The 72,089-nt window shown below is 41.5% G+C and overlaps 2 protein-coding genes across 2 annotated transcripts in view; both read left to right on the top strand.

Annotated features, from left to right (window-relative positions):
• The window catches only part of dym (dymeclin), a 168,318-nt gene extending 163,227 nt beyond the window's left edge, over window positions 1-5,091 (top strand). The window contains exon 17 of the mRNA XM_036589130.1: window positions 1,778-5,091. Coding sequence (XP_036445023.1) covers window positions 1,778-1,927 — 150 coding nt within the window. The 3' untranslated portion in view covers window positions 1,928-5,091. The remainder of the gene's footprint in view (window positions 1-1,777) is intronic.
• A 21,433-nt stretch (window positions 5,092-26,524) lies between these two features.
• Window positions 26,525-54,326, top strand: smad7 (SMAD family member 7). The gene is made up of 4 exons (XM_036587810.1): window positions 26,525-27,849; window positions 30,145-30,198; window positions 36,192-36,263; window positions 53,430-54,326. Exons 1-4 carry the CDS (start codon window positions 27,333-27,335, stop codon window positions 53,966-53,968), a joined length of 1,182 nt encoding a protein of 393 aa, XP_036443703.1. The 5' UTR covers window positions 26,525-27,332; the 3' UTR covers window positions 53,969-54,326.
• Window positions 54,327-72,089: the final 17,763 nt, after the last annotated feature.

Raw genomic sequence — 72,089 nt, 5'->3', positions numbered from 1 at the left:
GATCACTCCAACTCATCCCAAAGGTACTGGATGGAGCTCCATCACTCCAGAGAATCCACTGCTCCACAGCCCAGTGCTATAGAGCCCATGGGTCAAACACAAGGACTGCAAGCCCAGTCAGGCCCGTGGCACAACCGTATTCAGCTCGCAAAATTATTAGGTTTTTCTCTACATATGTACATTTAGAGAGCACTATTTATTGCAAATACGTACTTTGTATGTGTTCATCCTGTGGATGAAATGTTTCATGTGTGCAACGAATGAATAAAATCAGTGAGTTGTATTTGCATACTAAAGAAACTGGCCTATACAAGCTCCGCCTACAGATCTTTTGTAGCTACTGTTGCCTGGTAAGACAAATTTTACAGATCGTTGGCAAAAATTTCATTCAACCTAATGAGAAACAGTAACACACTCCTTGTTCGTCTACATACAGCTTTATGCAGAAGTTTGAAAACCCTTGGTCACATTTTCTTGATTTTCTAGGTGAAAGTCAGTTGAGTATGATGCTTAAATAAGACATTTTCTGCTTATTTTTAGTGCACAATTTATATTTATTTAGTGAGTTTATGTTTGGAAGAAATAAAACATACAGTATAAAGCAGGCATGTCAAACTGGGGACCTTCCGGGCCAAAGTGCTGCAGAGATCAGCGTTTACCCTCATCTAACGCTCTGAATTCAGTTCATGAAGGCCTGGCTAATTAGCTGATGAGCTGAATCAGGTGTGTTTAATGAGGTGCCGAAGTCTGCAGTGTTTTGGCCCACGAGGACTGGAGCCTGACACATATGGTATGAAGTGTGCCATCATTTTTGCACAAGCCACATTTTATTTTTTGTGGTTGAACTCAGCAAATGAACAGCAACTGTGTGTTTAAGTTTGCATATTTACATATAACAGTATGTAAATGTAGAGTTATTAATTACAGATATTTGTTTTGTGTCAGCTTTTGGAAGGTCACGCTGATGAGGAAGGAGGGGATGATATTATTGGTTAATATTATGTTGCCCCACCCTCTGGTGCACAATGATGTCATCAAAAAATCAGACAATGTTTTAAAGGGAAGGGCAAAAGTCACTACACTTTGATAGAAGATAACAGAAAAACAAGAATTTAACAAGAAGTTTTAGAATTAGGCCTCCGGTGCATCATTGATGGAGCACGGCGGTCTAGCTGCTGCTGCTGCGCTGGCTGGAGCTCACCTGGCCTGGCAGGGGTTTGGCGTGGTTCGGCTGATTTTGGGCCTGATGGACGTACCGCTGACCTTCTGCTGGGTTCGGTTGAATGACGCGTTTTTATAGATTGGCTGGATTTCAGATTCGTTTGTTTGCTTTCTCTCAGTCAGTGATGTGGGATTGACCTGGGTGGTTTGTATGGCTGTAGTTTGGGTGAGCTTATCTCCAAACCTATACTAATACCCAGAGGTTGAGTCAGGTCATGTATTCTTTGCTTCCTCACTGACTCGTTTCGTATCGTCTCAGCCTCAGAAACCCTACACGCTAAATCACAGTAATCATTTATTATGTGCTACTACTGGCGTTTTGTCATTTACTCTCTCTTTCACTATCCACACTTCTGTGTGTGTCCCTACAGGCACTGGTTCCTATCGATCTGACAGGAAACAAACTTTTGTTTATTAATCTAGATGCTAGCTAGTCTCCAGTGCGGCAAAAATCACTACATTTTGATGGAAGATCAGAGAAAAACAAGAATTTAACAAGACGTTTTAGAAGGGAAGTAATGTGAACGTGTTTGTTTGTGTGTTCTTGTCTCTGCAGAAGTTTCCAGAGCTGAAGTTTAAGTATGTGGAGGAAGACCAGCCTGAAGATTTCTTCATCCCTTACGTGTGGTCTTTGGTCTTTAACTCTGCAGTAGGGCTCTATTGGAATTCTCAGGGAATCGAGCTGTTCAGCATGGACTCGCCCTGAGAGAGAGAGAGAGAGAGAGAGTGTGTGAGTGAGCGTGTGGGTGAGTGTGCGGGTGTGTACGGGGTCGATCGAGGGTTTAAATGGGTGTTGGTAAGTTTATCGTCGTTCGAGCGTCTAATATGACCCTTAGATGCTGTAGATTTGAGCGAGCGAGCGTGTGTGGGCTCACGTCTGCATCGTTTTTGATCGTCCACGGCTTTGGAACGTCCGGTGGAAGTGCCTCTATTGTGACTGGTGAGTGATGAGATGTTATTGTGGGACTTCCCCCCCCAACCCCCCCACACACTTTTCAGCTTCCTCATATCGGACCCCTGGGCTTCCATTATCTCTGACTTCACCATCCAACCTCATCACACGGTCTAAAGGGCATGTCAATCAAAACCGCGCTCGGCCGCTGGATGAACGGTCACTACGGCGCAGCAGTGCTGAATTCTGGGTTACGGCACAGTTCCTGTTGCAGAGCATGGTCACAGCTTGTTTACTGTTATTTGAAAAAAGCTCTTTTTATTTCTCTGATTATAATGTGATCTTTTGTTTGTGTTTTTTTTTTTTGTTGTTTTCTCGAGGGTGTCATGGGTCAGTTATAGCAGGTCAGGAAAGACAGAGGGATTCCAAAAATAAATAACCTAACAAACAGAGCTTTGGTCCATTTTATTCATCAAATTTAAGTTTTGTCCTCAGTCACCGTCTTTTTTCACTCACAATAGGTTTATTTCATTGGATGGGAATATGAAGAAGCTTCATCCTTCAACCATAAAAATTTTTTTTTTTTTCTCCATCTCTGTTTCTGACAGCAGTATTTCGTTGACGTATTATGTTGAAACCATCACAAAATATGGGTGTTTTTCTCTCTGAATTTCAGCTACTGTATTGAAACAACGGCCTCACTTTATTTGGATAGTCCAATATAGATTCTCTGTAGATCTACCTATGTTCAAATTGTTAACTAACTGCTGAAACTTTTTTTCTAAACAGTGGTGGGATTAGGGCTAGGACCAGTGTGAGGGTTGGGTTTAGGTATTGGGTTGAGATTAAAGTTAGGGTTAGGATTAAAGCCAGATTTAGAGTTAAAGAAAATTATGGTCAGTTTAGTAGATATTTAGTTGAATGTAACCTAAAAGTAAATGAAGTATCTACAAAGCATTTAAAGTGGACTATCCAAATAAAGTGTTAGCAAAACAGTTATTTGTTTCCTCAAGATTTTGACGTCTCATCTTAAAATTTGACTCTGAATTCAAAATAATTATTTCATTCTCAAAATTATGACTCATATCTTAATTATGACTTATCTCTTTTTTTTAATTTGCAAGGCCAAACATAGTACATTGAAATAATGAGCTGTTGAGAGTGAAGGTATTTATTTTCAGATTATAAATCATTGTTTTGAGACCAAATTCTAGAAATTCTCAAATATTGTGAAAATAAGTCAAAAGTTTGACATACTGCTGTCAGCAACTGAGAAAAACAGACCTCTTATGTTTTTTTTTTTCTCTGATTAGTAGAATTAATTGGGCTTCCATATTATTCTCCTGAACTGACCGTTATCCCGAAATACAATTCTGATCACACTAGTTTATCACATATCATTAAACACGTTAAGTACAATCGTGATCTTTTTATTATTGTCTTTTTGTGGTTTTCTTGGATACGTTTTAAAGATTTATTTATTTATTGGTATAAATGGTTTTTTTTCCCAAACTGTTCAGCATCCCAGCGTAAACATAAACCAAATTTCTTTTTTAGATACATATACATATATACGTATAAAATACAATCTAAAGAAAGTCTCCATGTGGGTTCCATCCTGCGTGATCCATGTAGTGCACAGATACAAAATGTATGTACATTCACATATAAACAAATGTGAGCAGCATGTTTGTTGCATAAATTTTATTTTTCCTTCAGGCAAATACAGAAAGGTTTTTTTCTATTTTCTCATTTGCCTTCTTATCTCATAATCACATAGAATCTGGCCTGTATAGTTAGAATGTATAATGTATGCGTTTTAGTGTGATTGGCTCAGTGAGGCTTTTTGTTACCTGATCTTTTTTTTTGGAAACTTACTTTTCAATACATCACTGTTACAGCACTTATCAATAAAACTGCCCTTTCTCATTTGGTCACCACTGACCGTAGGTCCTTCTTTTCTTTCTTCTTTGGCCTTACACTGCAGGACATGATATCTTGGCAAGTGAAAGCTTCTTTAATGTATGCGATATATGCGATATGTCTAATTTTGAGATTGCTGTAAGAATATTATAAGATTATTCCTGGGCATTTTTACTTAAGAGACATTTTTCATTAATATGATTTAATCTAGTTCCCTTTAGGTTTCTGGGTGTTCAGCTTCTATGCTAATGACCACTGCTCTTTTTGGTAGGGGCTGTGGTCACTGTGCTGTGGTGGAGAGCTCAACAATGGCTGCAGCAGAGCAGAGTACAGAAAGACCACTTGTTCAACTTTTTAAGCTTGTTTATGCTAAAAGACCACAAATACGGTCATAAAATTAGCCAAAAATGTCAATACACAGCAAAGTTTAATATAGAAACTTCATAATTCGCTTTATGAGCAGCTTTTGTGTATCTGTTTGCTACTGCTAAGAAAATGCTGATTAATACAAGCCTTTTAATGGCAATTTCATTGTTATGGATGAAGCTAACGGTGGTGTATATTTACATTTTATTGCAATTTAAATACAGATACTTATCGCTTATAGCAAACATTCAAGTAACATTCTTTTCCTTAAATGTTCCAGTTTGAATGCTGACTCAGTGAAGCCTGTCTGAATATTATTGGCACCTGTTAGCTTAGCTATATGCTAATCTTACTTATTATAGTCTTTTTATCAGAGATGTCTGTATGCAGATATGATGGTGAAAGTATGAAGGCTAGATGAGTGGCCATTCAGTGGGTATTCAGACGCTACAGTGAACAGCCTGTAGAATCACACACTTTCTGTAAAAATTAAATGACCCTAAAAGGCAGAGACTTCACGGTTCACAAGATCTTGGATGGCTGATACAATAACGTAACATATACGCCAATCAGGCATAACATTATGGTCCTTGTTTCTACGCTCATTGTCCATTTTATCAGCTCCACTTACTATATAGGTGCACTTTGTAGTTCTACAGTTACAGACTGTAGTCCATCTGTTTCTCTGCATACTTTGTTAGCCCCCTTTTACCCTGTTCTTCAGTGGTCAGGACCCCCATGGACCCTCACAGAGCAGGTACTATTTGGGTGGTGGATGATTCTCAGCACTGCAGTAACACTGACGTGGTGGTGGTGTGTTAGTGTGTGTTGTGCTGGTCTGAGTGGATCAGACACAGCAGGGCTGCTGGAGTTTTTAAACACCTCAGTGTCACTGCTGGACTGAGAATAGTCCACCAACCAAAAATATCCAGCAGTCCTGTGGGCAGCGTCCTATGACCACTGATGAAGGACTAGAGGATGACCAACACAAACTGTGCAGCAGCAGATGAGCTATCGTCTCTGACTTTACATCTACAAGGTGGACTGACAAGGTAGGAGAAAAACTCCAGCAGCACTGCTGTGTCTGATGCTGTGTCTGAGGTGGTCATATTGTTATGCCTGATGGGTGTATATGTGAATGTGTTGCCATGGTTTTGTGTACAGTGTGTCCTTTAAAGTGAACTCTTACCAAGTCAGATTATATCGCTACACTGGCGGATCATTTCAGCTCCTTCAAGCAGTATTTCTTGAAATGCGATAATTTGTCTGCCAATAAGATCATTTCCCTTCATAAAATTGCTTAAAATAGGTTGTAATAGGAGAAATAAGTCAAATAGATTTATAATGTTCACACAACAATCTCAGTGAGAAATATTAAATACATTGTCTAAATTTAAGATTCTTTCTCTTGCCGATATCTTTTTTGCAGTGTTCTTGATTCGGAGAACCTCTGTGTTTGTGTCGTTTGGAGAACTTTAGTTCCTGCAGCTGCTGCATTAGCATAGCGCAGTAGCATTATCGTACGCTTTAATGTTCCTCGTGACGCACTGGCAGCAGTGCTATTTCATGACATGCTTTATATTACGTTTGAAATATATATGCCTGATAAGAAGACGCTAAATAGAAAATGCTTTATGTAAGAGAAGTTTTGTTAAAAAATGGTTTTGTCAGTTGAGAGTTGAGAACTGAAGGAAGAGCTGAAGCTGCAGAATGTTACTACTCACTCAGGTAACTAAGTGAATGAAATAATAATAAGAATATTAATAAAATGTACCATATGTTGGATTGAGTGCTCCTCTCCCCGCCCCCTCTCCATGTTCTTTATCACAAATAAACACAAAACGCTGATTGTAAGCCAGAATGTGCTTTGTGTGTTTAACTGAATGTCTTACATAATTTGCCGAACATATTTTTAAGATTTACATACACTAGGTTTGGAGTCACTGCTCTGATGAATATGAAACCAGGTTTGTTGAAGATGCATGTACAAAATGTGGTTATTGAGATATTTCTGCTCTACAACTTAGCTTTCAGCTAATTAATAGGAAGCTGTAAAAATGAAGAAATGTTTCCAGAATGATGAACGGAGCGATTAATAACTGAGAAAGCTATAGAGCACTGAGAATGCCAGCTGTATGCAAAAGTTCATGCACCCCTGTTGAAATTAAGTGTTTTGCTGATTTTCTAAGCGGAGCATGTCTTCTACAGAGAACATAAATATGGTGGTATTTTGCAAATTTTAGTGCACAATTTCTAATTATTTGCTGAATTTAATGTAATAAATAAAATGTAAAATGCACCATCACTTTTGCACAGGCCACATTTTATGGTTTGTTTGTCTTTTTTTTTGTTGTTATTTCCCCCAATATATTAAATTCAGCAAATAAACAGTAACCAGGCATTAAATGTGCAGAAGTGTGTTCTCTGTAGAGGACGTGTTCACTTGTTTACACTTATAAATCAAACGTGATTCTACCAGGGGAAACTAAACTTTTTGCCAATGTTCAGAATGCCTCACATCTGAATTGTGGTGATCAAATCTGAGGCAGATTAGAGTAAGAATATACAGAGACTATATGGCTATAAATAAATAATTACAGTATATTACATGTCATTTAATATGTACATTTGGGCCCAATCCCATTTCACCCCTCACCCTTGCCATTTAGCCCTACCCCTCTGTTTTGCGTGTTCACGTCTAGGGGTAGGGTGTCCCGATTCTTGTTGAGATAGAGGGGTAGGGTGAAGTGTTGGGGCTACATCGCCCTCCAAACAGAGTGTTATGAGGAAAAAAGAAAAAAAACGCAAGACGGCGGTGCGACAGACCAAAGAAACATACAAATGTAAGTATTTTCTCTGTTAAAAATTACGATAACCACTGTATTATCTTAGTTTAATGTCGTTTCAATGTATTATGGTCGTTTTATTCATAACAAGCATTAAAAATCACTAGTACTATGCTGATGTCTTGGTAGCTAGCTAGCTAAATTTCCCATTCCACCCTAAAGCGTTTAAGGTGGAACGGGAAAATTCGAATGAGAAGCTGACGAATATCTGACTTTATCTTCATACCACCGACACATTAGAGGTGGGTGTTAATAAATAATTGCCCCCCTCTTTGAAGGCATATGATGCCCTAAATGTAACTAAAGCCCAGCAGTGAGGAGCTGAACTTTACCCTCCTCTGCTGTCACTGCAGACTGGCAGGGTCGCCTACAGAGCAGCGCTGGTAGCTGTTAATGAAGTGATGCTCTTTTTATTTGAGGGTCCCATTTCAGAGGGAAGATTTCAAAGAAATTGGATTAGACCTTAGTACGTTCTTTTAAAAATCTTTTTCTAAATTATCTTACAGATTACAGTATTTCAATCTACACTGAATAAGATAATACTGAACAAACAACAGTTGTTAATATGACAAATGATTCCAAACTATTTATTTACTTACTTATTTAACACTCTTAAAATTAAAGGTGCCAGAAAAGGTCATTTGATATGATGTAATTGGAGACCAACTTGTGGTTCCTTTAAGAACCATTCAGTGGACGAATCATACTTATATATTTATACGTATATATACGTATATATTTATAAACTATTTATTAACAGCAAAACATAACGGAAAGGTTTTTCTGAGAAATGTGCATCTTAAATAACCGATAAGCCTTTATTTGTAGGAGTTTATTTTGTCCGTGTGAATGTCTGATTGTGCGCTCTTTTTTTTATGGTTTACAGTCTTCGTGTGTGTAAGCAGTGATGGAAGTCTTTTGTTTGGTGCTCGTGGTGGTGAGGCTGCCGTTCTTTCCTCCTCTCTCCACAAAGCTGAAACGTGTCGTTTAAGAGACGAGAGCCGACAGTAATTTGGCTTTTCTTCTTTCTCTATTACCGTTCGCCCGTCCTCTCATGGGCTTGTGTTTTTTTCCCTTCTTCTTTTTCTCAAGTGCACAGGAAGCCAGCGTTTACTGTAATTGCAGGTCACTGAGAGAGAGCGCTCACATCAGAGGAGGCTCTGGAAATGGCGTCTGGAATTGTAGACATTAGTTCTAGCCTTAATGGCCTAGTGTGCTCCTAACAGTGCTGTGTGTACAGTATTGAGGTTAGAGACACTTTTCTCTGCCCTTTTCAGCAACTTCTGTGCACTTTGTCTCCTCTGACACCGAGTTTTAAAGGGGAATTCCACCAAGTTTTAAAAATTTCTGCATAATTAAGTCATTTTAATATGAACAAAGTCATTCAGAGTGGTTTGTCAGAATCGTTCACAGTGGTGGTGATAGGAACCAGACGTCCACCTCTAAAAGCTCCCTCACAGAAAGTTACTACATTGAATTAGTATTTTCTTAAATATATGAAGGGTGGAGAGGTGCATGTTAGGGTGTTATGAGGCAAAATAGACCCAAAGAAAACTTATCAGATTCATCACTGTTTTACCATCATCAACATTACACATAAAAAGCTGCATGCGGCTCTTTTCCTGCCCTGTTGTGGCTCCACAGCAGAATCAGATTTGTAGGTAAAAATAAAATAATCCTCCTTTACAGTAAAATAAAGCTCTGCTGATCGTTCAACACAGTTTAACAATAAATGGTCTTAAACTAGAGTTAATGTAGAACTGCTAATTCACCCTTTAACCCTGAAGGCTGGCATGCAGACTGCTGGTCACCATAGCAACACAGACAACAATCTCGCCTAACGAAACAGCAAAGAGAAAGATTGAAGATCAACATCATATATTTGGAGATGAACTGACTTATTTGCATTTCTGATCACTCCAGCTGGTTTCCTGATACGTTTAATCTACAATGAGAAACTGTCAAACACTAAAAAGTCGTGAAGCTTCTTGTTTGAATTTTCTCGCTCCTCCTTAAGTGACGCAGCAGATCCATTCTGGCACCTCAGGCACCATTTAAGGTGGAACGTGAAAATTTAAATGAGAAGTAGTCGTAAAAAGTCGAACATTTTACAAGAAATTGTTCTACTTTTCGAAATGTTTTCTGTCAGAGATGTGAGAAAAGCGGCCATAGCTGAGCTAAAGCTTAAAGCAGAGCAAAGTAAGCCTGCGTTTTCGTTTATATTATATTTTTATCCTATACTAGTACATTAACACATACTGACACACATTTGCAGCCAGAATGCTAAAATGGACAAATGTTGTGGCTCTCAAGGTGGCTTGATTTTTATTGAAAGGACAAAATGGCTCTTCTTAACATTTGGGTTGCCGACCGCTGAGCAAGAACACATAAAATATGTTCTTTAATGTTTATTATGGGAGTATTTTTAAATTAATCATAATAAAACAAAGTTTTAAGTTTAAGTAAACAAGATAAAAGATAATAGGATAAAAATAAATGCATACTGGAATAAAGTCCAATTATTTATGTAAAGAAATAAAACCCTCAGTGGCGGCTGAAGATAATCTGTTTTCAGTTCTTTCTTTCTTTGTTTTTCTCCTCCTGTGCTAAGTTAACCTCAGGAGAGCCGTGTTTGTTGTAAGGCTTCTGAACAAGCTTGTAAACATTCAGACCGTGTGTGCGCGGCTCTGGCAGAAGCGACAGATGGTGAAGGTCCTGCTGCAGTGACTTGCTTGTTGTTACCTGAAGGGTCACCTTACCTACTCTTAGCTTTGCCTTTCAGGTGACAGCTGCGGATGAATGCGCTGTGGGATTATGGGAATTGTATTTCCAGACGACTGTGGCCTAAAGCCGGCTCCCGGCAGGATCTCGGCAAAAGATGCCATGTTACACTGATCTCAGAGCAGCTTAACTCACCCAGATCTCAGTCTTGAGCACTACAGGACACACTGATCTCAGATCAGCCTAAACTGGTAACGTCCCACAGCAGCACAGGGCTTTGGGGTTTGCAGGTGACCTGGAGCGCATTAATAAGATGAATGGTGGTTATCAGTGTGGTGGGGGTCGGTATATGAGCTGTTGGGGTTTTTGTGGCTTCTGGGTTAATATAAGCTACCAGAGCACTGGGTTTTTGCACAGGATAGTCTTTTAATGTCCGTAATAATGCCTATGAGTGCATATTTTGAATATAGGTTAACTATGATCTGTGGACAGTGTTTTGTGTGGGTAGTTTTATTCAGTCAGGTCCATGTAGTCAGGAAAACTGTCGATGGATTTTAGCTATTCTGAGTATTTTCAAATGAGGACACAGTGGGGAACCGTCAGGGCCTTCTTTGAATGATTATTGTGGAAAAAATAAACATCTGTAATTTTCAGTTTATTTATTTTATACAGGCATCATTCTTGTTGTGTTTAAACTGCAGTACTGTAGTAATACTCTTATTTCATTGCTAAGTTTTGGTTGGAAACAAAAGGGTTAAATTCTTGAAAAACTCTTTATCCAAACTTTGAGAATGTTTTTCTCTGTGGAGCTAAACTGAAGGCCTTACATGTCAGATTTAACCACTGACTTAAATAGGAAGTGATGGTGATCAACCAGTCACTTCGATTTAAAATGGGTGCGGCTGATTTCATGAGAAAAACATCACTCTAGGCCAGCGGTCAGCACAGCTCTTTTACTGCCCTGTTGTGGCTCCACAGCTGAATTAGATTTGTAGGTAAAAATAAAATAATCCTCCTTTACAGTAAAATAAAGCTCTGCTGATCGTTCAACACAGTTTAGCAATAAATGGTCTTAAATACTGGAGTTAATGTAGAACTGCTAATTCACCCTTTAACCCTGAAAGAGAGAAAACAGTCTCGCCTAGCTAGTAGCAGTAACAAAAAGGCAAAGAGAAAGATTTAAGACGAACGTCAGTAATTTGGTGACGGATGGACTTATTTGCGTTTATAATCAGTCCAGCTTCTCATTCGAATTTTCCCATTCCACCTTAAAGGGTGCCGCAGTTACATTCTGGCACCTCAGGCACCATTTAAGGTGGAAGGGGAAAACTCCGGAGAATGAGAAGCGACTTCAGCCTTGTAAAAGTCAAACGTTGAGAGACATTTTATAAGAAACTGTTCTACTTTTGAGGAACGGTTTCCTGCCAGAGATGTGAGAAAAGCAGCTACAGCTGAGCTAAAGCTTAAAGCAGAGCAAAGTAAGCCTACATTTTCATTTATATTTTTTAGTCTATACCAGAACATCAGCACATACTGAGACATATTTACAGCCAAGATGGTAAAATGGACATAAAATATTGTGGCTGCCAAGGTGGTTTCATTTTAGTTGAAAGGACAAAATGGCTTTTCTGAACATTTGGGTTGCCGACCCCTGCTCTAGGTCTTCTGGAAGCTCTAGATATGTCACTGACTGGGAATCGAGCCGTAGTCTAACCAGGTTTCAGGTGGTTGTTAGGAATAAAAAACAGCAGCAGCTGTTTATCAGGACTCTTTACTGGAAGAGTCTCTGTAAAACTAAAATAAGGTCAAATAAATGTTAATGTTTGTTACAAACTTCAAATAAAACATGGAGTATCTTTTATAAAACTTGTCTGTTTAATCTAGAATGGCTGAAAAATATTGATGTGAATCGGCTTTAGCTTAGCGCTAATACACTACTAGAATCCCATAAGGGTGCTAGCAGAAATTAGCCTTATCATAGAGGTGTGTCTGTTCTATTTGTTTTGATCAAGTTTTGACATTTGTGGTCTGGATTAAAGGCTTAGCTCTGATATTGCTGTGTTTTATGTTTAATATTTGTTTTCAATTTGTAAAATTCAGCAAATAAACAGGCGTTGTGCATTAAAATGTGCAGAAGTGTGTTCTCTGTAGAGGATGTGTAACTTATTTACACTTAGAACATCAACGTCATTTGACCAGGGGTGTCTAAACTTTTGCACACTACTGTAATTGTTATATAATGTAGGTTAACACGTCCTCTACAGAGAACACACTTAAATATGGCATTTTTCTGCACCTTTCAATGCACCGTTTTTATTTATTTATTGGATTTAACACATTGGAAAAGCATAAACTGTGCCAGAACTTTCGCACAGGCCACATTTAATGGTTTAATTTTTTCCTCAATGTGTTAAATTCAGCAAATAAACAGTAACTGTGCTTTAAAATGTGCAGAAGTTTGTTCTCTGTGGACGGTTGTGTTGTCATTTGACCAGGAGTGCCCAAATTTTTGCATGCAGTTGAATGTAGGTTAACTGAAAATGTGTTTAATTGTATTTGGTGAATTTTTTATTATATTTTATATTTATATTTTATTATATTCTGACTTTTGAGGTTGTGTCATTTTATTTTAGACCAGAGTGAAAACAAAATGAGAAGAATAGAGCCTAAAAACTCCAGTTCCTGTAGACGCTGGATGGACTAAGACTACTTTGTGCTTCTATTCAAGCTGTTTTTGGAAATGCACTTTGACTGAAGCTGTTATTTCACCAAAGTGTCAGTCTTTTTACTTGAGTTTGGGTTCAGGCTTTTCTGCGCAGCTCTAGCATTCTTATAAATGAGCTGACAGATTCATCTCTCTCTGTTGGGCTCTTTTCGCCTGTTTGTCCTTCATTCTGAAGAAGCCGTCTCGTTTAATTACACGATCCACAGTGTAATTAAGTAAAATCATTCCTGTTTTTCTCAGCTGTTAATTAGTCTTTAGAAATCTGTCTCGTTTCTCGTTATTGTGGAACGCCGAACAGTTCGGTTTGCGTATTTTTCACGATGACCTTGTGAATTTGCCTGGAAAAAAACATGGAGGGAAAAAAAGATACATTTATCGTAATGACTGTAATTTAAGCTCATTGAATATTGAGTGAGTGAATGGCTAAAGATTGCCTTGTCCAGCCTCTGTGTCTGCTGTGTGGGGTGACGGTGGACAGCGGGGTCAAGCGTCTGGGTGAAACTCGAGACACCGGCATGAAACCGAGACCCATCCCACCCAGAGAGTGTTTCCAGGGCTGTGCCGTCGCCATGGAGACGCCCATGTCCCGTCTGAGGCCGTAAAGGTATTAAAGGTACGGCCACATGCAGTGGAGGACAGCCTGGGAGACCAAGCGGCCCCCACTACACTCTGCACCCATGCAGTCCAAAAGTTTGGGCACTTCTGGTTAAATGTGTGTTAAGTATAAATAAGTGAACACATCCTCTACAGAGATCACAGTTCTGCGCTTTTTAATACACAATTACTGTTTATTTACTGAATTTAAAATAATTAATTAATTTATGTGGTGTTAAAAAAATAAATAAATTAATGTGGTGTCATATTTCATATTTTACTTTTTTTTTTTCAATTAATTAAACTTCGCAGAAAAAATTTACATTTTTTCTAAATTTTAAACATTTTTAAGTGTGTTCTCTGTAGAGGGCGTGTAAACTTATTTTGACTAAGATGATCAACAAAAACTAATTTGACCAGGGAACCCAAACTTTTGACTGTACACTGCTGCATGGGGATCGTCCACCACATTGGTTAGGAAGTACATGCATGTCGTCATTTCTGTGCCCACAACGTATTCACGTCATGTCAACAGAATCTGGTAGAAAATTCATAATATTTTCTTAAATTATGTTTTTATGTAAAACAAAAAAGTGAATATTAAATATACATCCATACATCATCTGAACCGCTTATCCTTCTGGGTCGCGGTGGGGCGCTGGAGCCTATCCCAGCTGTCATTGGGCGGAAGGCAGGATACACCCTGGACAGGTCGCCAGTCCATCGCAGGGCAGACAGACAGACAGACACAGTCACACACTCACTCACACCTAGGGGCAATTCAGCATGTCCAGTTGGCCTGACTGCATGTCTTTGGACCGTGAGAGGAAACCGGAGCACCCGGAGGAAACCCACGCAGACACGGGGAGAACAGGCAAACTCCATGTTAATATTAAATATTGAACAGCAAACTTTGCCAAATGAACACACCTCTTTAACTGGGTGTTCTCGAGAGCTGTGAGGTTGAATGTTTAGCATAAGCTAGAAAACCACCAATAAGGCTTCCCAGCTGGTGTGAGTGAGGCGACTGGACCACTGTTGCCTTACAGGAGAATTCCATCCATTTTTCAAAATTTCTGCGTAATTCAGTCCTTGAGATGTAAGCAAAGTCATTCAGAGTGGTTTGGTGTGAAATACAAACCCTCTTGTAGAGACTTGCTTTACAGTGGTGGTGATAGGAACCAGGGGTCACCATGTCTACAACACAAATATAGCCATTTTATTTACTATCCAAAACCACCAGTGAACCTACACATGTCTTCTGAGTTTTATATGGAATGTTGATGGTAAAATAGTCATGAAATCTGATAAAAATAGTTTTCTTTTGGGTCTATTTTGCCTTACAACACCTTACATGTACCTCTCCACCCTTCATATAGTTTAACTATAAGTTTTAGGCCAAAAATGTCTCAAAACTATTCTAAAACAATGTTTTAATGCAACGCTACTGATGGTAAAATAGTAAAAATCTGAAAAAATAAGTTTTCTAATGGGATTTTTTTGTCTTACAGCTCACTGTACTTACCTCTCTATAACTAAAATATGTTTTAGGCCAGATCTTCTCAAAACTGTCACGAAACAGTGTCTCAGACATCAGCAGTGAAGTCATAACCCTTCCATATAATAACTTTCTGTGAGGGAGCTTTTAGAGGTGGACGTCTGGTTCCTATCACCACCACTGTGAACAATTCTGACTCGATAAGTTTCTCTAAAACAGAGCGTTTCACACCAAACCAGTCTGAATGACTGTATGACTGTTTGCATATCATTTAAATATTCATCTATTTCATTATGAAAAGTTACAAACTGCACTGTTTAGTGCCTTAACTTTCATTTCCATCTTATGTCTAAATAGAAGCGGTGTGCTATTAGGACGGCCAGAGTGGAGAAAGTTTATGCTGTAACTTTTTTCTTGGTGTCAGATCGTAGAGTTGTTAATGATTAACTTATGAACATTAGCAGTCGGCTCGTAAAAGCATTATGTTTATTGATTATGTCTGAAAGACTCGTGGCAGAAAGATACAAGCGTGTAAAATGCCATGTTAAACAGAACTGATCGATTATAGGTTATTATAAACAATAGAAATTAGTGATTTAAATGAAGCCCTTTGCCCACCATTAAAGGACAAGGTTGTGCCCATTGTAAAATACTGTGGGGAGTGAGGTGCCAATCCACTGGTTCCCAGTTCTGCTCCTACACTTTTTGAAGTTCTGCTCCAAACACATGATCGCGTGACGTATTTGTGAGTGAAACACATCAGGGAGGGTCTCTGAGCTGGCTTAGTGTTTTCTCTTCATGATAGGTGGGGTGGGAGTGGGGGGCGGGGTTTGAGGTGAAACATGATATAATTGGTTAATATTATTTTCCCCACCCACTGGTGCTCTGTGATGTAATAAGGAGGCGTTTTCAGGGATGCAGGAAGGTGCTTTAAGTTGGTGGTGCTGAATTTATAAGCGCATATATCTGAAGTGACCGATGATATTGTGCAAAATAATTTGATAACAGTTGATAAAACATTATGACATTTTCTAAGTTTAAAAAGTGATATCAGGCTGCTTTGGCACTCTGGACTATAACTCTGCATAGACTTTCTCTCTTTGCACCTCAACCTGTTTGTGTTTTAGCGAAGCACCCAGAAGGCAGCTGTTGGCTCAGTGTAGTGAAAATACGGTGTTTACTTAAAAAAGCACGACTACTGCAGATTTTTAAGATAAAACCGTACCCCGTTCTAAAATAACGTGGGTCTTTAGTATGCCTTCTGCTCAATGGCCGCTGGATGCTGAAATCAGGAAACCACTACCCACTTCTACACTGTTAGAAATAAAGGTTCTGTGTGGGTACCTTTCTCATTCATCAAGGTACAGACACTGTAAATGTTCCCTCAAAGCTCCAACAGTGGTTTTAAGGTCTGATTGTGAACCTTAAATAAGTTTTTCCAGGTGAAAAGTTCGTATTTGTACCTTTTCATAACTGAATGTTTTAAAACAGAACAGTAAAATAAAAGCCTGGAGACGAGACGGGGTGTGTGGAGTCAGTACAGCTTAGAACATATCATTTCAGTGGATTATGGTTCAGTTATGTTCCCTGACTAAAGGTACTGAGATGGAGCCTTGAGGGTTCCACACCAGTGACAGTTTAGCACCTTTATTTCTGAGAGTGTGTGGGTGTTTTAAAGGCAGGCAAAAGTCATTACATTTTGAAGGAAGATTATGGGAAATCGAGAATTTTGTCTTGTAAATCAGGACTTCTCAACCACCGGGCTTTGGCCACCATTTCGCCTGATTTTGGGGCTACAATAAGTTTAGCGTAGTCGTAGTTGATATTTTATGTCAAATGATAAACATGAAATATTGTGGCACCCAAACGTACCGCTGTGTTGAAAATTTCCCCAAAAAGTTTTTTTTTAAGAAAAAAGTATTGCAGTTTTGTTTTCCTGTGAGCCTTCATACTTTCTAGTGGTATTCTGGTGGCCTTGAGGTGGAAAATGCTGAGAACCCCCTGTTCTAGATGGAACAGTATGATGAATCATGCTTTATAAGCACAGGCACAATCTAACAAGACAGAAAGGTCAGTTTTGATTTTGGACTGACTTTAATCAAAGCCTTCAGGGCAAATTCTCAGGGTGGGGAAGCACCGTGCTAATCCCGAATTCTGTCAGACAAAGCTTTGGCTGACCTGAAAGCAACACAGGCTTGTTTTTGTCCTGCTTTCCTTTAATTGACCCTTGTTTGTTTCTGTGGAGTGACTGCCTCCTGACCGGCTGACTGACTGCTCTGTTGTCACTGCAGGGTGACGGACTGAACTCTCACTCTCTGGCATTTTGTGCTTGAAGTCTTCGGCGTGGTGCCGTCTTACGGCTGGAACGTGATTTTTACAGTGCACTTCAATGTCATATAAGGCTCGTAAAAGCGAGGTCTAGAGTTCAGTGGCCCGTCATAAACCCCTTCAAGCCCTTACAATTCCTGCTTTTCACTCAGACGAGGGCTTCAGCCTGGCATATGGTGTCCTGAGAGAGAGAGAGCGAGAGAGAGAGAGAGAGAGAAATGACCCAGACTGAGAGACTCAGGGTGCTGAGAATGTTCTGTCTCGCAGTTTTCTTTCAGAGTGAAGGCTTTTTGTGTCGGTCTCCACAGCAGATGACGCACACTGCCCTGTCCTGCTGGACTGTCCTCTCCAGCATTTACTTTTAGCACCATTCACTGTGGAGCCTTTAACTCTCTTCCTTATTTCTGGGTCTTTTTTCTTTCTATTTTTCTTCTTGTATTGTTGTTACTTTGTTTTTTAAATATTTGTCATTTAAATGTTATATTTAAATAATTTACTGCAGAACCAACAACAAAACATCAACAATAATAGGATGTTTAATGAAATTGTAAAAATAAAAACGGCCCCCATAACATTAATTATTCTGTTAATCATAACACTAATCATAAAGACAATGCATTTGTGCTAAAACTTTAGCACACTCCACATTTCATGTTATATAGTGTATATGTCATATACAGTGCAAAAATTTGAGCCCCTCCCATCAAATGACACATTTCTGTTGAACTTCTAAGCGAAAATATGTGAACCCGTCCTCTACAGAGAACACACTTCTCCACATATTAATACACAAGCTTTGTTTATTTGCTGAGTTCAACATCTTATATATAAATTTATACATAATTTTTGCACAGGTCACATTTTATGTTTTATTTTTTCTCCCCAATATATTAAATTTAGCAAATGATTAATATATATGTAGCTGCTGTCGGAACAAAACCTCATATTTTTCCATTTTACTTTACAGGAGAAGGATAAAACCTACTTTACTTTTAATGTAAGTCAGTGGAACCAGAAATTTTTTCAAGTCATTTTTGTTGGTCCATTCGTTTAATATTATGTGAAAAATGTAAAAAAAAAAGAAATGGAGATTTATACTTATGCATGCATGTGTATGTATATACACACACACACACACATACCCCCATTCTCACAACTACATTTCCCTAACCCACTTACTTAGTCTCTCTCTGTCTCTGTCACCTCCCCCCTCCGTACTAATCCCCCCTCTAGCTGCAGTGGAGACAGATTTACCTTCAGCTGAGCGCTCCGGCGAGACTGCAGTTTCCACGTCCACCGCGTCACACAGCTCGCTCTGCTCTCAGCGCAGATACAGGGGGAGTAATTATATGAGGTAATTACATGTTGGGCTCCGAGAGCATAAAAGTAGTGTGGTAATTTAGAGAAGAGCTCTGGGTCTTTCACATGCTGCTGTTCACAATGCTGCTCCTATTACTGTGTGGAACTCTGGATTAGTCTGTCAGAACCAGAGGCCTTCAGTCTGTCATGAACACAGTGTGCAGAACACGACCTGTTGTTTTAGCTTAAAAGTAAGTAACATGGCAGAACCTTTGAAGATGATCAGTAAACAGAACACAAGCACAAATTATTGTTCTCAACTTACTATCTTTAATGAGCTTAATAAATATATATATAGGTACTATTTGGTTGGTGGATCATTCTCAGCACTGCAGTAACACTGACGTGGTGGTGGTGTGTTAGTGTGTGTTGCGCTGGTCTGAGTGGATCAGACACAGCAGTGCTGCTGGAGTTTTTAAACACTGTGTCCACTCACTGTCCACTCTATTAGACACTCCTACCTCGTCAGTCCACCTTGTAGATGTAAAGTCAGAGACGATAGCTCATCTGCTGCTGCACAGTTTGTGTTGGTCATCCTCTAGTCCTTCATCAGTGGTCCCAGGACACTGCCCACAGGACGCTGTTGGCTGGATATTTTTGGTTGGTGGACTATTCTCAGTCCAGCAGTGACATTGAGGTGTTTAAAAACTCCAGCAGCACTGCTGTGTCTGATCCACTCAGACCAGCACAACACACACTAACACACCACCACCACGTCAGTGTTACTGCAGTGCTGAGAATGATCCACCACCCAAATAGTACCTGCTCTGTGAGGGTCCATGGGGGTCCTGACCACTGAAGTACAGGGTAAAAAGGAGGCTAACAAAGTATGCAGAGAAATGAGTGTAGAAACAAGGACGTGGTCATAATGTTATGCCTGATTGGTGTGTATATATTGTTGTTATTATTATTATTATTATTACTAAAAGGCCATTTTGACTGAAGATTAAATCAAAGATCTCTGACTTTTACACAGCACTGTACGTTTTGCCTCCATACCTGTTCCAGTACCTGCACACTCACTGTTACACTGTGCACTGGAGGACATTTAGTCATCAGTGGTCATTTCTGGATGCTAATCTCCACATGACTTTTTTAAGAAAAGCTTGACTGCGTGGGATTTCTTAAGAATATTTCTTCAGAATGGAAAACTCTTAAGTGTATTTCTTCAGGATTCTTATGACATTTCACAAGCTTTCGTAACTGGACTGGTTTGTCTGGGAAGGCAAATTCCATCACGTTCTGTTTCTCACCAAATTGCACATTTCCAAACCAGACACAGAATCCAGAATCCTTCTCGATCTTAGTGTCACTAAACTTGGACGTTTTTATTCCAAATATATTCAGACGTGGTCATTACTTATCTGGAAGACGATTTTGATGGACGTTGGGTTTGTGTGAACAGTAACAGGCTGTAAAAGAGGTTCATTCGACCCTCAGTCTGACAGGCCGGCATAACCTTTGACCTCATCAGCGAGGCGAGGGTCAAGCTGCTTCCTGTGTCCTGTTCACACACAGTTCACGTCTGGAGAGTTTCAGTCACCCCCCGTTTCAGTCACTCCCCCCCAGTCCAGCTTCATTTTAGACACACCAAACAATAAGCAGTGTATACAAACCAGTCTAATGAGTGAATTCAGATACTTTGTCACTCAACTCTGACACAGGCCTTCAACATTGGGGTATAAAGCCCCCCAGCACTGGGCTGTGGAGCAGTGGGACTGTGTTCTCTGGAGTGATGGAGCTCCATCCAATACCTTTGGGATGAGTTGGAGTGATCCAGAACTAATCATCCAACATCAGTACCTGACCTCACTAATGCTCCATAAAATCCTCACAGCAATGTTCAACATCTAATGTAAAGCCTTTTCTAGACAAGTAGAGGCTGTTACTGCAGCAAAGGAGCACAAACTCACTAAATGTGCATGATTTTCCACTTTCCCCAGGTGTAATCAGCCAAAACCAAGTTTTGCTTCTCTCATTTACAGCCATGGTGAGGCTAATATAGTTAACACTAGAAGTCAATAGTCACCCAAATCTTTTCTTCAAATTGGTCACCACACCTTCTCTCAACCCGCTCAACCAGCATCGGCATAGTCATTAAGGTCACGCAGGCTTGTCGATGTAGTTTGCAGCACAGTCTGACTGACCGTGAGCTGTAGAAATGAACAAAACTTCACTGAATAGCTGAAAGTTGGCGGCTACTTTACACAACAGGTGCTGCGCTGCATTCTGACTCTCCTCCTGCAGGCATATAGACACAGATTAGATTACACTTGCAGTTTGTGTTGTTTCTTTTTACATATACTTTTGCAGCATTTAGCAGATGCGCTTATCCAGAGCGACGTACAAAAAGTGCAGTACCTGGGACCTGGGTGGCCTCTCGAGTGAGAAAGGGTCGGATCCTCCGGATGTTCTACAGGAGAAACCTGCATGACCGAGTTAGGATCTTGATATGAGCTGAGGACAATAACTGGCCATCCAGAATCACACTAAGACTTCTTGCCTCTTCAGACGGAACAATCAGAGAGTTCTCGAATGAGATGGCAAGATCATGATGAGGACCTGTAGTTGCAGGGATGAATAGCAGCTCAGCTTTCATAAATAACTGCTTTCAAACTGAAGATGCACATTAATAAGTATAAAGAACAGAAATCACAAATGAATCTGGAGTCCATAGGCCTACGTGATGTGCTGTGTGGTGCTTCAAGGGTTCTTCAGGTTGATGGAGAATGTGCTGTAGATGGTTTTATTAGAACCTTTTCGAAAACGGTTCTGTATAGCATCAAAAATTGTTCTTCTATTCCATGTCAATCTTGTTACAATAGAAGAACCCTTTTTGGATGCTATATAGAACCCTTTTTCAAAAAGCCCACGACTGCCCCCTAACCTCCAGCCCATGACTGCCCCCATGGTCCATTGTTTCCTGGATGCGATCATGTGTAATCCACAGTCGGTAGGCATATGATTGTCTCAGAGAAATAAAGCAGATCTCAATATTATATTAATGAAGGATCCCTGATTTCTGAATTGTTTCTCCTAACCCCCCCCCCGGAAGAAAAGAGGAGATTAACATCAGTGTTTCACTGTGAGAAGTTCTGGTGATGAAGGAGAAAAGCGTGAGTTCTCCTTCTACACTGATGGTAATATAGAACAGAGCGCTATGAGAAAACGATGAGATCTCACACTTTTCTCATGGAGATATTATTCAGCTGAGACGAGTCAGACACTAAAGAGTTGAGCCACATTTGATCAAAGTCAAAATATCTGAATTTTATTTCTCAGGAGCCGAATTCCAGAAGCAGGAGAAAATGGCTCTCACTCTGATTTCGAACTGGGCTTGACTGTGTCTTGGAGAAGAACCTGAGATCAAGAGATCTCATTCAGAGTATTTCTTTCCTCTGGGCTGCCCCATCGAGTTTTTGTAAATGTCACATTTTTCTCACTAAAGCGCTCTCAGTTTGGGACGGGGAAGCAAATGCATCCCATAGGACAGACACAGCGCCCCAAGTCTCAAAAACGTCAACGTAACAGCAGCATGTAATGTTCACATGATCTCTTTTTACATTTCCTGCCAGAACATGCCTCTCCTAAGCATTTGAGGCTCAGCTGACTATGATATGGTTCCGTCCCATCCATGCACTTTATTAAAATGTTTGTTTGTTTATTTATTTATTTCATTTTATAAATCCATTCAATCTGGAGGATCAAATTCATTTGTAGCCTACACTTTATATGCCTGTGTCAGTGCCAGCATTTATTACCGCAGTTAGTTTTGATATCTGACGATGTGACATGGCAACAACTCTCTGCTGAATAACTACAGATCAAATAGGCTACAGTCTGTGTTTCATAATACACTTTACATACTCCAGATATATTTACAGCTGTGGTATGTGGGCTACTCACTACAAGTGAGAAAGAAGCAAAAATGCTGGTTCACTCATTTGTTTGCTAAGATGTTTGGATTTCGGCCTTCTTTCAGAAAGGATAGACCAATTTATGGCACATTGTTTTCATGCTTGCTTTAGGCATGTTAACCTCTTCAACTCCTTGAGACCACCGGTGGTTCCAAAACGCACTTTGTCATATTCTTCATAACTTTCATATTTCATAAGCTACATTCTAAAGGTGGGGGTCGTATGAGAGCTGTAACTGTCTTCTTTCCAGTCAAATAGAGGGGTGATGTAATTTTAAACCCTTATAATAAAAGAAGCTGAACTCAGTTTTTTTCTACTGAAAGTCGACCCATTTTTCCACAAATCTGAGCTATAAACTATAAACAGATGGCGTCTCTTCAGTGATCTGCTCTGTAAAAATTATTTTTATAAAATAATACAAAGAGCGTCTAAGATTTTTGGCTTTCAGCAGTGAATTGTAAGCATATAGCAATATGTGTGATCATAAAACACATTCTGTTAATTTGAGGGGAGCTTTTACAAAAAAATAAATAAATAAAATAAAAATCTACATTTATTTCATGCAGTTACTGAATAATTTGCCTAAAGATTTGGTCATGTAAATTCAGATGGACGGACCAAAACATACCCTGGAGAATAAGAGGTGCTGTATTCTTTATTTGTGCCTATTTACTTTGGATAGGCTGGTATATTTGTTTAATACTGCTGTTTATGTGTGCATAGCATGGTAATGTCTGAAGGTCAGACAGTTTTCTCCAATTTCTCATAAATCAAGCTTTTCTGAAACTCTGCTTCCAGACAATTAGAAACTTCTTCAAACAATTTCCGCCACAAACTGACAAGCAGCTAAAGTGTTTTTTGTGGTGATGCTGACGTGCGATAGCTTTCCACCCACATTCTGACAAACCCCGCCTGGGATTTGCTAATAGTTCATGCTCACGAGCAGTCTGCTGGGGGTACTAAAAGCACCCACTGGACATGAATACTGATGATGCGTTGTGTGGATGGTCATTTTTCTTCTTCAGTGTTTTTATAGTTTTATAATAATTGAAATAACCGACAGTTGTGCCATCTGATGAACTGAGTGTATATAATCTAATAAATTGTCTTAGATTATTTTATGCTGGTTCGAATGTTGGGGGTAGTGATGTGTTTCTGTACATCATCACTTTCTGCAGATGAACTGAAGTAACTGAAGCTAGTGCAGCCAAAATACTAGCTATATACTACAGCTGTTTAAGTGAAAACAATAAAATACAAACATTTTTTCTCGGAATAAATTACAATATTCATTCATAATTTAGAATCCATTCACGAACTCAGAACTGGGTGCAGCATGGAAGCCTATGGGACGTCTTGTTAGTATGTAGGACGTTTTAACAGAACTGTCGTTACATAAAGTCACAAGGTTTGGAACTGCTAGTTAGCTAGTGCAGGTGCCTGGCGGGGCAATAGCCAATGACAACTCTAGAGGCAAGACAACAGCCAATCCCAGCAGGGGAAGTGGTCTACTATCTAGTGTCATCCACAAGATTGGTAATAGCCAATCCCAGCACAGGATGAGGAGCAAAAGTTAATCCCAGCCCAGCCAGGGGATCAATAACCAGTCCCAGCACAGGCATACCACAGCGCTGGAGGCGGCCAAAAACCACATACAGCAGGAGACGGGAGACGTGGCCAGTAGCCAATCCCAGTACAGGAGGCAGGGCCAGTAGCCAATCCCAGCACAGGGGGCATGACTAATAGCCAATCACAACATAAGACGGGGCCAGTAGCCAATCCCAGCATAGGAGGTGGGGTCAGTAGCCAATCCCAGCACAGGAGGTGGGGTCAGTAGCCAATCCCACCGCAGGAGGCCGGGCCAGTAACTAATCCCAGCACAAGAGGCGGGGCCAATAGCCAGTCCCACCACAGGAAGTGGGGCCAGTAGCCAATCCCAGCGCAGGAGGTGGGTCCAATAGCCAATCCTAGCGCAGGAGGCGGGGCTAGTAGCCAATCCCAGTACAGCAGGCATGGCTAATAGCCAATCCCGGCGCAGGAGGCTGGGCCAACAGCAAATCTCAGCGCAGGAAGCGGTTCAATAGGCAATCCCAGCACAGGAGGCTTGCAATCACCCAATCCCAGCACAGGAGGCGGGGCCACTAGCCAATACAAGCGCAAGAGGCGGGCTGCTAGCCAATCCCAGCGCCGGAAAAGCTCTCCTTCCTCCAGACTACCTTAAACTGAAAGCTGCAGCTCGGCGCCAGTGAGGAATCCGTGAACAATAGAGGCTGAGCCGCAGAGTGGCGCCTCTCCACACACACACACACACACACACACACACACACACACAGTCAGCCCATCATCATCATCATTATGACCCTCCTCCTCCTCTTTTCTGCCCTGCAGCCACGCAGACTGGCACCCAAATGACCAAACTGTCTGTTGGGGACACAAAGAGGCTGCGCGCGCTGTCTGCCTGCAGTTCTCTCCCAGGGCCAGATGTTATCTAGGCTTTCTATTCATCTCTCTGTCTCTCTCTCTCTCTCTCTCTCTCTCTCTCTGTCCCCCTAAAGTTTGCCTCAAGATCAGTCAAACGCCGTTGGTTCAGCTTAGGCCACTGACATTGTTTACTTTCCTGGCCATCTGAGTTTCTGAATGAGCGGTCAGTTCAGTTTTTAAATGATTTCCTAGCCTTGATGTCAGTGCTGTGCTCACGATAGCCTGGCTCGTGCGTAAAAAAGCCTCTTCTCCTGCCTTTTTCCAAGGGTGGTGGTTAAAATGCCGACTGTCCGTTTTAATAGCCTTTAATATGATGTTTCCACATATTGGCGCAAAAGTGACACGTTTAAAGGGCAAATGTGCGCCAAAATGTCAGACAGGCTGAAAGAGCTGGAGAGAGGCGGGGGGAGGAGAGGAAAGGTGGGGGATGCAGTCATTCCTGCCAGAATAAAAGCGGTTTTACTCTCTGGTCTCTCACCCTCACGCTGTTAATCTGACCCTGGAAAACCCGGCAGAAATGAACGCAGTTCATGAAACGCTCTCACGCGCGCTTAAAATGGCTGCTTCTTACAGCACGCGCTGAGTGAGCGCGAGACTGAGAGCAGAGGAAGAGAGAGATTTAACCAGAAGGCGGCAGCACTTCACATGTCCTCGCCTCAGGCCTGTTGCAGGACCATTCACTCTCATACTCAGGGCATAATAACAATAATAATAATAATAATAATAATGACAGCCTATTGATATTATTATTAATGATGCGTATAATCATTAAAAAACATAATAATAGCACAGTCTCATTACAAATAATAAGAATATTAGTTATAATAACACAATAATAATATCATTATAACCCACTGTGTTCGCCTGTAATAACAATAGTGTAATAACAGTAGCTAATGCTAGTTGCTATGCTGCTAATACATATATATATATATATATATATATATATATAGTTATATATATTAGCATAGTGTCGTTATAAATAATAAGAATATTAATAATAATAACACTATAATAATATTATAACCCACTATGGTCAATTGCAATAGCAATAATGTAACATTAATGCCTAATGCTAGTTGCTATGCTGCTTAAAATATATATATATATATATATATATATATATATATATATACACACATACATAGCATTAGCTATTGTTATTACACTATTGTTATTGCAGGTGAACACAGTGGGTTATAATGTTATTATAGTGTTATTATTACTAATATTCTTATTATTTGTAACGACATAGTAATATATATAGTATATTTATATATTATACATTATACAAGCGTTAAAATGCCTCTGCTTCCTCTAACAGGAGGATAAAATAGCAGAAATATTGATTCTGTTGGATAATATTAAAAATAAACCCCCCAAAAGTTTGTTTAATAACTCCATTAGTGTCTGTACAGCGCGCTGAGCTGTAACTTCACACAGCAGAGCGTCATGAAAGCGTCGTTAATAAGCTCTGAAACTTTGCGGGGGAATTAGTTCCCCTTTAAACTGCGGCTGTGCTGGTGAAGCTACTGGAGCTCATGTTTGCGCAACACAATCCGCTTTTTTTAAAGCGACAGGGTGTCTAGACAAACACGTGACCAGGAGGCGCGCCAATGGAGAGAGAGAGAAGCGAGAGAGCGAGAGAGAGAGAGAGAGGGAAGCGCCTGCTCTCCTCCTTCACCGCTTCATTCCCTCGCGCGTGTTTTAGGGCTCGGAAACTTCGCTGGTCCTGCTGGAGGAAAAGCTGTGGAGCCCTCAGCACTTCACCGACATTACTGCTCCTTCTTTAATTCTGCCTTTTTTTCCTCATTATCTCCGCTGTTTTTTGACCTCCAGCCTCTTCGTGGATCTGTCCTGTGGATCTGAGAGCCTTTTCCACCCTCCTTCACCTTCGCGTTTTGGATGCTGTAACGTTAAGCCTGAAACAGCCCAGGCTCGCGCGGAGGGACTGCTGCTGCTGCTCGTGGCAGTGTTGTTGTTGCCGGCTGGGTTTTTTCTGGTTTTGTGTCTTTCGCGTTTCGAGGCTCAGAGAATGTGCGAACCGCGCTCGAGGATAACCGTATGGATCTAAAACGCCACACTGGGATGTTTCGCCGAGCTTTTATCGAGCACATGCGCGAGCCTGAAGTGTTTTCTGTGTGTGCGCGCGCGAGAGAGAGGCACGAATGTGAATGTTTAGTGGAATCCGGCTCGAGCTCTTAGCTTGTTACTTTTGTTGCGCATGCAGCCGGGGCGGCTCGCGGTGCGTCTGCGGTTGTACTGAGTTTTGTGTAGAGTTTGTGTAGAATTTGATCTTTTCGTGCAAAAAAACTAAAGTCTGGCGCATGCTACAGACAGCCTTTGCTGCTCCCGCTTCCTCCACCGTCTCCTCTCGGCCTGTCTGCCGTCCCGGGACCTTCATGCACTGGGCACGGCGCCATGCTCGCTGTGTAGCCGGGCAGCCCTCCCTCAGTGCCGCATGTTCAGGAGCAGACGCTCGGGGCTTGTGCGGCGACTTTGGAGGAGCCGTGCGCCCGTCGAGGGAGACGGAGAGGCGGGTAGCAGCAGCGGCGGCGGAGGAGGAGGCGGCGGTGGCGGCTTGGGGGGAACCGGGGGATCCGGGGGAACCAGCGGGTGCTGCATGGGTAAACCGGCCGGTGGAAATAAGGCCAGCCCGGGCTCTGAGGCCGAACTGAAGGCGCTGACCCACTCGGTGCTGAAGAGGATCAAGGAGAAGCAGCTGGAGGGGCTCCTGCAGGCGGTGGAGTCCCGGGGAGGGGCGCGGAGCCCCTGCCTGCTGCTGCCAGGCAAAGTGGACGCCAAACTCGGACAGCAGTCCTACTCCCTCCCGCTGCTCCTCTCCAAGGTTTTCCGCTGGCCGGACCTCCGGCATGGCGCCGAGCTCAAGCGGCTACCAGGCTGCGAGTCCTACGGCAAGGTGAACCCGGAGCTAGTCTGCTGCAACCCGCACCACATGAGCAGACTGTGCGAGCTAGGTAAGCCCCTATATTATCCCATATATATATATATATGATTGCAATACAATATTATTGCATTATTATAATGTAGTCCACCTATTTCTAGTTTATATCCTATCTAGCTGGGAAAACTATAGGTTTGCAATATTATTGTGTTATTATAGTATAGTTTTCCTTACACCCCTAATTTATGTCTTATCTAGCTGGAAAAACTCTATATATACGTATAGGATTGCAATATTATTGTGTTATTATAGTACAGTTTTCCTTACACCCCTAGTTTATGTCTTATCTAACTGGGAAAACTCTATATATATACATATAGGATTGCAATTTTATTGTATTATTATTATTACAGTCCTCCTAACACCCCTAGTTTATATCTTATCTAGCTGGATAAACTCTTATATTGCAATAATATAATGCTTAACTATACTTTGTCATCTAGTTTGTGTCTCAACCTGCTCCTATGGCTAGGTGAGGTTGTATAACTGTAATGCTGTACAATACAGTCTTTCTTAGAGTTAGTCATGTATTTATTTCTGGCCTACTAATACTAAATATGTCAGCTCTTACATGTGTACATATACTTTATAACAGTTCATATTTTATCTATTGTGATAGCTAAGAATTTTAGAGTCTTCCTCGTAGCTGGTTTATACCTTTGTATAGTTGTATCATGTCTGGTTTATGTCTCGGCAACAACAGATACCTCTTGTTTCTCACCTAAAACAATACAACCTTTCTGACAGTTGTGCAGTTATATATCATCTCATCTAGTTTATAACTATGTTGTAGCTAAATCATATACACAAATGACAGTCATATAATACAGTTATAGTTTATGTCTCTCAGTTTAAGCTAGCTAAAGTCTTATTCCACATCTAACAGTCATGGTTCGTGATGTGTTTATTATGCTGTTATAAGGCACAGACTGGGTGGAATAGGTCACTGTAGACAGTCAGTCTGGCACATTTGGCATTGAGGCTGCTGTGTCTCCTAACCCCGATATCACTATTAACTCAGCTCACAGGTGGATTTGCAAGTCCACCAACTTAATGGTGCCTCCAGCCTGGATAATATTAATACTGAAAGCAAGAAAGCAGTAAGATGAGTGTGTCTTTTAAGGAGGGCTGTTCACATTTTAGTGGCACTGTGTTTGAGAGGAAGGAGGCTTGGTGGGCTCGTCAGCATGATATTAGTTTTCTTTTGTGCTTTTATAATGAATTATTTCATCGCTACTTGTATGACGTTATGTTTCGTCAGCCAAATATGATACACAATGACAAGATTATCATCATGGGTGAACATTTAAACATCTGTTAGAAATGGTTACTTAGTCAAAATGTTGTTTAAAGTGCTTTTTGTTATTATTATTTCTTTCAACATTAAGTCTACATTGAAGTTCTCTGCATAGACAGCTTGGGCTGAAGAGAATATAGTTTGTTATCCTAATTATTATTGCTGCGACATATCTGTGTTGTGCGCTAGGAGCACTAGGCGTAGCTATATTGACGAATCAAGGCATTTATGGGATCAAATTCAAAGAATTTCTGGCTAGAATAACCTGCCAACCATGTCACTTCATAGGCTTAAACTGCAGGCTTATTATTCAGCTATTAATCGTATTGTTTAGGAACTACTATGAATCTAATATGTGAGTTTAAAGGAACTGAAATGTGGATCCATATTCAGGTCCTGAAATTTTTTTAACATAGGATTTGATTTGCATTGTCAATGCATTATTTATAATAGCACAGTGATGCTCAGTATCTTCAGCTCTTTATTGTTCAGTTATTGATTTTAACATTTGTTATTCAGACTAATCTGTGTGTTATGAGGACGAGGAGTGGAAGCGCAGGCCTTCATACAGACCCTCATCGTTTAGGGGGTTACATTTGATTTCATAGATATGTCTAAATTAGCCTTTTACGCATTTAATTAAAACCTGTACACTAGTGAGGGTTGGCATTTTGACCCACTTTTGTAGAATGTAACCCAAATCGCAATGAGGTATCGTAAAATATCGCAAGAAGTATCGCAGCGGTGCATCAGCAGCAGTAGTATTGCAGAGTGATATTTTAGTGCGTATCATTGAGCCCTGCTGGAGGCCCCTATCCCCCCTCCCTCTCCCCCCGTTCAGCCTGGCGCCAGGCGGCTCCGTGTTTATCCGCACTGCTCTGCCTCCAGCCCTCTCTGCTAACACAAACACTTTTCCAAAAAGAATGCCAACTGTTATCATAAGTTTCTATCTCCCCCCACCATTTTTTTTTTCTCATGGTCTCTTCTTCTTCGTCTTCTTCTCTCTCCTAGAGTCCCCCCCTCCCCCGTACTCACGCTACCCAGTGGATTTTCTAAAACCACCCGGTAAGTTTTATAATGTTCTTGCTTTCTGTTTTTTTCATCGTCCTTGTTTGAATCACTGAAACTGTCTCCTCTGCTCTTGCGATTGCTGGTTTTGAGTCATGCCGCAACCTTTTAAATCACTGTTTGTGATTCTGTATTTATTTGCACTTTTCGGTGCAGCGTTTGGTTTTACTCAGTCATCTTTTGGCTTATAAAAAAGAAATATGTCTTACTCTGCTGCATATAAATATATGCATTATAACGTAATCTTGTAGCGCAGTTTTTCTGACAGTTTGGTTTTGTTTAGTCATTTTTCTGGCTCATGAAAACAAGATATAGCTTTAAATATTGCTCTGTTTTACATATTTCCCACTGATACTTATTATAAGTTTTACACTGCAATAAGAGTTTTATGTGTGTATATATATATATATATATTTATATATCGCTGCTGTCTGAACAAAACCTCGTATCTCCAAAATGGTAACTTTACAGGAGAAGGAAAAACCTGCTTTACTTTTAAAGTACTTTTAATAAACCAGACTTTTTTCAGTTTCATTGTGGGAAATTTATTTTGGTCCATTCATCATGAAATTTACACACAATGTAAAGAGCAACAAGTACTTTAAAATTATATCAAAAACTGAAAAACTATATATATATATATATATATATATATATATATATATATTTATATACATATATATATACACACACACACACACACACACACACACATATATATATATATATAATTATGGCTCTTAGCATGCATCTCTATACAGTGTGTTATCCGATGCAGATTCCCAGTGACGTGTTGTGATTTATGATGGACAGTGAGCAGCAGTCTGCCAGACTTCTGTAATAGAATGGCAAGAAGCCAGAGCCTAAACCCAATCCATCCTGGCACACGGTGATGGGGGGGGCTGTCTGCACAAACTTTTGGCTGTAGGAGCGACCTGGCAGCTCAGATAAAGAGCGAAAAGGCTCCAGGATGGAGAGATAGAGGGATAGAGAGATGGGGGTGGTTTAGAAGAAAAGCGGAAATGTGCCTCACGCAGGGGGAAAAGGTTGGGACATCTTTGGAGCCGCGTTTTATCTGCTGAATTCATCTGAGGTTTTGAGGGAGCGCCTCTGAGTCCATCTCTCTCTCCCGCGCTCTCTCGCTCTCTCTCTTCTGCTCTCCCTTCTCCTTCTCTTTCTCTCTGCTCATTCTCTTCGTATTCTCTATCTCTGCTTTCTTTCTCTTCCTCTTTCTCTCTTTCTGCTTTTCTGTCTCTCATTTTTAACTTTTTTCTCTCCTCTCTCTCTCTTTCTCTCTTTTTCATTCTCTTTATAGCCTCACACTCTCTCTATTTCTCTCTTTTTCTCTCTTCATTCTCTTTGTATTCTCGCTCTGCTTTTCTGTCTCTCGTTTTATTTCCTTTCGCTCCTCTCTCTCTCTTACTCTCTCTCATGCTTTCTCCTTTCCTCTCATTTTTCTCTCTTTTTCTCTCTTCATTCTCTGTGTATTCTCTCCCTCTCCCTGTTTTCTCTCTCATGTTCTCCCTCTGTCTCTCTCTCTCTCTCACTCACTGTCTCCCCTCTCTCTCTCTCTCTATGTTTTTTCTAATGTGTGTTCATTCACAGTTTCTGTGAGTGTAATTGAAAAGCCCCTAAACCCCCCCTTCACTCGTATGGTAATGTTTAGAGTCAGAATTAAAAAAAAGGTGGTGAGAGAGAGAGAGAGACATTGAGGACAACTTCAACTGCTTGGTGGCTGCTTTTGCGTCATCCGCTCAGGCGTGAGTCATGAATTTTATGAATCAGATTTTTGGATTTGAGTGAGTGTGTGTGTGTGTGCTTGTGTGAATGAAAGAGAGGCGCCGTGATGGAGGAGAGGAAGGACTATTTGGGGAGGAAGCTTCCTTGAAAGACTCTCTTTACTCTTCCATTAACTACTTAGTGCAGAGAGAAAGAGAGAGCGAGAGAGAGAGAGTGAGAGAGCTTTTGTATACATGTTGCTTAAAACTAATATAGCAGTAAGGAGTTTGTAAGGTGGCAGGTTTAAGCAAAGAGACAAAGAAAGGAGAGAGAGAGAGAGAGAAATGTATATAGAGAGAGGGGAGAGAGAGTGAATGTGAAAGAGAGAGTATATCTCTCAATGAACATGCTGAGAGGAAGTCATTTGTCGCCACAGCTGTGTTTCTGCGAAGACTCGTGTGTGTGTGTGTGTGTGTGTGTGTGTGTGTGTGTGTGTGTGTTATTAATAGGACAATAGAGGCAGACACTGTGGAGGGTCGCTTCATTTAGCCGAGCCGACTCCTTTGTTGCTGCTTTGTGTCGCCTGTCACTGACCTAACACACACACACACACACACACACACACACACACACACACACACACACACACACACCTTTCACGGCGGAGTGTGAAGAGCAGATCTCATTTGTGTCTCCTATTTACATATCAATCGTCTGACCTCCAATCAAAAGAAAACAAAAGAGAGTGATTGAGAGAGAGACACAGTCTGTTTCTCCGTCTGTGGAAATGAAGCTAACAGTCGAGTTAAACAGCCAAAAACAAAAGATTATAGTCCAACTAAAAAGATAGAAGTCCAGCTAAACAGCTAAAAGAAAAGCTAAAAGTCCAGCTAAGAAGCTAAAAAGTCCACATAAACTGCTAAAACTAAACATCCACATAAACAGCTAAAGGACAGGCTAAAAGTCCAGGTAAACAGCTAAAAATGCAAAAAGTCCACATAAACAGCTAAAAGGAAAGCTAAAAGTCCAGCTAAACAGCTAAAAAAGCTAAAAGTCCAGCTAAGCAGCTAAAAGAAAAGCTAAAACTGTTTTTTTTTCTCTGCTCTTTCTGCATCTTCAGAAGCTTGTGGGTGAATTTCTGTGGGATTTGTTGTCACACAAACACTCTTCTTTAGCTCAGGCACATGTAGCAGGCAAGTAGATAGACAGAGAGAGAGAGAGAGAGAGAGAGAGAGAGAGAAAGTGTATAGAGCTCTGGAATCGGTGGCTGTCTGTCTGTCTGTTGATGCCCGTGACGTGGCACTCTTGCCCAGCGCAACTGACCACTCGAAGTCTCCCAAAAATACTCACTCACCACCTTACTCACACAGCCACACTTTTCACCTCTCTCTCTCTCTCTCTCTCTCTCTCTCTCTCGCTCTCTCTCTCTCTCGCTCTCTCTCGCTTTCTCTTTCTGTCTTTTGCTCCCTCGTTTGTGTTTTAGCGCTTCTGAAACCTTTGATCAGTGAGAGAAGAGAAGACTCTTTAAGCTCTGCAGATTAAAACCGTAATAATTTCTGTCTGGAAAGCAAAAAAAAAAATTCTGCCAGACTTCAAAGAGTGGAGTATTCCTCCACCTACCTGCAGTACTGTGAAGGAGAGAGACAGAAAAAGAGAGAGAGAGGCTGGTTTGAATTAGTATGTAAGGCTATGTCCGGAGACACTCTCATCTCTGCTGTTATTAAATGGCTGTTTATTTTGTTTCCCTGTAAATTGAATCACGGACTGTTCGAATCTCACTCACTCTCTCCTGTTTTGAACGTTTTAAAAGGCAGATAAATCTGTTTAATGGACTATTAACAAACCATATGTAATTACAGTTTTATACGTGGAGTATTCTTTCTCTCTCTCTCTCTCTCTCTCTCTCTCTCTCTGCTCTGTGGTCAGTGAGTAAGTCTCAGGTTTGACCGTGCATCTCATTAGTCCGACCGCAGCAAAGTGACCGGCTCCAGCCTCCGGCCGCTTTACCGGCACCGAAAGAGAGAGAGCGGAACAGAGAGAGGTTCAAAGCTTCGTTTCACTCAGCTCAGCGCCTTCTCACCTGCCAGTTTAAAGGAATACACCAGCGTTTTCCAGCCTGCTGCACGCCCAACATACAGACACGATAACCTGAACGGTTTCCTGAACTTAGTGAACCCACTGACTTTAAACTCACTTAGAATAGAGGTTAATGGAAGGATGAAACACCTGAAACTCCTTCCCATTGACTTCTGTCATAGCTGTGTGGGCCTTTCTGTTCTTTTCTGTGCACTGTTCATCGTAATTGAGTAGTATTTCTTTCGGTCATGTGACTAGGCCAGTGGTTCCAAGTCCGGTCCTGCAGGAGAAGGAAAAAACAGACTGTACTTTTAATGTAAGTCAATGGAACCAGACGTCTTTTCAAGTAATTCTGGGACGTTTCTGGGCCGTTCATCGTAAAACTTATGCACAATGTGAAAGGCAACAGGCATTTTCAAACTATGGCAAAAAAACTAATATATATATAAATGCCAAGAATGGAGATACAAGGTTTTGTTCCGACAGCAGCGATACTGAAGCATATGATATAATTTGAGGTGTACTAATCCTTAATGAGTGCACATGAGTAGTTATACACATGTATGCACTGTTCCAACTAAGATAACAGCACTAATCAGCTCATAAACAAACCTTTTCAGAACTAAACTGTGAAGAACGATGACAAAAAGGTGTCAGAACCCATGAGGTTTCGCTCTAATCGTTGTGATTATGAAGGAATGCAGCTTGCGGAACCAGAAAGGCTTCACAGCGAGGATTACTGTTAGAACATTAGATTTTCAGATTGAGATTAAGAGCAGACAGACAGCAGACAGTCTATCCAAACCTCCCGAGCAGACGTTTTAACTAATGCACGGCCGTTCGAGGGTGGCGACGTCTGATTGGCCGGCCGAGCCGGTGGGCGTCTCCGCCAGTGTTTATATTCTCTGAATGGAATGTATAATTACCTGCAGCTCTAATCGCTATGGAAACCACACAAAGTCCTGCTTAGTGTCGGTGGAACTAAGTCACACACGCACAGAGAGAGAGGGAGAGAGAGAGAGGGAGAGAGAGAGAGAGAGGGAGAGAGAGAGAGAGAGAGAGGGAGAGAGAGAGAGAGACAGAGACAGAGAGAGAGAGAGAGAGAGAGAGAGGGAGAGAGAGAGAGAGAGAGAGTTTTCCCTGTCTGCTGGCATGCCATTTAGAAAATTTACTGTACACAGCTTTCAAGGCTGAGGCCATTTCCTGTCTCCTTCATTGTTTTTGGCTTGATGGAGTGTATCCTGCTAAACTGTATATTCCTATTAGAACTGGAACACACACACACACACACACACACACACACACACACACACACACTGAACTAGGGTTGCCTTTTTTTCCTTAGCAATGCCTCTTTTGCAGAAAACAGTGTATTTATCTTGCCTTAGAGGAAAAGAGGAGGAAAAAAGCGAATGCTGTGGGCCTTCAGACGCTGTTTTTGCTCCGAGTCTTGGAGAAATGTAATGTTTTTGTGTTGCTTTTGCCAAACACGGGCTCTAGTTTTTGCCAAACATGGCCTTTTCATCCCGGAAGGCCAACAGGGGCTCTGTGTGTGTGCTAGAGGTGTAAAAATGCATATGAACAATATAAAATATTATATAAAATTGTATCAAAGTGTATTGTATTGTATGATTTTGCATTGTATTGTATGGATGTCGTATCGGGACTAGCATGGTAGCTTGTGGCTAGAGCGTTATATCGACACTATTGTTTAAAATATCGCACTTTTATCATGTGGAATGCTCTAGTAAACTAAAAAATTGAAACATTAATATTTTAACATGACACGTCCTTATTTTTGCTATTTTTGCCCATATATTGCATCAAATAATGAGTTTTGTGAATCATATAATGAGTTTTGTGAATCACCCCAAGGAGGTGGTGATTCATTTGCATCGATTATGTGATCTTAAAACTGAGTCTGTTCATTTACAGCAACATTCAGTTATCTAATAAAGCATGCACTCACTTTTTGGCCAAACTAAAATCCTGAGGTTAATTTTTAGATGTAAAAATCTCACCAAAAAGCGTCTCTGCTGTTGTGTGTTGTGTTCCTTGTGCATTCAGAGCGTGTTTAAAAATGATTCTGAATCGTACGAGTCATTGTGAAGTTTGAGATTCCATGAGTCGTTGAATCTCATCCTAATGTACAGTACAAAATACAGTATGTTGACTCACTTTCTGTCTCTCTGTAGATTCTCCAGACACTATACCTGCTTCCACTGAAACTGGGGGAACGATACATTCAGCCCCTGTGGGGTTCTCAGGTAAGAACAAACTGTTCTCTCCTCTTTATATCCCTCCTTAAAACTGCCTACATCATCCTTTTGCTCACACTGATTCATTTGAGTGGCGAGTTATGAATGATTATAATTAAACTCCACTCTGACTGACACTGGATGGAGCTCCATCACTCCAGAGAATGCAGTTCTAGCCCAACACTGGGGGGCTTTGTACACCTCTAGCCAGCGAAGCTCATGTGTGGCTGCTCCCGTTCTGTTGGTAATAGTTTTCTAAGGAGATTACCTTAAAGTTCAGCAACTAAAAGGTCTGTCTGGATACTTTTGGAACATTGCTCCGGCCTAAATAGGAGGCTGAGGCATCCAGTGGTGTTTACGAGAGGCACTGGGAGGTAGAGCGAGGGAGTGGAGTGAGAGGTGGGGGAGGTAGGGAGAGAGATGGATGTAGAAAGAGTTGGTTTGGACTGTGCCTGCTTCATTCGTACAGATGTTTCTCATTAGTGGGACTTTAAAGGCTTTTTCTGTGCGATGGTGGGTGTGCGCTGCTCCGCTCCTCGAGATGAGGGAGGGACTGTGCGTGTGCATGTTTCCAGATCGGCTCTGAGATAGCAGCGTACTTAGCCTGAGAAGCGGGGCATAAACATGGCTAAAACTAGAGCTCTAAGAGCCCCGGGCTTCAGGGTTGAGGTGTGGGCCGATCGTCAGAGTCAGATGGACGTGCTGGATTATGTTGCCTCTGTGTTCTTTCAGGCCTCTGCTGGAGCGGCTCCCTTTCGCCGGCCCCTCGTGTGCCCCACCGTTTGTTTTACGTCTCTTTTGTATGTGCGCGAATCCGAGGATGAAAAGCTTGCCGCTCCTGTGCCGACAGCAGCATGCCGTGCGAGCAAAAGCCCACTAATGTCAATCCTCCCCTTCTCTTCTCTTCTCCTCTCCTCTCTTCTCTTCTCTTCTCTTCTCTTCTCTTCTCTTCTCTTCTCTTCTCTCCCCTACTCTTCTGCTCTCTTCTCTTCTTTTCTCTCCTCTACTCTTCTGCTCTCTTCTCTTCTTTTCTCTCCTCTACTCTTCTGCTCTCTTCTCTTCTTTTCTCTCCTCTACTCTTCTGCTCTCTTTTCTTCTCTTCTCTTCTCTAATCTTCTTTTCTCTACTCTTGTCTGCTCTTTTTTCTTCACCTCTCTTCTCTTCTCTACTCTTCTCTACTCTTCTGTTCCCTTCTTCTCTACCCTTTTCTCTACTCTTCTCATCTCTACTCCTCTTCTCTTCTCCACTCTTTTCTTCTCATCTCTTCTCTTTTCTTCACCTCTCTTCTCTTCTCTACTGTTCTCTTCTCTTTTTGTTTTTGTCCACTTTTCTTCATTTTTGTTCTCTTCTATTCTCATATCTTTATTTATCCTTTCATCTCTTCTCTTCATTTTTGCTCTTCTCTTCTCTGTATATGTTCTCTTCTTTCATTTTTCGTTCTCTTTTCTTCCGTTTTGTTCTCTTTTCTCCTTTTCTCGTCGTTTTTGTATGCTCCTTTACTCTTTAACCGTGCTCCCTGAGGCCCGGTGTTGCTAGCCAACTCAAATAAACAGATTACATACAGACAAATTAATACTCGCTCACTGGCCCTCCATGCAGTCCTCCCAGCTCGACCTCCAAGGCGATATAACTCCAGACTTCTAAGGGTTAACAGTGCAGCTCTGAACACATTAAAACTTTCTAAACTGATAAAAAGACCGAACTGGACAGTGCTGGACTGGGCCGGACTGCGTGTTTGGCTGCACGGGGAGATTGTTAATGTACAACATGATAATGCGCAGCTTCAGCAGGAAGAATTTTTTGTTTTGTTTTCTCTCTGCCTCTGATCCCAACGTGGTCCTGAACAAACACACCGTGTTATTACATTTCGCTGCCCAAGTGCGTTTGTATGTGGATGTGGGAGGGAGGCGGTGGGGGGAGGGGGGCATTCAGACAGGGTTGTGTTGCAGGTCTAGTGGAAAATCCGAGCTGAACTGAAAGCAGGCTCCAGTGTTCTGCGCGGTAAATAAGTAGTGTGGCGTTGTTCTGCTCCTCCGGTGCGGTAAATAGGCAGCTCCATGCCTGTCTGCTTTACTGGCAGGCAAAAGAACAGATCTGCTAAAGCCTTCATTAACTAATCATCAGAGCCGGCTGCGCGGTGGTGTAACGCGAACGGGGAAATATTGTTTTGCTGATTCCTTGGCGCCATTCGTGGATAATTTTATTGATTTTGGAAGTAAACACAAGATAGAACAACACTGCTTTACTGTCTTATCGCTGTCCTTGCTTCTTAGTTGTGTTTGGGTGTGTGTGGGTGTGTGTGTGTGTAAGCCTGAGCTGGATTACTGGATGGTTTAAACTCTGTATTGTGCTGTGTTGTTTGTCCTGGAAAGCTGGGGGTTATTAAGAGTTAACCTCAATCTGACAGCCACCAACAGACATGCACAGTGGGCTGTGTGCCAGAAACAGAGAGGAAGAAAGGAAAGAAAAGCAGAGAGAGAAAAGAAGGAGAAGGAGAGGGACACAGAGAGAGAACGAGTATTATGGTGTTCTCTTAATGCCATATCCTTTTTTTCATTCACCTCCTTTTTCACTCTCTGCGCTCTCACACTTTTTTGCTCTCCCTTTTTTGTTCTTTCACTCTTTGTCCCAGACCTGTTATCTGTGTTAATGCTCACACAGCCATCTATACATGTTACAGTGTGTGCATAAATGGATGAATATGGATTTTTTGACAGTGTGTAGAGTTGAATGTGCTGATAAGTGTTTAGTTTTAGGTTTTGTTTCTTGGGTGTAGGTGTTGAGAGTTTTAGTTTGAGGTGTTTAAGTTAAGCACTTTTATGGCTGTAGTTTTTACGCGTTTAGAAGTTTTCGAGGGATTTAACGTGTCTAGGCATTTAATGGTTTAGTTTGGTGTGTGCTTAGTTTTTTAGGGGGTTAGTTTTTTAAGCATTTAGGGAATTTATTTTTTTTAGGGTTTCAGTTTTTAGGGGTTTAGTCTTTTGGGCATTTTGTTTTTTAGGGTTTGTTTTTAAGCCTGTAAGGGTTTAGTATTTTTGGGCTTTCAGGGGTTTAGAGTTTAAGCTGTTTAGCTTGTTGAATGTTTAGGAGTTTAAGTGTGTAGTAGTTTAGTTTTTTGGGCTTTTATCAGTTTAATTTAGGGGGGTATTTTTTGTGTTTAGGGGTTCAGTTTTAAGAGATTTGGTGCAATAGCTGTTTAGGGGTTTACCTGTGGTATTCATGTTGGGCCTAAAGAGAGATGAGGGAACACAGTGCTGCAAGGTGTTGGGAAGACAGGAAGTGATTCTGTGTGTATGCTAGTGCACATATGAGTGATGTAGAGAGATTGAAGGTGAAATGATGAGTTGTGAGATATGACTGTGTGTAGTTGTGGAAGTAGAGAGGCTGAAGGTGAGACGATGAGTTCAGAGATATTTTTCTAGTGTGTGTGTGTGTGTGGGTGTGTGTGTGTGTATGATGGTATGTGTGTTGGAGCCGGCTGGGCAGTGTGTAAGGTGAGAGTGGAGTCTCCACACACTCAGACTGGCCTCCTGCCCACTCTCTCTCTCACACACACACACACACACACACACACACACTTCCTCTACACGGGGAAATTTAGTCAGAGGGGTATTATTAACCACCACACACACATAAATTTACACAATCCCCCCCACCAGCCTCCAAATGCAGTCGATCAGCCAAGACATGTCTGCTGTCTGAAGTTTGTTTCTTTAGTTTTGCGCTGAAGCTCTGAAGCTAATGTAGCTAACAGGCAATGGAAGCTTATACCCCATCAATTAGCACCGTGCACACTGCATGCCTAAATCAGCACACACTCGTCTCTAATACACTTGATTATGTGGTTTCTGACACTGTATGACACACTGTTCACCTTAAACGTGGGCAAAAATACAGACAAAATGCAGAAATTCTGTGTTTTCAGCCGTGCAGAGCTCCTCTGTCCGTGTTTACAGGTAAGAGTATGTCGTGCAGTGTAAGTAACAACATAAGCAGGTCCGTTTATGCTTGTGTTTAAGTCACTGTAGGTGTGTATGAGCGGCTTTAGTCGTGGGCACTGACTGCGCACTCCGACGTGAGGGTCCTACAGGCTGTGCCGTTACTCTGACGACCCGCTCCTTCGTTCCTGGGTTGTTTGGGTTAGCCACGGAGGAAAGGGCAGCACAGGAAATTACATCATTCCTCGGAGGAAAAAGCGCAGGGTCTGGGCAGGGTCCTCCTGGTGGCCTCCACGAAACGGAAAGAAAACATTCTGAGAGAGAGAGAGAAACGACACAAAGTCGTCTGTCTGCAAGGACAGAGAGAGAGAGAGAGAGACAGAGAGTTGTCCCTGTAATTCTTCATGAAATAGGCTTCCTTACCTATGTATCTGTATAGGAGGAGGAGGAAAAGAGAGCAGAGAGAAGGAGGAGGAAGAGGAGGACGTGGAAAAAAGGACAATGAGTGCTGAGAGGAGACATGAAGGGAAGAAAGGAGAGAAGGAAAGAAGGCAGAACAGGAGAACAGAGGACAGAAGGGGAGAGAGAGAGAGAGAGAGAGAGAGAGAGAGAGGGAGCGAGAAGGAGAGAGAGAGGCGTCTCTCTAATTTCAGAGCCTCTCTGCTGTTCTGTTCTTTCATTACTGCCCACTTCCTCCCTCAGCACTGCAGCCAAGCAGGGTTTTGGCTGGGCGCTCGGCTCGGCTCCTCTCCCTGTGTCATTATGCTGCCCTCAAAAAACAGTCCTGAGGGGGAGAGAGAGAGGAGAGAGAGAGAGAGAGAGAGAGAATGAAAGCATGAGATGGAAGGAATGAAAAAAGTGAGCAAGGGAGAGAGAGAGTGTGTAGGGTGGGTTGGGAAAGGGGGGAGCACTATGAAATAAGAGAGAGAAAGAGAGTGAAAGAAGGGAGAGAGGAGGAGAAAGGAAAAAAGAAAGGGGGAAAAAATTAACCAGAATATTTTCCTCAGAAAGCCCACATCCAACTCAGAGTTTACACAGTGTTTACCTGCTGAGAGAGAGAGAGAGATAGAGAGAGAAAGAGAGACAGAAGAGAGAGAGGTAATGAGAAAAAGGGGAGAGGAGAGAGATGGATGAAAAGAGAAGAGAGAGAGACAGAGAGAGAGAGAGCCAGAAGCGAGGGGTAATGAGAAAAGGAGAGAGAGACGGATGAAAAGAGAAGAGAGAGAGAGAGAGACAGAAGCGAGAGGTAATGAGAAAAGGAGAGAGAGATGGATGAAAAGAGAAGAGAAAGTGGAGAGAGAGAGAGAGAGAGAGAGCCAGAAGAGAGAGGTAATGAGAAAAAGGGAAGAGAGATGCATGAAAAGAGAAAAGAGAGGGATAGAGAGAGAGAGAGAGAGAGAGCCAGAAGCGAGAGGTAATGAGAAAAGGAGAGAGAGAGATGGATGAAAAAAGAAGAGAGAAGAGAGAGAGAGGTGCTGGCTAACCAGAGAACAAGTTGGCCATTGTTGTGTCCAGTCTCCTCTAAGGCACCGGCTTTTCACATAAGCCATTGTGGGGTTATGATCAAAAGAGAGAGAGCGAGGGATTCATTCCTGCCTCGGTGTTCAAACGAATCGATCTGAAAATCACAGTTCAACTGCATCTCATTCACAATGTTAGAACCTGTTGAATCAGTTCAGTTTTGGATCATTATTTTGGTTTCAACTTTGCAACAAGCTTTTTTGGAGCATATCGGAACAGGAAGGGAAAAGAAAAGCTGGGAAGTTTCTTTCCGGTATTCGGATGCGGATTCACATGAATCATTTAATAACTTTCTAAATGCTTGTGATTGAACTGAATTGTTATGAGGTCAGCGACTGTCTCTGTCTGTTCCATTCACAAAGTTGATGACCAATGGGTGGAAACCCTGGGTTGGGCATTTAGTCCCAGTGAGACATCAACAGACACACACACACACACACACACACACACACACACACACACACACACACACACACACACTCACACTCAGACGGTCTCCAGGCTGTCTGGTGTCTCTCTCTCCGCTGGAGGAGAATGAATGGTTGTGGTTGGGTTGAGCAGATTATAATTAATAGTCATCATTTAGAGAAAAAAAAACAAAGCCACAACAACGTATGTGTCTCTGCATAACTGGCGTGACTGGTTGTGTGGAGCCATACACTCTCTCTCTCACACACACACACACACACACACACACACATATATAGACATACATGCACTCATGCACACGCATGCTTGGTTCCCACGGCGATTGCTAACATCCTGGCCTCTGAACAATGGCAGCGGTTGTTCCGTTCTGTCTGCAGTGTGTGTGTGTGTGTGTGTGTATGTGTGTGTGTTGGGATGTTGGGGAGAATGGTGAAGGTTGATGACATCGCTGTTTGCCGGGAGGTTTACAGAGTCGCCGGTGTTTGTTTATGTTGTAGGACGATGCTCGCACGACAGACTCTGTGTCTGTGTGTGTGTGTGTGTGTGTGTGTGTGTGTGTTCTGAGGAAGTGACAGATTCCAGAGTGGAATTCTGACAGTCTCGCTTGATTGGCTGATGGTTGCCATGTTACACAATATCATAAAGGCAAGGCCAGTAATTGTTACATCATCAACCTTTGGGCCCTTGTGTGGGTTGTGATGTCATAATCAGACGTTCCAGCCGCCGTAGCTCACCATTCACTCTGTCAGGACTCGGCAAATTCCTAGTAATCAAAAACAGACCCCCTTTAGGGATGCAAATCTCTGAGCTCAGAAGGATCACAACTGGCCAAAACATGAGCACTTTGCACTTTGTTAGCTCATCGATTAGAGATGCACGATGATAGCTGCTTAAAGAAAATGCATTGATGATATTATCGCTGTTGTTGGAAGAAAACCTCGTATCCCCAAAATTATAACTGTACAGGAGGAGGAAAAACCTACTTTACTTTTAATGGAATTCAGTGGAACCAGACTTTTTTTTGAAAAAAAGATAGTAATTTTTGTTCCATCCATCAATGAATTTACACACAATATGAAAGGCAACAGGTATTTTTAAATTATGTCAAAAACTGAAACATTTTTTTTGGAGGGGGTTTTGTCCCAACAACAGCAATATATATATATATATATGTATGTGTGTGTGTGTCATACAAGGCTTATGTAGGAATATATGTATAAAAAACAAGCCTGGAAATGAATTTATAAGAAATTACTGCATTTAAATGACAATATTGATCAGAAAAATCACAATTAGATATTTTCCCCAAATCGTTCAGGCATTTATTGTATTCCTGAAGAGCAGAATGCTGAGGCGAATTTGGGGGCGCTACACTAAATATCAATTTCATTCATTTTGATTTTCATTTGTAAGCCTGTAGAAAGTAAATGGTGCATTTCTCTATAATGTTAATGTTATTAATGCGTATATATTGGCACATAGACAGATACGAACATGAAAAATATGGGATATCAGAATCCAGAAGCCCCATATCAGTGCACGTTCCAGATCGGTGCAGGCTGTCAGGTTCAATGCACCCCAGTCCCCCCTCACTGTAGCGTACAGTAGAGGAAGAGGTGAAGTATTTCCTGTGTGTGGAAGTGTTTTCCTGTTTTGTGTGCGGGGTCCCATGACAAAGTTCAATGTTTGGCTTATGTAATTCCCCCCTTCCCTAATTGGCAATTTCCTTTATTGACCCGTTTCCCTCTCTGGAGTCCTACAGACAGAGAGAGAGTCCCACCAAACAAAGCGGCTCTGTCACGAACCCCCGCCCCCCTCCTTTTGTCCTCCCTACTTTCGATCACTCAGCTCTCTTTTTGTCTTTGTTGCTCTGTTTTCTTCTCTCTCTCTCTCTGTCTCCTTCAGTGTCTCGGGCTACGTTCACATTACAGAGGTTTTCGTTTCAGATTTGAGTGGCTAGATCAGGTACATATCCAGTGTTTGCGCCCTGTCACTGTCCGGTTTGTGGGTCAGCAGCGGCTTTAACTTGAAAAACCAGCTTTAATAGCTGTAGTCAGTGGAGGGTCAGTGAAAGTGACCCATACATTGGACTCGATATTTGGGGAAATGAGTCAGTCCAGCCCAAACTGGAAGTAGCATTTGTTTATGATGCAGATGGGTCGTGCATGTGACGTTATTGATTTTGGAAATGTGCGTGTGCAGGTCCTTTCAGGGCACGGGTCTCTTCACTCTAATGACAGATAGAGGATGGGATGTCACTGGCTGGTTGTCAGTGTGCCTGTATTTTGCTGCTGAAAGCATTGTTTATGAATAATATGATGGGATGCACCAAACAGAGAAGGATAATACTGAAAATATAAGCACTTTAAGGCCCAATCCCATTTCTTTTCACCCCTACCCCTTGTTTTCGAGTGTCACATTGCCCCTTGGAACTGAGTTACAAGGCGTAGTGGTTGAAATCTCCTGTGAAATCAGAACCTTAAATAAAAAGAGCATTACTTCATTAACAGCTACCAGCGCTGCTCTGTAGGCGACCCTGCCAGTCTGCAGTGACAGCAGAGGAGGGTAAAGTTCAGCTCCTCACTGCTGGGCTTTAGTTACATTTAGGACATCTTATGCTTTTAAAGAGGGAGGTGTGACAATGTTTAATATCTTCCACCCCCAATTCTTCGGTGATGTGAAGCTGAAGTCTATTCACCAGGTTCTCGTTTCAATTTTCCCGTGGAGCAGCATTTACATTCTGGCACTTCAGGCGTCAGATCTGCTGGACTATTTAAGGTGGAACGGGATATTTAGCGAGCCAGCTACCGTGACATTAGCATACTATTAGTGATTTTTATGCTTGTTATGAGGAAAAGGACCATAATACACAGAAATGACATGAAACTAAGATAATACAGTGGTTATCATGATTTTTAAGAGAGAAAATTCTCGCATTTGTATGTTTCTTTGGTCGCTCGCACAGCCATCTTGCCAGTTTTTCTTTTTTTCTCATAACACTCTGTTTGGAGTCTCTGAAAAACCTCTGTTTGGAGGGCCGTGTAGCCCTAACACTTCACCCTACCCCTCTATCTCAACAGAACAGAGGGCTAAGGGCTGAGTGGTAGGGGCGAGGGGTGAAATGGGATCAGCCACTGAGGCAAAAAGATCAGATCTGATCAAAAAGTCGGGATTGACTCACAAGGCTGGTGATGTGGACGTGTCTGTAATCACTTTTCAGGTTTCATTAAGCAGCGGATTCATGTAAAAGTACTCAGTACTCAGGTTTGTGTTTGTCGCGCAGGCAGGCTGTTGTGTTTGTGGGCCCTGAGGTTGTGTTGTTGTGTTGGGAGCTTGTGCGAAAGACCCTGATGCCTGAGGAAAAAGACAATATTTATAGAAGGGCAAGGACTACACCCCCGCCACTTTGAAGCACAAAGACACACGCAGGAGGAGGGGAAAATGACCTCGGCTCCAGCTTCCAGAACAGATGTCATTAGGATCTGTTTGTGTGGTCGTCTGGTTTGTGTTGGCGCTTGTAGGTTTTGTAGAACCAGTTTACGGTGGCTGTTTATTGGAATAGTTTGCGCAATTTTTCACATTCATCACAGGAGGCGCGTATCTGTATAGATGGGTATCAGTTAGGGCCGGATATCAGGAGAAAATGATGAATGGGGCGTTGGAGTGAAAACAGAATGAATGTGATTCAATCTTGAAATCTATCCTGAAACAGCCCTCATTCACACACTGTGTGAGGTGATGTTAGCTTTGCGGTTCGTCCTGTTGGGTAGGGTAGCGATAGATTGAGCACTTTCAGCATGATAGTCTACTTTTACATCATCATAAGTGCTTTCAAATAGATCATTTTAAATGTAGTAGCTTTTAAAGAATCAGTATTGTTGTTTTTAGCTATGTGTCCCACCTCGGTAACACTTTACTAACAGGCGTCATTCATAAAGTTATGGAAAAGTGGTCAAATTACACATAAAGTTATGGAAAAATGGTCACATTACACTTTTTGTTGATTCTCTAAGAAAATAAGTTCACATCCTCTACAGAGAACACATTTTTAATGCACAATTTATGTTTATTTGCAGATTTAAAGAAATTAGGATAAAAAATATTACTGTGAAAAAAATTATGGCACATATTATTTTTGTAATTTTTCCAATATGTTAAACTTAGCATATTAACAGAAACTCTGTGCTAAAATTTTCAGACAAATGTCATATTTAGGCACGTTCTCTGTAGAAGATATGACTTATTTTTACTTGGAAAGAAGCTATGATATGATGCAGGGTACACAGGGTATATATATATATATATCCCAGATTACAGGATTTGGATAGAATATGTACAAGATGTCAGTTTGATGCCTACATAAGCCTTGTGTGACAGCTGACATGAACCTATACAAAGTTTACACTTCATGAGGTGACATTACATCAGAATTGGCTTGTTTATAGATATCAGTGTCTGAAACCACACAGTCAGCTCGTTTAGAGATCACTGAACAGCTCCACACGGTCTCAGACGCAAGTTTGGATGATGCTAATTGGTGGGTTATAAGCTATAAGTTACTTGTTACATTAGCCTCGTAGCTCCAGTGCAGAACTGAAGAAGCAACTACACTTGGGGTGAGGAGGGAACACTGTATAAGCGTGATCTTTTACCGAACTATCGCTTTAAGAGCAGCCCGGCGGTCAGCGTGCGTCAGTTTGCCTTGTGGTCAAACAGAAGCGAGCAGAACAAAAGCGACCCCCTCTGATCTGAACAGACCTTTGACCTTTGTCACTTCTCCCCTCACCCACCCCGGCCTGACAGGGGGGAGCGTGGAGGAAAGGAGAACACACACACACACACACACACACACACACACACTGTGGCCTCCCACATACTCGCTCAGTCCAGACGGACTCTAATCAATAAGAACAGCTTCCCTGAACAGAGCGCGGGGGTGTGTGTGTGTGTGTGTGTGTGTGTGTGTGTGGTGTTTGTGGAGTCAGACAGAAGTAATCATTAACTTTTCCAGACTGCTCACTGTCTCCAGTCCTTCACTGATCAGCAGACTCTCTCTCTCTTTGTCTCTCTCTCTCTCTCTCTCTCTCTCTAAGTGCTGGTTGTTCTAAACAGCTCTGAAAGAGTTCAGTTTGCTCTTTTTAATTTTTCTCTTTGCTCTTTTCTCTGTTCTCTTTTTACTTCTTTTCTTTCTCTAACTACCTCACTTCCCACCCCCCTTGTTTATCTGTCTGTCTCTCTCTTTCTCTCTCTCACTCTCTCTCTCTCTGTTATCTCTACATGTGGACTTTAATAAGGTCATATAGTTGAATCTCCTTTAAAGGGAGCAGTTTGCCCCTGACCTGCTCTAGAAATCATCACAGCCGCGGTGTGTGTGTGCGGTGTGTGTGTGCGGTGTGTGTGCGGTGTGTGTGCGGTGCTGGTATTTGAACACATTGGCCAAAGGCGGCCACTGGAGACAGACGAAGGACAGTTGAGTTACCTGAGGCTACGCGCACACCCACTGAGGATTTACCTTCTACAGAACGTGGAACAAAGAGCCGTGCGCACGTGTGTGTGTGTGTGTGTGTGTGTGTGTGTGTGTGTGTGTGTGTGTGGAGTCATAGAGAGAAAGAAGGAGAACGAAAAAGAGATAGAAATGAAAGAGCAAACTTTGTGCCCCCTCAGCACTGTTTAGGACAGCCAGCACTTAGAGAGGGGAGAGAGAGAGAGGACAGGGAAAGGGAAGAGAGAAAATAGGGAGAACATTGGGAGAAAGAAGGACAGAATGAGAGGAAAGAGAGAAGAAAGAGAAGGAGAGAAAGAGGACAGAAACAGTAAAAGAAAGGAGCAGAGAGAAAATAGGGAGAAATAAGGACAGAACGAGAGAAAAGAAAGGAGAAAGGACAGAATGAGAGAGAAGAAAGGAAAGAAAGGAAAAGGAAAGGACAGAAAGAGGAGACGAATAGAGAGAGAGAGAGAGATAAGAGGACAGGAAAAGAAAGGAGAGGAGAGAGAGATAAGAGGAGAGGGAAAGAAAGGAGAGGAGAGAACGAAGGACAGAGTGAGAGAGAAGAAAGGAACGGACGGAAAGGCAGAAGACCAAGGGGGAGAGAGATTGAGAGATGAGGCAGGACTGGCAGACACCTACCTGACTCTGTGTGTGTGTGAGAGTCCTCGTGTTGCAGGCTCTATTTTGGGAGCCTCTTTGCGCCTGGCTGTCACCATGTCAGTCGGGGTGACACCACGGCCACCCGGCTTACCGCCACCTCGACGCCACACATGCGCGCACGGGCGCTCGTACCTGTATAGTAAATAACTAACATTTACCTAAAAGTACGTGTGCGTAGAATATTATACTGTATTTGATGTTATACATATATACATTGAGCCTGATATATTGGCCCCAAAAGTATTTGGACATTTTGGAAACAAAATATGAACTGAAGTGGCGTTTATTTTAAACAGACTCTTCCAAGACTGTAAAGCTGAACACGCTTGGAGGAGAACGCTAACCACCAATTGTGTTACGTCAGCTAAATGATGGGGGGAGGGCCATCCTACCCACCCCAGTTGCGCTCTGTTGAACTCCCAAATGTAATTTGATTTATTTACTTGTATAAGAATGAATAAACCCACTGAGACCATTTACAGTGGGGCTCTGTAAGACATGCAGTAAAATAGTTATATAGTTAATGAAAATAGACGAACATATTTATTAACATTAGGAACAAATTTAAAACAGCTAGCTAGAGCAAATAAAGCGAACAAAACCAATAAAATAAATAAAACAAAGCAGAAATTAGATAAAATTAAGAAATATCTACAGCTCTTATCTGTCAGGTTGTTTATTTTAAACTGACTAAAAGGTAGAAGTTGTGTTTTAACCCTCAGTTGTAAGTTATGAAGGGGCATTGCGTGAAAATGCTTTCTTACCAAATTCTGTAGAAGCGTATGATACATGCAGAACCAGAATCATTAGATTTGATATTTTTCATTTGTTTCGACTGTAAGGAGCAATGAAATGTAGGATGGAAGCTGTTTTACAGAGCTATGTAAATAAAAATCCAAGCCAACTTTGCAGTACAGCTCACAGTGATGGGTTTTAGGTCTGTTACCAAAAATAAAACGAAGTGCGCCGCGATAGATAGTGTCTATATAGATTACATCACCATAATCCGATACTGATCAACTTTGCAAAGAAAGACGAGCGTCTATATAAAAATCCCAGTCTGAACTCACGATCTACTGATGAAGGGACTCTGCCTAACAACATCCCTTAACCCGCTGTAAAAATCACTGTACCGTGTGGCCTCTTGTGGCTTATTGCTGCAGAATATGTGACTTAACAGCCATTAGCCAGCTTTGCTAGTATATGGTATCAGTTGAGACACTGAGATGTTGAGAAATGTTCATTAGGCATGGGTGTATTTGCAGACTCGGTTGGAAGGGGAGCTATTGTGGAGCTATTGCAGGTTTCCCATGCTGTGAATGGGCACTAAGCTGACTGATGAATACCTTAGCCCGTGTGTGTGTGAGAGAGATAAATACCACAGTGGTTTCAGGCTGTGATGACAAGTCCAGACAGGCAGCCATATAATGACCCCAGACGCCACGTCTCTCTATCCCTCTCTCTCTCTCTCTTTCTCTCTCTCTCACTCTCTCTCTCTCTCTCTCTCTCTCTCTCTCTCTCTGCAATAACAAACAGCAGGGTATCCCAGTGCCCACGGTTGAGCTGAAACAGAAGGAGTTGTTGGACAGAAAAAAGGGGAAAGAAAGACAGTGGAGGCTCCGCTGTGGGAATAATGAGAAAAATGCTGCAACCCAAGCACTGAGAATGAACACGCTTTGAGGAAACTGCTTTTCCTCCTTGTTTTCTAACACTGCTGCGCTGAATTTACTCCATGCAAATGTGTGCATCAACTCCAGATGAATAAATGTTTCACATCAACACAGTCATTGCCAGCGTGTTGAAATAATATATTTCGCTGCTGTCGGAACAAAACCTCGTATCTCCAAAATAACTTTACAGGAGAAGGAAAAAACATACTTTGGCTTTAATGTAAGTCAATGGAACCAGGCGTCTTTCCAAGTCATTTTGGGCCGTTTCTTTTGGTCCATTCATCATGAAATTTACGCACAATGTAAAGGGCAACATGCATTTTCAAATCAGGTCAAAAACTGAAAATGCATGGTTTTGTTCCGACAGCAGTGATTTATATGCCGATGCGGAAATATGAGACGGACACATTTGACTTAGGAAAATTCAATGCATCACTTTTTTTTTCACTGTGTCTGGCATTTGAGGGGGTATACATGGATGCATCATGCACCCCAAAAGCTCCCTGGTATAGCCTGTTGGGTTATGGAGAGAATTATTCCCTTCTTTTCTTCTTCCCTTGTCTTTCTTTCCCCCCTCGCTCTTAATGAAGGCTGGTTTGGGTGTAATAACAGAGGCCGGCAGTGATAAAGCTCCAGAGCCTGATCAGAGCCCAGCCAAATTACTGCCTGCGCTCTGCCTCCTCCCAGATGAAAGAGAGGGAGCGAGGGAGGGGCCGAAGAAAAAGAGCCCAAATGAAGGAGGGATGCTGGGAGTTATACTCCTCTTTTTTCCCTTCCCCTCTCATTTCTTTAACCCTTCAGGACTGAGCGCTACCGGAGTATATGTAATTCATTTCTAATGGAAAACAGAAAGAAGTGAAGAGGTGCTTGTATGTACAGAGTATATAATACATATTATATATAGGGCACATTATTACATATAGGTACTTGCATATATCTAATACTATATATATATATGACCCCAGTGTCCTAACAAGGTATAAAAATAAACCTGTATGCATATTTAATGTTTTTGCACCTCCTGTGGTCTTAAAAATCAAAGCACAGAGAAGCAGGGAGCAGCCAGAGGAAGCCGAGATGGAGAAGTAGCACAGAGAGAGGAAAAAAGTTTTAAAGAGAAAACTCCCTCTCTCTCTCTCTCTCTCCCCCTCCCCTGCCGCCCCATTGGCTTGTTGGTGCTTGGAGCCAGTGTTCTGTGGGATAGAGATATGGAGAGAGGGAGAGCGAGGGGGGCTGGAGGCCGTGTTTAGGGGGGAGGGAAACTGGAGCCGGCGCGGCCCTGATAGTTTTTTCCCCCTTCAGCTCCGCTCAGGAGCGAGAGCTCTCTGTATGGGACCAAAGTGCAGCGACACATTTCCATTTCTACGCACTTCAGCTCTCGACCCGCTTTCGGCTTATTTCGCGATGTATTTTGAGCTGTTCGCTGCTCAAGTTAGTGTCCAGTTTTTGTGCAACTGACCACTCCTACAAGCTTGACTGCTGGAAGACCTCATCTCACTTTTCTTCATGTTTTAAAGAGACAAACTCTCAGTCTTAACCGCTTAACACCTTAAAATCTCAGCTTTATTACATTCTAAGGCTTATTTTTCAGTAACTATTTGAGCAATATTTATTTGCTTTTAAAGGTGTGTAAAAGAAGTTGCACTGCACTGCAAAAAAATAGGATCTTTTCATGTGAAATGATCTTAAATCTAGTCGGTATGTCTAATATTTGCCATTTTGAGATGGTTGTGCACTTAATATAAGATTATCTGTCTTATTTCTAGACATTTTTAACCAGTTTTAAGTCATTTTCATTAGTTAGTGTCCTTAAGTCTGATGATAAAGTTAGTATTCTTGGGCTATTCGGGATCTACACTAGTTAATTTGATAGCTACTGTGAATTAATCTGTAAGTTAATGAGGAGTGTGGACCCATAGGGTTGTTTTCTTGCGTAGTCTTGGATTAAACTGCAGTGCCAATGATGAATCACCATTGGAGGTTTTTTTTAGTCTAGGATTAGCCTTAATCTGGGTCTGGGAAACCGGCCCTCAGAGTTTAAGGGGTTAAACTCTTAAAGGAATGGTTCCTTTTTTGTGTCATAGACTTTTACATTAGCTTTTTTGGTTAAACTAGTGCTTTAAACTGCAGACTTACTGTTCAGTTACTTTTCAGACTCATAATTCAGTAACTACAATGAAGTAATTGTGTAAGTTCTGTGCTTATGAGGTTTGGGGAACCGCATACTCGTAGGCTTTAAAGGGTTAAATATTCAATGTATCGCATCTAATTTCCTGTTGCTGGATGCAGGCGGGTCTCTGCAGGTTTGCGGCGTCCTGGTGAGGCCGTTCCGTAAGGAAATTCAGTTAGAGATGGGAGATAAGCGCAGACCCAGTGTAAACAGGTCTCGGTGACGGCCTGCGCAGCACCCAGTTCCTCTACACGCATTCCAAGCATTCCTGCGCTGTTTGCTCCCTGGCGCTGAAATTAAGGATGCGAGCGATGTTTGGCAGCGGCCAGGAAAGTGCTGCGCTGATACTTTGAGGCGGATTCTGATAGTGTGGTTTGTGTGGTTTGTAGTAAGGGCTGTGCTGACGGTAATGTCCTTTACCTCTGGGTGCGCTGAGGCGTCTTCCCTTCTGAAACTGCTTCTGGTGCACTGATGCCCTTCCCTTCCTCTTTGTCACCCTTTCTTGTTTCTCTGTCTGTATCACTGTGTCTACAGCGTGAAAGGTTTCTAGAGCAGGGCTGCCCAAAATTGGCCCTTGAGGATGGTTGATTTGGCCCTCCACCTCACCCCCTCGTCCAATGAGGGAACATATTTTTATACTATATCACTGCTGTCTGAACAAAACCTCATATCTCCATTTGTATTGTTTTTCAGTTTTTGACACAATTTGAATATACCTGTTGTCATTTACATTGTAAGTTTCATTGACTTACATTAAAAGTAGAGTATGTTTTTTCCTTCTCCTGTGAAGTCACCATTTTGGAGATGAGGTTTTGTTCCAGCAACAGCGATGTGTGACTTAATGAATTCTTATTTTCAACTTAAGTTTGACCCCTCTTTCTCCCCCTATGCAAAAAGCTTGGTCACCCCGGTTCTAGAGTGTAAAATGATCTGAAGGCGCAACGACTTTGGAATTTCATAATTGTTATATTTGATACTCTTTTTTTCCGGAATGAAATTTTCAGGCTATTTTCAAAAGTAAAATCCTGCAAAAAAACCTCAGTGTATTGTTTTTATGGTCCGTGTTCTGTTGCTGTGTAACTAGTTCCTCCAGTGTCGTGTGCATTCAGTGCATTTTAACTAATCATTCATAAATCGAATCGTGGTGAAGTCTGAGATTTCACAAGGCATTGAATTATTTAGTAAGGAATTGTTGTTAAATCTCATTGTTTTGTGCCTTTTTTCCTTGTTTTCTTCACCTTTATTAAGCTGCTGACTCCGTTCACTGACCATTCTCTCTCTCTTTTTGCCTCTCCACAGATTCCCAAGCTCTTCTGGAGTCTGGCGAGCGAGGGCACTGGTGTGTGGTGGCGTACTGGGAGGAGAAGACGCGTGTGGGCCGCCTCTACTCAGTCCAGGAGCCTTCGCTGGACATCTTCTACGACCTACCTCAGGGCACGGGCTTCTGCCTGGGCCAACTGGCCTCGGACAGCCGCAGCCAGCTGGTGCAGATGGTCCGAGCCAAGATCGGCTACGGCATCCAGCTGAGCCGCGAGGCGGACGGCGTGTGGGTGTACAACCGCAGCTGCTACCCCATCTTCATCAAGTCGGCCACACTGGACAACCCCGCGTCGCGCACGCTGCTGGTGCACAAGGTGTTCCCCGGCTTCTCCATAAAGGCCTTCGACTACGAGAAGGCCAACAGCCTGCAGAGGCCCAACGACCACGAGTTCAGCCAGCAGCCGCGGACCGGTTTCACGGTCCAGATCAGCTTCGTGAAGGGCTGGGGCCAGTGCTACACCAGACAGTTCATTAGCAGTTGCCCGTGCTGGCTCGAGGTTATATTCAATAACCGATAGCAACGAGCCTCCGCCCCCTCTCCTCCCCTCGCCATGGACACACGGACTGACCCCTGACTTCCTCTGGACCTGTGACAGAGCGAGAAAAAAGTTCTCCAGAAGATGTTTTAAGACAGACAGAAAAAAAACTCACAATGACTTGTTTATTAAATGACTAAAATTTAATTAAGTGAAATAAAAAGTTAAATATGTATTTTATGTTATATATAAATATATTATTACTTGTAAATATGAAGACGTTTTATATGCATCGTTATTTATGTATTGTGCAATGTGTTGAGAAACGGAAAAAGATGCACTTTGCTTAATATAAATGCAAACAGAGAAATGCCAAAATTAAAAAAAAAAATCTAACTAATCCCTGCGTTTGTGTGTTTGCTTAGTTGTCCGGCTTGTGCTGCAAATATTTCAGAAGTGCCAAACTATTGAGACTTTCCACGATCGATTCTGTGATTCTGTCCTGCCAAAACAAACCAAAGTGACCAAAAAGAAAAAAAAGTTCACTACCAAATAATGACGATAGTGCCATCACTTCCATAAAGGAATTCCTTTTAGGCTTTCCATCTTCACTACTTTCCGTACTTCGCTGAACAGTGTTCTAACCTTTATGGCCCCTTTGTGTGTATTATGTTACTTCTCTGTTTTTATTGTCACTACTATTCTGGGGCACGCACGCACTCCTTCCTCCCTCATTAGGACGCTCTGACATCACAGGAAGGAAGCTGAGATAATGGCATGCAGAGCTCATAAAACGCAGACTGACCCTTTAATGTCAGCCAGCGCTCGTAAAAGAAAGATGCTCACATCCCCTTTAATGCTCCTGCTCTGTGAGCACCAGGCCTGAACCGCAGAAACCAGACGATGCGCTACGGCTACGAGCTCGGCCCCCGAAAACTGATGTATCGCTGCAATACGCAGAGAAAATGGCTACGGATAACAGAGCTTAGTCTTAAGACCGTCAGCACAGGGGATGCTAATTAAGCATTCTGATATTCTAATAGGCATTCTAATATTCTAATAGGCATTCTGATACTCTAATAGGCATTCTAATATTCTAATAGGCATTCTGATACTCTAATAGGCATTCTAATATTCTAATAGGCATTCTGATATTCTAATAGGCATTCTGATGTCCTAATAGGCATTCTGATATTCTAATAGGCATTCTGATATTCTAATAGGCATTCTGATATTCTAATAGGCATTCTGATGTCCTAATAGGCATTCTGATATTCTAATAGGCATTCTAATATTCTAATAGGCATTCTGATATTCTAATAGGCATTCTGATGTCCTAATAGGCATTCTGATATTCTAATAGGCATTCTGATACTCTTAATAGGCATTCTAATATTCTAATAGGCATTCTGACATTCTAATAGGCATTCTGATGTCCTAATAGGCATTCTGATATTCTAATAGGCATTCTGATATTCTAATAGGCATTCTAATATTCTAATAGGCATTCTGATATTCTAATAGGCATTCTGATATTCTAATAGGCATTCTGATACTCTTAATAGACATTCTAATATTCTAATAGGCATTCTGATATTCTAATAGGCATTCTAATATTCTAATAGGCATTCTGATATTCTAATAGGCATTCTAATATTCTAATAGGCATTCTGATGTCTTAATTAGAGATGTCTTAATAGATCGAAATGCCTATTAGAATATCAGAATGCCTATTAAAGTATTAGAATGCCTATTAAGAGTATCAGAATGCCTATTAGCATATCAGAATGCCTATTAGAGCTTATAGAAAGTCATTCTGATGTCCTAAGAGACATTCTAATATTCTAATAGGAATTCAAAGGTTCTTATAGTCATTGTAATATTTGAATATGCATTGTAATATTCTAATTGGCGTGCCAGTGTTCTAATGGACATTCTAATATTCTTGTTGGCATGCTGATATTCCAGTAGACATTCTAATAGTGTTACTGGCATGCTAATATTATAATAGACATTCAGATATTCTAATTGCCATTCTAATATTCTAATAGGCATTGTAATATTTTAATAAGCATTCTAATGTTCTAATTGGCATTCTGCGACTAATACGAAGTAGGACTGTAGTATCAGAGACACCGTATCGGGTATTAGCACTGTAATATAAATATCTTTGTAGTGCTATTGGGTGTTAGCATAGCAACAGTAGCTATGTGGATATGTAGCCAAGCAGGCTGCAGGGTTGAGAGTTCATTACTTTGGATAACAAGGCTTAGTGTCATGGTCATCACTGTAGTGTCCAGGCATTAGAATTGGGGTGTAGTTAACAGACAGCATTGTGGTGTAACTGCTAGCATTGTGGTCTGGATATTTAGTGCTGTGGGTGTTAATATAGCAGCAACAAGAGCATTTAGCATAGCAGACTGCATTGTGAGGAGTACAATGATATGGATAACAGAGCTCAGTCTTATGGCCATCAGCGTAGCAGTTATAGGCAGCGGAATTGTTGTATAGCTAACAGGGAGCACCGTGCTGAGTGTTAGCACTGTGTCTGGATATTTAGCGCTGTGGGTGTTAGCATAACAGCAACTCTGCTTGAATGGGCTTTTAGCAGAGCAGCTTTCCAGCTAGTTTGGTAAAAGCTTTAGAAAGAATAAGGCAACAGATTATGAGATTAATTGTTATATCGAATGACCTCAATAAGGGTTATTTAACCTCTTCAACTGCAGTAACTTGTATGTAAGCCACACTTCAGTTCCTCGCTAATACATAACTTGTATGGCAGTTTCATGGGAGTGACTGGATTATTTATAAGGGTTACTATTTAATAAACCTCATATTAACAACTGAATAGAGTTTAAGGGGTTAATCCTAGGCTTCCCCTACAGTAATTCCTGCATATTTACAGTTTCTTTGGAAGAGACATGGCATGTTTCTAGCAGGAAAATACAGCAGCACAGTCTGACTTGGAGTGTTGAATGTATTTCGCTGTTTTAAGTCTTTAATGGGACTCCGGAGGGGGGGGGGTATGGTCTGAGCCTCTGGCCATGTCTAGACAGCAGCCACGCCTCCGCCTGCTGGCCCTCATATGGATGTCTGTTGGGGGGATTAGGGCCGTAAGCCTGCTTTGCCCTGGCCGTCCCAGCCCAGACCTACATTCTTAAGGCCTAGATTCCCCTGTAACCCCCCCACAACCTGAGCATGGACAGGGCAGTGGCTGAGTGCTAACAGCGAGGTTGGGGGTCATAATCTCAATCTGCGTCATGGTTAGGGGTCTTAAACGATATTGTATCCGTCTTTCTATCTCTTTCTCTCTCACTGTAGGCCGGTAAGGGTCAGTGCCGCGAGTTATTGGTATTGTGGCGCTGCCCTGCCAACGGTAATCCGCACACCGCTAATGCATCTAAAGCTGATGCTGGCCAGGAAATGCAAGCAGATGCCATGACCTCAAACTGAGAGAACATCTCACACCATGTGCCCTCCAAATACTCCCTCAAACTCGCTTTGCTACCGCAGCGTAAGAGTGGACTTATGATTGTTATTATGATTTCGAGCCCGCACTACGAGGCATGCACACTGCTTTCATGGTCACAATCCATAATATCCAGCGTTGCATGACTACATGGTAGACTTGCTCCACTGTGCTGATATTTTTGCTGATTTTGTTTGTGTCGACAGATAGATCATCAAACTGTCAAACCGTTTTTGTCTTGTTTTGCTGGTACATTGTCATACATAACAATGCCACCTGCTTGTTTTGCATCAAAACATTGCCAGCGTCACTGTTTTTGCGATATCTTCTACTAATACTAGGAAATAAGGCATATAATATGTCTTGTAGGCACAAACATAATCTGGGAGCAATCATGAGAAATTTTGGACTAAATGTGGGAGGAAACATAGACTTATTTGGGTAATTCTGAAGTTTGTAAACCAGTCCAAAGCCTCGTGAAGGCCGAGCTCCAAGTAGGGGGCGATGGTGTGCATGTCGACATTGTTCAGTGGACAAGCATGTTGTTAACCTATGGATGTTAGCATGGCTGAAAAATGCCTACAAAAAACTTAAGCAATGTGTGTAGCAAGTGCAGAAAACACATTATATGCAGTAAAAATAAACAACAGTTCCACTACTGATAGCTTTTTCCTAGCTAGCTTGTTTGCTTGAGTTATCGATTGGGCAACCCAAATGTTAAGAAGAGCCATTTTGTCCTTTCAGCAAAAAACCAAACCACCTTAGGGGCAATATTTTATTTCCATTCCACCATCTTGGCTGTAAATATGTCTCAGTATGTGCTGATGTGTTAGTATAAGCTAACAAATTTAATAGAAATGAAAACAGAGTTAATTTGTTCTGATTTAAGTTTTAGTTCTTTTAGTGCTTTTCTCGCATCTCCAGCAGGAAACTTTTCCAAAAGTAGAACAGTTTCTTGTAAAATGAGAAGCGACGAGGCTGAAGTCGCTTCTCATTCGCCAGCTTCTTGTTCGAATTCTCCCGTTCCACCTTAAATGGTGCCTAACGTGCTAGAAGGTAACTGCTGCACCATTTAAGGTGGAACGGGGAAATTTGAATGAGAAACTGACTTCAACTTTTTAGTGTTTGTCAGTTTCTCGTTGCAGATTAAACGAATCAGGAAATCAGCTGGAGTGATTATAAATGCCAATATGTCCACTTGTCCAAATCATCAATGTTCATTCTAAATCTTTCTCTTCGCAGTTTTGTTAGCTACTAGCTAGGCGAGATTGTTGTCTATGTTGCTATGGTGACCAGCAGTCTGTGCTGTGTGCTAAATTCATTATATTTGACCTTAACAAGGAAATGTAGAGAGCTAATGCTTGCTAAACTAACTGGCTAAAGTGTGCCTCATTCGACTCCTTTAGGTGGGTAGATGTTTCAGCACTGACAGTATTGTTTGGTTCTCAAATTTTCATCACAAATGTCACATTTTATTTCTAAAATTTTGCCACTTTATCTAAAGTAAAACACAGCTGATGTATGTATGATTCCTACAGGCTGCGTCTGTGGGTTCAAACATCATCACTGTGTGGAATCAAGTCCAAAGCTTTGGAGTCGAACGCCTGGAATTGATTAACCGATTCTTTTTGGGATCGACTCCCAGCCCTACTCGTACAAAATCTGATGAGGAATTTCAGTTTTGTTTTGTTTCAGTTTATTTATTATTTTTTTTACACATATTTCAGTTTTTCATCAAATCGAACTGGTTCTGAAAAGTTTGTAATGCCAGACTGCTCAACTTTCAAAAACTCGTCTGGCTTTTGCTCGTCTCCTTCCGCATTTCATATTTCATGCGCTCTGGCATGGAAAGCTTATGAAAATTTCAGCAAAGTAAACACTTCCCAGGCTGCTCCAGTTTAGCTGAAAGCTCTAAAAACTCTGTGGGCAAAATGATGAGGGACAAGAATTCCACAGTTTAAATTACCCCCCCTTTCCTCCCCCGCCTTTCCCCGCCTCTCACTGAGAGTAGTGCTGGTGGGGCAGCAGTCTGAGGGAGAGATAAGCTGAGGAATGCCTGTGTCTCTGGCTCCCTGCTGCCGGGGTGTCTGTCTCTCCGAGGGAGGAGGCTTCCTCCTGCTCTTTGGGGGCAGTTTGATGAATTAGCTCTGCTTCCCCCTTCTGTCCAGCACCTCCACAGACCTTCTGCTCGCAAAGAAACAGCAACATGTTTCTTTGTCAATCCAGCAGTGCACTTTGGTGAACTTTCAGAACAGTATAATTAAGGCTGAATTAAAGCATTCGTTTGGCCAACATCGAAATATATACAATTTTCCTCTCCTTAGCCTCTTTACATAGTAGAATAGCAGAGAGGTGAGTGCTGTTTTAGTATCATGCTGAGGCTAACATACATTAGAAGAAATAGAAGCTTATTTACACTGGTTAGCATTGTCCATACTGTAATCTATAAAAATGGATAATAAAAATTGCACATAGCTGAAATCAGTAGTGGCTGCCATCTTATAGCCAGAATTTTGCCTTTATGTTTGTCAATTCTTGTAGATTACAGCAGCAGGGAATCTTCTAGGCCTGGGATTTTTATTTTTAGTTCATTTTTATTTGATAGAATCTACAGGTTGTATGTAAACATCACAGTCAAAAGAAAAATTGTCTGATCAAGTCTGTCTGATTTAAGCTTCAGCCCAGCTTTAGCTGCTTTTCTCGCATCTCCGGCAGGAAACTTTTCCACAAAGGTAGAATAGTTTCTTGTAAAATGTCTCTCAACGTTCTACGTTTTTAAGAGGCTGAAGTCGCTTCTTATTCACGAGCTTCTTGTTCGAATTTTCCCGTTCCACCTTAAATGGTGCCTGACGGGCCAGAATGTAACTGCTGCACCATTTAAGGTGGAACGGGACAATTCAAACAAGAAACTGACTTCAGCTTTGCAACAGTTTCACATTGCATTGATGCCAGCTGGAGTGATTATACATGCAAATAAGTCCATTCATCTCCAAATCATCATTGTTCATTTTAAATCTCTAGCTAGGCGAGGTTGTTGTCTGCGTTGCTATGGTGACCAGCGGTCTGTGCGCTGTGTGAAAACAGTACTGAAAACAGAACCCTGTGCTGAAAGAGTCACTACAAAACTGTGACAAGGTAAAGTCTATGTTAGTATCTGTCACAAGTTCCAGATATAACATATGAAACGGCTTTTCCAAGCTGCAGACGTCCATGTTTAATCTAGAATGGCCAAGAAAACCCATTTGTGTGTGCCATAGTTAGCTTAGTGCTAACATACTGTTAGAAATCCCATTGGGTTGCTAACAAAACATTTTTTCTCATTTTTTGACTGAATTCTAGTTCCAATAGTCACAGTTTGCCACTAGGTAACACTGATAACACTGTCAGAACCCACAAAAGCAAGTCTATTTGAGATTACACAGCAACTCGACACAGTTTGAGGCAAATGTGGGTTAAACAAGGCATGCAGTTTGCTAAGTGCTAACTGCTAATATGAGTTACTTGTTAAGCCCCAGCTCCAGCACAGAGAAGATACTAATTTCAGACACCAAACATGTCTTGGCTGATTGATTATGTTTAGGGAAGAGGGAAAAACTGTAAAAATGCCTTTTAAAACATACATTTGGACTCAAACGTCCACATACTGATCTTGGCTAGTGAGCTGGAGTAGCCTGGAGTTGCCGCGCTCCCATTTCAGCTACTTCTGATTGGTACCTTTATGATTTTCTTATTTTTTTTCTTTAAGACCATACAGTTGTATGCCACAAAGTGATGTTTGGGTGCCTACCCTTGCGATGTCTGTTGTGGGGCTAGTTTTAATGTTGTTAACTTTCTGAAAACTTTTATACTTCCTTTTTATTGTTGAGTCAATTATTTTTTCACTGATTTTTACGACAAAGTGCCATCTCAGGCCCACTACAGACTACTGACCCCTCAGAATAGGCCCAAGGACCACCAAGGGGTGCTTCATGGCCCATTTGTGGTTGAGAAACCCTGCTCTACAGGGCTGTCTATTTTAGAAGTGCTGAGAATAATAAATTGGAGAAAAATAACAATATAAAATGTGCCATAACTTTTGCACCGTCCACATTTTGTTTTATGTCACCCCCAATATGTTAAATTCAGCAAATAAGCAGTGATTGTGTATTAAAAAGTGTGTCTCTGTAGAGGACGTGTAACTTATTCTCACTTAGAAAATCAACACAGCATGGAATTTGAGAAGGGGTGCCCGAAATTTTGCACACAAGCCCTTCTGATGGCTTTAATTCACGCACGTCTGCCAAATCCTACAGTTGCGGTAAAGATTGCCCGAGCGGTGTTTACAGACTGATACCTGCTCCTGCAGTCTCCGCACTGTGAAAAAAGAGCTTCGCCCAGTCAAAACACTGAAAGTTCAAAGATGCTTGTATCTGATATTGGGCTCTTTTTTCTCTTTCCTCATAAATCTGATAAGGATGTTGCCCTCATGAGCGCTCACTCTTTCGTTTTACCCGTTCACACGCTAGCAGCCCTGCAGTGAGGAGTCTGTGAGTGAGTCAGACGTGGAGCCGGACTGTCTACGGCCAATGCTCCCTCTTTCTCTCTCTCTCTCTTTTTTCTCTTGCTCTCTCTCTCTCCACCCTCTGCTGTTGGGCTGTACAGCACTGGGTGGGCTTCTTCAGCTGAAAGACTGATGGCTGGAGTTTCGGGCAGCACAGAAACAAGTAATGTCAGAGCCTTTTTCAGCCGTTCTTCCTGTTGTGTTTGTCCATGGTTGACTGTTTGTAGACGCCTCGCAGTGAAAACTGTTGTCATTCAACCAAAGAAAATACTTTGTGTTGTAACAAGTGGTTTAACCCCTGAATTCCAGCCTGATCAGTGTTTGATCTTAAAGGACCAGCATATCCTGCATTTTTAGTTTGTTCTTGGGGTCCACAACCTTGAAAATGTTTGTTAAGGGTTCTTTAGTAAAGACTAGTGTAATTAATATATAATATTATATATATATATTTATTTATATATAAATAAATATATACATTTTATATAAACCTCGTATCTCCAAAATGGTAACTTTACAGGAAAAGGAAAAAAAAAACTTTACTTTTAATGTAAGTCAGTGGAACCAGAATTTTTTTCTAAATCATTTTGGGAGCTGTTGCTTTTGGTCCTTTCTTCACGAAATTTACACACAATGTAAAGGGAAACAGGGAATTTCAAATTATGTCAAAAACTGAAAAATAAAAGCAATAAACCACGAGAGGCGGTGTGTTCCTGCGGTTTTACCACAGGGAAGGGTGTTGTTAGGCATGACGTGAAGCGGAAGCCAACATAAAATATGATCAAATACACTATTTTTCTGAAAATAATTTGTTCCTTTAGAGTATGGTGTCGTTGCCAAGCAACCATGTACAGCTGAATGAGGAGAACGATTGGTCACCCATCTCTATAAACTGCAGTCGTTTCATGAACTTCTTAACTTTTTGTCGTATAAGAATGAACAAATGATATCACAGCACTGTTTAATGAAAAAACCTTCGCTTTATAAGTACTTTTTCGTCACCAAATTACCACCACGAGTCTTATTTAGCACCAATCAAGCGGTGCCCTCTTCTTACGCTGGGTCCGAATGTCAATTGTCTCCCTGCTCCCTACATAGTGCACTACGTAGGAATTTAAATTCTGGATCCTGCAGCCCAGCAGAGCAAAATACAGCCAAGAAATTGTCATTTGAGCCACATCCACACTCAATAAATGATGCACTATTTGGCTGTAGAGGCTCGAATTTCAAAACTTTCATAGCACACTATGTAGGGGATACAGAGCCATTTGAGATTCAGCCTGGGTTTGATGCGACTTTTGAACGTTTAAAATGTCTTTTCTTTGCAAATATCAGCTTTATTTCAGTACAAAAGAAGCAGAGACTGGTCTCTGTGTGGATCTGTGTGTCTACCTAAGCACACATCTCAGTAGAGACACAAGGCCCAGCCCCTCCACCCACTCTGGGGGAGATAAGGCACTTTAATGGCCGTCTGCAGTATGTCACAGGGGGGAGAGGGGCTGTCTGCAGGGGGCTGTGGGTGGGGGAGGAAGAACAGACGGAAAAAAAGAGGAGAGGAGGAGAAAAGGAGAACATGATCCACTGTTATCACAGTTCAGAAATGGTTCATTGTAGAGACTCTGATTTCTTTACAGTGGTGGTGATGGGAACCAGTGGTCACAATGTCTACAACACAAATATAGACTTTTTATTTACTATCCAAAACCACCAGTGAACCTACACGAGTCTTCTGAGTTTTATATGTATGTATATATTTGTACATGCTTATTATGATGTATATCACCACCACTGTGAACAATTCTGACTCAGTGAGTTTCTCTAGAACAGAGCGTTTCACACCCAACCACTCTGAATGACACTATCTCAACCATATAATCATAAAGAAATTTTGAAAAATTGGTGGAATTCCCCTTCAAAAGGTTAATGATTCACCTGATTAGATGCTCCTGAGGACTCAACTCAGTCAGAAGCTTTACGTTAGGAGATGTCAGTGTTATAATGGCTCAAGGCAAATTGATTTAATTGAAAAATTATGTGGGTTCTCTCTCTCTGTCTCTCTCTCTCTGTCTCTCTCTCTTACTTTCTCTTTTTCTGTCTCTTTCTGCCTCTCTCTCTTTCTCTCTCTGCCTCTCTATCTGTCTGTCTCCGTCTCTCTCTCTCTGCCTCTCTTTCTCTCTCTCTTTACCCCTCTCTCTTTACCCTTTCTCTCTGCCTCTCTCTCTTTCTTTACCCCTCTCTGTCTCTGTCTTCCTCTCTCTCTCTGCCTTTCTTTCTCTCTCTCTCTCTGTCTCCCCGTCTCCCTCTCCTTCTCTCTTCTCTTTCTCTCTTTACCTCTCTCTACCTCTTTTCCCTTTTTCCCTTTCTCTCTCTATCATTTTGTCTGTCTCTCTCTCTTACTCTTTCCTCTCTCTCTGTCTGCCTTTCTTTCTCTCTCTCTGTCTCCTGTCTCCCTCTCCTTCTCTCTCTGCCTCTCTTTTCTCTTTCTGCCCCCCCCTCTCTCTCTCTGCCTCTTTTTGCCTCTCTTTTCTCTTTCTGTCTCTCCCTCTCTCTCTCTCTCTGCCTCTTTTTGCCTCTCTTTTCTCTTTCTGTCTCTCCCTCTCTCTCTCTCTGCCTCTTTTTGCCTCTCTTTTCTTTTTCTCTCTCTCTGCCTCTCTTTTCTGTTTCCCTCTCTCTCTCTCTCTCTCTCTCTCTCTCTCTCTCTCTCTCTCTCTCTCTCCCTCCAAGCCGTGTGATGTGTTGTTTCCTTAGTTACATATTTGGATGTTGAAATGTATGGGAGGGAACCAAAATGTGGAAATCGTTCACATATTCCTGTACCACAGACCCCCCACCCCACCAGCCCACCACCGTCTCTGCTGCCAATAATGCGCTGGGCTCTTTTATGTCGTCTCAGTGCTGGCGAAGGCCCGACTCTGTGGTCCGGCTGGGAGGATGATGGCTGTGAAAGTGGATAGAGTGATGAGGAAGAGGAAAAAATTAAAGTGACAATTTGTAGAGAACTCAGATTTACACAGCTCTCCCTTCAGGACCAGTCAGGACGTGTCTGGTGTGTGAAAGTTTGCTGTTTCAGTTTTGCTTTAGAGCTACAAGGCTAATGTAGCTAACATCTCATGGAAGCTGATGTACAGCAACAGCATCATGTGAACTGGGTGCCTAAATCAACACGACAGCCTCAACTGTGTCGAGCTGTTAAGTCTCTAATAGACTTGAGATGAGTATGGACAAAATTTAGGCCTCATGTTGGCTGTTACTACTGTTTCTAGCTGTGCGGCGTACTTTTGTCTACTTTAAGAGAGAACACAACATAGCTGTGTCTCAGGGGCTGCATCCCTTGAAGGACATGGTCTTCGAAGGCCGCGTAGACCCACAAGGGCTGAACCGAAATAGGCCCTTTTCACATTACCGCATTTTTTCTGCTAGAGAACTCATTAGAACTCATTGCAGGTAACGTTGCTTCCGCTAAAGCAATTACAATAGCAACAATGACGAGCAGAGGAAAAACAGCCTCATCTCACTGTCAATGGTTTGTCCGCTGACGATGAGCAGAGGAAAACAAGTCTGTGGAGTTAATAAAGGAATAAACTTTGTCATACGGAGTAAAAGAACCTCTGTGTCTGCATTTCAGCGCTGCTGACTAACGTTACACTGAGCACAGTTCGTGCTTTAAAGTTGCTGCTACAGCCGCTTTCAGTGGAACAGTTTTCATTTTCTCAACCAAAAATGATCAGCGACTGAGAGAACGAGTGCTTGGCAGAGTGTAGATGTTCATTCACTGGAGCTGGTAGTTCCACCTTAAATGGTGCCCGAGGTGCCACAGTGTAACTGCTGCACCATTTAAGGTGGAACGGGAAAATTCGAGCAAGAAGCTACTTCAGCCTCGCGACTTTTTAGTGTTTATACCGTTTCTCGTTGTAGATTAAACGTATCAGGAAACCAGCTGAGAGCTTATAAATGCAAATAAGAAAACATCTACAGTGGTGATACGGACCCCGATGACCCAGCATGCAGTTGGGCTGGGATGTGCGCTTGTTTAGCTTTTTGCCGCTTTAACTGGTTCATTGTCAGCGAGCTGTTTCAGCATCTCCAGTTAACATGGCTAATCTTGGATTTTGGTTATAGTTAATTTCACCATCCATCGATTTATCACTCTGTAGACGTTGGCTGACGTTACTGTACTCTGACAGCTGTGAAGGAGTTTTTCCAAGAAGCATTTATATCCTTTATTTTATTTGAACTCCTACATTGTTGTGTGTTTGGTTCTCCAACAGTTCTGGACACATCTTCGAATTTCGGTCTTGGCAACTATGACAAAGATGAAGTGACACACCTTTCTGTGCTGAGCTGAAGTGATACGAACGCCTGTATTTCTGAGGTTAGTAACTGTCCGAAAGCCAGTAGCAGAACTTGTCTTACCCAGCGTTTACGCACTTCCGTTCCGAAAGTTGAGTTCACTTAAAGGGTCAATATCCTTTATTTTTAAGTCCTTTATTTTTAAGTCCACTTATGAAGTTTTTATGCCAAAATTTGTTTTTATAAGACCAGTTTCCAGTTTCCAACCTCTCTTTATCTGTAAGCAGACCATTTTTTCACTGTGCTTTTAAGATGTTATTATATATGTACATATATTATATATACATATTATGATATATGTAAATGAGCTCTGTTCTGATTGGCTGCCTTGTATTGCACCTCATTCAAAAAAGTAGTCCAGGCCTTAACTTTAGGGTGAATGGATGGAGCTAAGCTGCTGTAGGTCAGATAAGTAGATATATTTAAATGCTTTGTTTTTTGTGACATCACAAAAAACAATTGCTTCAAAAAGGGCTGCTTTTGCAGCTTAGCTTATATATATTGAATGGTATGTTTGGAAACTTCATCAATGCCACAGTTTTTTATTTAAAAAAGCAAGAAAAATCAGTAATCCATGATTATGCATGTTATGGGCCCTTTAATATCTCAACATGTTGAAGGCAAGACTTGAGCATCCAGTCTGCATGATGCTAATTTCATCATCATTCAATTTCTAGTTTCATATTAGCTACATTAGCCTCGTAGCTCCAGTGCAAAACTGAAGAAGCAGACTGTCCTGGCTGACGGGCTACATTTGGGCTGAGGGGAAAACTGTGTACCTTTTATTTTTCTGACTGTCGGTTTAACTAGAGGCTGAGCTGGCGGCGAGTCCTGGGCCTGAGCCTCTCTTCTAGAACTGCATGTGCGTTTCTTGCTGCTTTGGGAGCTGCATGAGAAGAGAAAAGGATCTGGCTGGAGGAGCGTGAGTCATGGCTCATGGCTACCTCGCTTGACTGATGATAAACAGCCAACTGCAATGGTGGCACGAAGAAGGCAGCAGGCACTGCCAGAGCTGCTCTTCCTCTGAAGTGTGAAATGATCAGATCTGCTAAAATGTCAAAATAGCTCGTGCCAAAGCCAAAGCATTAGTAGAAGTCGTTAATGTAGAACGGCTAATTCGCCCTTTAACCCTGAAGGTTGGCACACAGACTGCTGGTCACCATAGCAACACAGACAACAATCCCGCCTAGCTAGTAGCTAACGAAAACGCAAAGAGAGAGAGTTAACATTGTTTTAACATTGAGTTAACATTGATCATTTGGAGGTGAATGGACTTATTTGTGTTTATAATCACTCCAGCTGGTTTCCTGATACGTTTAATCTCCAACGAGAAACTGTCAAACACTAAAAAGTCAGCTTCTCATTCGCCAGCTTCTTGGTAGATTTGTCCCGTTCCACCTTAAAAGGTGCAGCAGGTACATTCTGGTGTCTCAGGCACCATTTAAGGTGGAACACTAAATTAGAACAAGAAACTGGTGAATGAGAAGCGACTTCAGCCTCGTAAAACGTCAAACGGTAAGAGACATTTTGCAAGAAACTGTTTTACTTTTGCAGAAAAGTTTCCTGTCAGAGATGCGAGAAAACTGTGTGCTTCACTCGTTTCAACATAATGCATTTAATTCGATGCATGCAGCATTTTCATATGAATTGCATTGATATTATGTAATTCATCCATGAGGACACAATGAAGTCGAGTCGCTGTTTTTTTGCACTGATGGAAGGTTTGTGAGGGAAACTTGAGGTTTGAGTTTCTGTAAAGGGCCCATATCCAGAACTTTTTTCCCTTATAACGTTTCCGTGCTGAAATGATGTTTTATAGGACCCAGTTTCCATCCCTTGTAATTAAGGAGACTATTTTTGTTATTGTGACTTTAAGATCAATATCTTTTCTGCTTGGCTGCTTTGCATGTGGGTTATGTTGTCTGTGTGTGTTTTGCTGGCATGTAACATTTCAGTGTGATCTATCAGAAAAAGGTCAGATCAAAATCTGTCCAACAGCTGAAGAACGTCACTCGAAGAACAGGTTCAGTCTTGGTTCCTCTCTGTTGCATGAAAACAAAAATAGCTCAGGCCATTATTCCCTTTCAGTGTGTGCATGACGTTATATTAAACATCCAGTTTAAGTTCAAATGAAAAAAAAATATTAAAGCTTGTCTTAAAAGCCTCTAATCAGACCTGAGCAATAGATATGCAGGTTGTGTTTTAGACTACCCCTCTATACTCTACATCAGGGGTCAGCAACATGCTCCATATGGGGCTCTTTCACTGTCCTGTTGTGGCTCCACAGTAGAATTAGATTTGTAGGTGAAAATAAAATAATCCTCCTTTACAGTAAAATAAAGCTCTGCTGATCATTCAACACAGTTTAACAATAAATGGTCTTAAAAACTGGAGTTAATGTAGAACTGCTAATTCACCCTTTAACCCTGAAGGTTTGCGCACAGACTGCTGGTCACCATAGCAACACAGACAACAATCTCGCCTAACTAGTAGCTAACGAAACGGCAAAGAGAGGAATTTAAGATGAACATCAATCATTTGGAGATGAATGGATTTAATTGTATTTATAATCAGCTGGTTTCCTGATACGTTTAATCTGCAGTGAGAAACTCTAAAAAAAAGTTGCGAAGCTGAAGTCAGTTTCTCATTCGCCAGCTTCTTTTTCTAATTTACCATTCCACCTTAAATGGTGCAGCAGTTACATTCTGGTGTCTCAGGCACCATTTAAGGTGGAACGGTAAATTAGAAAAAGAAGCTGGAGAATGAGAAGCGAATTCAGCCTCGCAAAAAATCGAATGTTGAGGAAAAGTTTCCTGCTGGAGATGTGAGAAAAGCGGCTATAGCTTAGCTAAAGCTTAAAGCAGAGCAAAGTAAGTCTGCATTTTCATTTATATTATGTTTTTTGCCTATACTAGCACATCAGCACATACTGAGACAGATTTACAGCCAAGATGGTAAAATGGACATAAAACGTTGTGGCTCCCGAAGTGGTTAGAATGGCTCTTCTTAACATTTGGGGTGCCGACCCCAGCTCTATGGTCATAAAAGTATTATCCGGGTATTATGTGATGATGCTGAAAAGAAGGAAAGGTTCTTAACGCATGTTAGTGTAGCCAGCAGGACAACAAATAAACATCTGACAGATATAGACCCGTATGGAACACATTTATGTTTCAAATGTATTTATCAAATATATTTTTGCAATGTTTGAAAATGGCCAAAAATGTTGTTAAAAATGTTTTAAAATGCATTTATTTTAATTTGTCATTACATTTTTTTGTATGTAGTTTTAACAAAGGTTACAGATAGAATTAAACGGACTTATGTGATCTGCACTGTACTTTACGTTAACCATGTATGTATGCAGTAAGACACTCACACACAATATACTTCAAATAAACAAGAAATACCTACAACACTTGTTTTTGTCAAATTAAAGGTTCATTTGCCAATATTTAAAATTAAGATACTGGAATACAAATTCATTTAAAAAGGTATCCAAACAGTGAAGTGCATCAGACAGTATTTTAGCTATTTTCATATATTTTCAAATGTGTTTTATAAATACATTTACATATTTTTGTTTGGTACATTTCTAAGTGTAATATTTCCCCATACATTTTAAAATAAATACATTTCAAAATACATTTGGTCAATATGGCAATATACGTATACTGTAAAAGTTTGGGCACCCCGGTAAAATGACGTTTTGTTGATTTTCTAAGTTACACATCTTCTACAGAGACACACTTCTGCACATTTTAATGTACTTTTATGTTTATTTGCTGAATTTAGAGTTAGTTTTTTCTATCTTGTTAAACTAAAAACACTAAAAATAGCAGAAAAGTACCACATTCAGAGGATGTTTCGACTTTTTCACTAAGAAAATCAACAGAACATGTAATTTGACTGTTTGCTCATGTCTGAATATGATAAAATACACCAGTATTCAATTGATAATGTATTATTAGTATTAATCACAAACAACTTAATCAAATCCTTCATGAGCAACACAATGGTTTTAATAACGGCGCATTAGTACAGATTCAGTTGATGTGTGAGGTCATATGCATGAATATCAAATATCAATATCAAGTGATTCAGCCAATCAGATTTTAGAACCAGAACCAGCCGTTTCTTTTCCCTGAGTTCCATTTACATATGATATTTGTTTGAGTTTATGTAATAAAAACGGTAATAATTAATATATTCTGACCATTTTCTAACCTTTGTTTATCTCTTGGAATTAAACAGACTGTTTTTGTTGCTACATTTAAGACTGATGTATGTAAACAAGCTGTGTTTTGATTGGCTGCCCTGTATCGTGCCTCATTCAAAGACCAGGCTGAAACACACTCCTTATTACTTCAGTATGAATGGGCGGGGCTAAACTGCTATAGTCTGAATATATGTACATGTGCTGTTTTGAAACTTTTGTGCTTGCATACATCATCAGAGGACACCAGTATAGACATAACAAGGAAGACAAGATTGATAGTGTTAATCAAGGGGCTTCCACACCCATTTCAAGTTCAATCCTTCTTTTTAAATCCTTCTCTTTTTCGAACTCGCTCTTTCCCATCCTTTCCCTTCCCAACATGCCGAAATGATGTCCAGCATGGATAAACATGCACTTCATCAGGCCCTAAAGGAAAAAAGCCACATGATTTCCCGTTTTTTGCTGGTTACAGCTCAGACATTAGTGTGAGAGCGAAGTGGCCTAGAGGTCAGTAAGAAAGGTCAGGAATTCGTAGGCTTTTCTTCATGCACCTCATGCCTGAGGAATGTCAGGCTGCGTATGAGTGGAGAAGCGGCCGGGCTGTGGCTCTCCTGTCCTGTTTTGGCAGTTTGGCGTCGACAGACGAGCACTTAGATGTCAATTACAGCATTGCTGACATTCTATCATGCCACGAGCACAACACGGCAGCAGCATCGTCTGACTGGCTGAACAACTGGAATCACTGAATGCATGAATTCTGAAAAGGGCTGTTCATCTGTAGGCCTTGGGCCAGAACAGGAGGAGGTGGAGGTGCTGTAAGGAAGAGAAGCACATGAACGGTTAACGGTAACTGTGCCCTCAGCCTCTATTTCCTGGCAGTTGAATCACGCAAACCCACAGCCTGGCACGGAGGGGGCAGGAGAACAAACAACATTGCAAATACAAGCGTTCCCCTTTTCCTCAAGCAGTTGTACAGTCGTTATGTACAAAATATCCAGGCAGTGCTTCTATTTAGTGATATTTGAGGTGTGCACACACAGCTTTTATAATAATCTGTATAGAAAAGCATTGACTGTAGAATGGAACAGTCACACATGAGCCTAAGGCCACCCTTTTATAGCCCCCCACCAACACTGGGCTGTGCAGCAGTGGAACTGTGTTTGCTGGAGTGATGGAGCTCCATCCAGTACCTTTGGGATGAGTTGGAGTGATCCAGAACTGACCATCCAACATCAGTACCTGACCTCACTAATGCTCCTGTGGCTGAATGCAATCAAATCCAGCTCCTCTGCTTGGCATCACTTAGCTTAATTTACAGTTCCTCAGTCAGCTGTTTTGAGGTGCCCATGGTTGTTGAGTGTTAGCAGAAGGTTTGAGGAGCCAGAGAATTTATTGCGCTCTGGAATTTTCTGGAAAATTCATCAGCCTGACCAGTCCTAATGGGACAATCAAGGCCTAACGAGTTCATTAAGTTGTGAGACTATACAACTTGAAAGGCGTCCCAAAAAATAGTTATGTTTACATCTTTTCACTTCAAAAATTGCACATAACTGTATCTCGAGGCCACTCATGCAAAAGATGGTTCTTC

Source organism: Colossoma macropomum, unplaced genomic scaffold, assembly GCF_904425465.1.
Source record: "Colossoma macropomum unplaced genomic scaffold, Colossoma_macropomum, whole genome shotgun sequence".
Lineage (NCBI taxonomy): Eukaryota > Metazoa > Chordata > Actinopteri > Characiformes > Serrasalmidae > Colossoma > Colossoma macropomum.
Note: the sequence above shows the minus strand (reverse complement) of the source record. Positions and strands in the feature narration are given on the sequence as shown.

Coding starts and splice junctions, on each gene's coding strand:
- smad7 (XM_036587810.1), top strand. CDS start 27,333: ATGTTCAGGAGCAGACGCTCGGGGCTTGTGCGGCGACTTTGGAGGAGC. Junction 27,850..30,144: donor GAGCAGACTGTGCGAGCTAG/GTAAGCCCCTAT, acceptor TCTCTCTCCTAG/AGTCCCCCCCTCCCCCGTAC. Junction 30,199..36,191: donor GGATTTTCTAAAACCACCCG/GTAAGTTTTATA, acceptor GTCTCTCTGTAG/ATTCTCCAGACACTATACCT.